General features: G+C 44.1%; 2 protein-coding genes across 3 annotated transcripts; one reads left to right on the plus strand and one right to left on the minus strand.

The window, feature by feature from the left end:
* Window positions 1–4504: 4504 nt before the first annotated feature.
* Window positions 4505–14114, plus strand: TVP23A (trans-golgi network vesicle protein 23 homolog A). Of its 2 annotated transcripts, XM_072120727.1 has the most exons (7): window positions 4506–4614; window positions 6010–6089; window positions 7162–7306; window positions 9439–9528; window positions 10699–10827; window positions 12556–12684; window positions 13946–14114. In XM_072120727.1, exons 1-7 carry the CDS (start codon window positions 4606–4608, stop codon window positions 13952–13954), a joined length of 591 nt encoding a protein of 196 aa, XP_071976828.1. In that variant the 5' UTR covers window positions 4506–4605; the 3' UTR covers window positions 13955–14114. The 2 variants fall into 2 exon arrangements, with proteins under 2 accessions (XP_071976829.1, XP_071976828.1); XM_072120728.1 differs by lacking the exons at window positions 12556–12684; window positions 13946–14114 and adding an exon at window positions 12065–12544 and having other exon boundaries at window positions 4505–4614.
* A 2274-nt stretch (window positions 14115–16388) lies between these two features.
* Window positions 16389–50004, minus strand: NUBP1 (NUBP iron-sulfur cluster assembly factor 1, cytosolic). Its single transcript, XM_072120730.1, has 11 exons — window positions 49904–50004; window positions 49721–49825; window positions 45355–45488; window positions 37408–37476; window positions 37297–37329; window positions 36909–36999; window positions 35639–35793; window positions 34988–35098; window positions 30995–31097; window positions 16974–17057; window positions 16389–16755 (listed from the first exon to the last, which is right to left on the minus strand). The coding sequence occupies exons 1-11, from the start codon at window positions 49932–49934 to the stop codon at window positions 16724–16726; spliced, it is 948 nt and encodes a 315-aa protein (XP_071976831.1). The 5' UTR covers window positions 49935–50004; the 3' UTR covers window positions 16389–16723.
* Window positions 50005–72089: the final 22085 nt, after the last annotated feature.

Here is a 72089-nt window from a genome sequence, read left to right on the forward strand (position 1 = left end):
CCATGCCCCCGACTATAATGTATGGTTTATAGTAATAGTCTTCTCATATGGGAAAGTGACACCATAAGGGCCCCCTAAACCTCTTGGGCCCAGGTGCAACCGCACCCTCTGCACCCCCCCTCCAAGTTACGCCTCTGCAAGAACAGCTATCTTGTTTCTAAGGGACAACATAGCTACATTCATGGGAATATTTCTTTTTGATAACATTCAATCAAAGAAATGTGTATATTTGGCAGGTGCATTAAATTAACTGTGAATGTCCAGATGAGAAAAACAGTATCAAAGAGGAAAGCATTTGTATCTGGTTAGGGTTCAGTCCTGAGGACGGGGCTTTAGGTCCATAATTTTAGCAAATAAATTATCATAAATATGCAGTTCTTGTCTGCACTCATTTCAATGAAAGAGGTCCTAAGAATGAGAAGGTTCCTGACACGTCCTCATCTACAGAGTGGGAGACATAAGCTGCAAACACAAGAGGCAATTATTTCTAATTGAGACTTCGGGAAAGGTCATGTTGCAGATACTGGGGCCAGTTTATGGTGGATAAATCTTTTTACCTGATCGTACTCACCTCCTCGTCCCATCCCCATTGGGCAGTAAATCTTTTAGTATGTTCTATAACTGCCACATATTTTTTAGCCCCTTAATAAAACAGACCTTGCTAGTTTCCATTCTTTATTCCCCACTTTCATAAATCCACAACTTTTATGTTTTTCTGTGTACAGAAACAAAATGTGCTTTCTAGTACTTGTACTTACTATTCCATACGTGTACTGGGAAACTGGAAAAAAATTCTAAATCTGGTGAAACTGACGAAAAAACCTTTTTTTCTGGGCCTTATTTTACGGCTTTTATTGTGCGCTCCCTATGACACCTTCCCTTTATACTAAATATATATAGGTTTTATTATGTTTTAGGGTGCATCCACACATTCAGTCTTTCAGATGCAGTTTTGGAGCTAAAAGCAGGGGTGGATCATAATGGGTGAGGACTTATCACTGGGAGAAGATTCTCCACTTTTATTTTCACTTAGAGTAGGAGAGCATTGGTTGAGTCTTTTTTGCAGCTTCTAAGGGCTTATTCAGGCTACAGTGGCTGGTGATTCAAGGACTGTATAGTGGCCAATTTCACAAACTGACCTTGAGGATCATAGTGATATTTGAAGCCGACACAACAGCAGGATTGCACTGTAGTCATTTTTTATGGTGTGGTACCATGGCTGGTAACGACAGGGGTCTAATCTTACCAGCTTTATGATACAGCAGACACCCACCTTTCATGGTGCAGAGTTGAGTCTGTATGGAAAGGGTTTAGGTGCTGGTAACAGTAGTGGATTATAATACAGGTGATTATAATAAAGGGCCAAGCTATCTAAGGAGCCCGTGGTAACCCAAACTAATCACCAAATGTTATGCTGAGATAGACCTTCAACCATGAAATCTGTTCCCATTCTCAATTAACATGTACACAAGAGTCATTTCAGGACCTGTAATGGGCCACCAAAGATTCCGGAACTCACAGATTGAAAGTGAACAGAAGGGACACATCCAAAAGCTTTAGGGTGGTGTCACACGTGGCATTTTGAACCCATTTTTTGTCATGCGTTTTCAGTCCGTTAAAAACCACATGCGTTTTTAACGAACTGAAAACGCATGACTAAAAACGGGTTCAAAGCGCCATGTGTGACACCACCCTCATTCTAGTAGCATACAGACTTTTGGGGATATAATATTTATACAGCCCAGGGCCCATTTTAGTCTAAAAGGAAACCTACCAATTGAAATAGTACTTCTAAGCTTCAAATACCGTGCACCAGCTCAGGGTGAGCTGGTGCCAGAGCATATCTTCGTTATGTTCATAAACCGCTGTAATGCTTTTAAACACTTTTGTAATCTTTATATGTGAAGCAGCTTCGGCGCACGGTGGTACGCGCTCGGCGCACCATGCGCGTGCCCAGCATGTACCACTGTGCACGGAAGCTGCTTCACATATAAAGATTACAAAAGTATTTAAAAGCATTACAGCGGTTTATGAACATAACGAAGATATGCTCTGGCACCAGCTCACCCTGAGCTGGTGCACGGTATTTGAAGCTTAGAAGTACAATTTCAAGTGGTAGGTTTCCTTTAACACCTTGCCGACCGAGGAAGAACTATATCGTCCTCGCAAGGCAAGGGGTGTATGGAGAGAGCTCACGAGCAGAGCTCTCAACATACACGGCGGGTAACGGCTGTATAATACAGCCAACACCCGCCTGTCACTGCACCTAACTTACCTTTACATGGGCGGCGCCATCTTGGATGCCCGATCGCCGCCCCCTGGAACGTCATCAGAGGGCGGCGATCGGTTGCTATAACAGCCTAGAGCAGTGATGGCTAACCTATGGCACTGGTGCCAGAGGTGGCACTCGGAGCCCTTTCTGTGGGCACTCAGGCCAATACCAGAGATGACTCCAGGTATCTTCCTGCAGTCCCAGACAGCCCAGGACTTGCTGTGCACAGAGCTATTTTAAAGTGACAGCTGTACCTGGGTCTATTTTTTGCTTTATTGGTGTCCTCAGGGGCTGGTATCAATGAAAACTGTGACCGAGAAGAGAGTATAAATCACAAATTACATTTCTGTGTTGGCACTTTGCGATAAATAAGCGGGTCTTTGTTGTAGTTTGGGCACTCGGTATCTAAAAGGTTCGCCATCACTGGCCTAGAGTCTCATTGAGACTCGTAGGCTTGCCAGGTGAAATGATTTCTAATAGCCACCAGAGGGCAGGCTATTAAAAATCATTGTAAAATAGCTATATACTGCAATACAGTAGTGTTGCAGTATATAGTATTAGCAATCAGACCCTGCAGGGTTAAATTACCCTGGAGGATCTAAAATAATGGTAAAAATTTCTAAAAACAAATAAAAAAAAATATGAAAAAATAGTAAAAAAAGTAAAAGTTTAAATCACCCCCTTTCCCTAGAACTGATATAAATATAAATAAACAGTAAAAATCATAAACACATTAGGTATCATCGCGTCCCAAAATGTCAGATCTATCAAAATATATTAGCGATTTTTCCCAGGGTTTAACCCCGTAATGGAAATTGGCGCCCAAAGTCGAAAATGCCACTTTTTTGCCTTTTTGAAAAATATAAAAAATTCTATAAAAAGTGATCAAAAGCCCATACCATCCTAAAAATGAAAGCATTAAAAACGTCATCAAAAGTCGCAAAAAATGACACCACCCACAGCTCCATACACTGAAGTATGAAAAAGTTATTAGTGCCAGAACATGGCAAAATGAAGAATTTTTTTTTTGTACAGAAGGTTTTTTAAATGTATGAAAATATTATAAAACCTGTACAAATTTGGTATCCTCGTGATCGTACCGAACCAAAGAATAAAATAGACATGTGATTTGGGGCGCTCAGTGAAAGCTGTAAAATCCAAGCCCACAAGAAAACGGCGCAAATGCGTTTTTTCATCATTTTCACTGCATTCTGAATTTTTTTCCCGCTTCCCAGTATACGGCATGGAATAATAAATACCATCACTATGAAATTCAATTTTTTACGCAGAAAACAAGCCCAAACAGAGATCTTTACATGGAAAAATAAAAAAAGTTACAGATCTTTGAAGGTCGGGAGTGAAAAATGAAAATGCAAAAACGAAAAAGGGCCACGTCCCTAAGGGGTTAATCCGCCCCTTGATGATAAGATAGCACTGATCTACTACAGGTCAACTTCCTTCCTTATTTCTCAGTGCTAAGATACCGTATGCTGCACCATATGCTTCCTCAGCTGCCGTGAGATTACAGTAAGCAAAGGGAGAAGGAGCTGAAGGAGCAGGGGGAGAAGGAGCTGAAGGAGCAGGGGGTGAGGGAGACAGGCCTCTTGGGCAGGAACAGAGGGGTCCAATGAATTGATCAGATGTTCCAGCACAACACATAATAAAAGCAGATTAGTGTTTAAGTTAGACAAACCCCTTTAAACTGACCAGCAGTATGACACGTCAACCCACCAATCAAGTCCCAGCTTGACCCTGTAGAGGGCCATCCCTTTAAACCTCTTTTTTATATAGACAAATCTATTAACCTGTAAGGTGCATCCCTCCATCCACATCATCTATTATTATATTATATATATCTTATTGATATCACAATCCCCGCGTCCTGCAAGCATCTAGACTTGTCAAGAGAAGATTCTTGGTTACAGTGGACAACCCCTTTAAGACAAAGAGAGCTGATACGTGGCAAATGGCAACTCCATCACCTCTCTGCTTAGCATCAGTGTTGTTACTAATAGTAAAATCATGACAATATGTACATAGACACTCTCCAAGACGCCTATATACCTGACCTAGCTTCTATGTATGGTATAGAACTACAACTCCCAGCAGGCAACGCTCCCGCGGTTTTCTCATCCTCCATATGTCACCCTGCCCACAACCAATATGGCCGATCCAGGTAACATCACCTAAAAGGGAATCCACCAATCAGGTAAGACTAGTGATATAACTCTCTCCAATCAGCGGTCGGAAAAACCCTTGACAACAGTGCCCGCCCACGCTCTCTTAGCAACAGAGGAGAGGACGTGTGACTGCTCCTCATCACTGCAGAGAGAATGAAGCAGGTAATGCCCGGCGCTCACCCCAATCTAGCAGCACACCCGGAAATGGGCACAGCATAACGGGGAGTCGTAGTGACGAGTATAGCAACACGGGATGTCCCAACAGGAGACAAGGCCTGTACAACACGATCCAGGGATAACCTCCTCCCTCATTAACAATGGTTTATTCCTTTCTTAACCTTCTCTACAGTCTGTTCACACTGCGCGATTTTTCTAATGAGAATACGCATCAGAGAGGTTTGAATACATGAGATTGTGAGCAGTACAGACGTCCTAGGTGAATAAGCCCCCATATTACTGTGTCCTGCCCCGGAGGGCCATACCGCTCCCATAGCTCCTGGATTTATAGGAGATGTCCAGATATATCTCATATCTAGCTATCTCATATCTAGCTATCTATCTATCTACAAATACATTACAAATGAAATAATAACAAACACCAGATACTTACCTCTCCTACCCCCTCCCCTGCTCTGTAAATCTGAAGCTGTTCAGGCTGTACAACTCTGTACGGTGCTCTGAGCACAGCAGAGGCACAGTGATAGTGCTGGGAGCTGCCGGCTCTCTCCATTAACACACTGGGGCACATTTACTTACCCATCCGATGAAGTTCACTGGAAGTGCGTTGTCTGACGATTATGCACTGTGCTGCGAATCACTAAGATCGTGCGCCCGATATTCTGCATGTGTCGCTTCCCCGCTCAGGTCCGGCGGAGTTCACCTTCTTCTTCCTGGTGCATGTAAGTGCATGTCTTGCGACACAATTTGAAAGTTAAATCCCGCACTCAGTCCGAATCAGTCGGATTATCCGATCGGCTGCCCCCCGATTTGTGTCCGATCGCGTGCAACACAATCCCCTATTAAATACCTGTCACAGCGACGCAATCCCTGAAACTGTCCGACGAAGGTGCAGCGCGCAGACCCTTAGTAAATAAGCCCCAGTATTCAACTCTGTTGCTCAACGTTGGATGGGGACAGAGTTCATATCCCGCTACATATTTCTGGCTGGGCAGAACAGAGGTCAAAAACCGGGACTGTCCCGCTGGATCCAGGACTGTCGGGAGGTATGAAAGCATCAAGTGTCCCATATTGAAATGTAATCCTCTGTCCACAAGGACTCCCCCCCCCCCCCAATTATGAGAATGGGGGTCTCATTCCTCCAGTTGAGCACTGCTGGAGATAGCCGAACCCCGAGCTCTACTGTATCCAGCCTCCCCATAGAGAATAGAGCATCGGGGGACTCATCTATATACACGTGTAGTAAGATCTTTGTTATAGTCCCAGAAATCTTTTTCTCTTTGCTCAAACATAAACTTTTCAATCACCAACATTGTACATTAGGAATCTACGGGAATGTTACAGTATATATTTTTTATTTCATTTTATGCTACTTTTTAGGTTCCTGTAGATGACACTGAGGATGTGTCTCTGGACATAGGAAATGAAGAAGAACTTGCACTGAGGAAAGCAAAAATCAGGTGCAGTATATACAGTGTAATGCTGTAGGGTGGAGATGGGAAGGTCAGTTTATCCCAAAAAGTAGTTGAAAACCTATTTTGTGTCTGATGCCAGAATACTGGAGTGTGGGGCTTGATACATAACCCCATAGATTAAGCAGACAGACGTTTTTCTACCAGGAAACCTACCATTTGCTTTTATGCATTATGAAGCAAACATACCTTGAGAATGCTGTAGCTACACTGATGCAGAAACATATCTTGTGAACCAAGTGGCTTTGCTGAAAAAACAATCATAAAATTATGATAATGAGGCTCCTGTGGCTGCCCCGGCGCTTCTCCTCACCCTAATTATGCACTGCTCCAGCCTTGTCCTGCCCGGAATATGTCATCATGTATTGTCCCTGACAGGCAGAAGTAATCAATCGCTGCACCATCCCCCAGATGCTGTGTATGAGTCATCAGGCTCAGGTTGATTAGTCCTGTCTGGACAGTTCAGAAAGCGCAGTGTAATGTATTTATGTAGGCAGCCTGCATGCAACTCAGCTTTCCCAAGGTCCTGAATTTTATAATTGTTTTTTGAGCAAAACCACTCGATTCAGGGATTAAACAAGATATGTTTCTGCATCAGAATTCTCAAGGTATGTTTGGTTCACAGTGCATGGAAACAAATGGTAGATTTCCTTTAGAGGAAATCTGCCACCAGGATGAAGGATTGTGAACCCAGTACAATGCTTATTATGCCCTTGCTTTTCAGAGAAAGAGGCTTTAAAATTATGCAAATGAGCCTCTCTGTGGGTTTCCAGGCACCATTAATACTATGGAACCAGGAGCCCCTCAAGTTCGTTTGTCAGAGGGGTCACACACCAGTATGTCTGTGTACTTGGTTTACTATCCTTGATCCTGGTGGTAGATGTCTTTTCAGATGTTGATTTGTTCTGTGTTCCCATAGGTCCATATACAAACTGGACCAGCGTGTATGATGGGACCTGTAGATTGTTCCTTATATGTAGCATATTGTGTGGATCACTGTGATATATACTGTATAGCCTCAGCACTGCTCGTCTCTAAGTCTTCTGGCTTGTTTCCGTAGGCACCCCCTGGCCACATTTTTTCATCTCTTTTTTCGAATTGGTGCTATTGTTGCTTATTTGTTCTGTGACTGGTTCAGCAAAAGCTTTGTCACGTGTTTTCTCACTATCCTGCTTCTTCTGTCCTTTGACTTTTGGTCTGTGAAGGTAAGTCTCTGCCATTATTAACTACTGTGTATATTCCCATAACATTTCTGTGACCGTACTAACCCATAACCAGGTCACTGTGTAATGTCTCCAGTGTCACTTCAGTGGGACACGGCTAATGTCCCCATCATGGGGACACTTATCAGCGCTTTAAAGGAAATCTACCACCAGGATGAAGGATTGTAAACCAAGTATACTGACATACTAGAGTGTGCCCCTTCTGGCAGGTTCTGCTTTTCTTTAAGCTTCTTAGGACCTTATTTTTACAATTAAAAGATTTCACTAATGATGCAAATGAGCATCAGAGGCTCCAGACTCCATAGATGTCAATGGAGCTTGGAGCCCTGAAGGCTCATCTGCATCATTTTTAAAACCTCTTTTTCTAAAATACAAAGGCATACAAAGCTACAAGAAGCGCATCTTCTGCCAGAGGGGGCACACACTAGTATGTCAGTGTGCTTGGTTTAAAATCCTTCATCCTGGTGGTAGATGTCCTTTAAGACCAAAGTATGGGCCTTGTTTACAATAACAAGCACTTTACTCCATACTCCATAATGACATTTGAGTCTTAAAGGGGTTGTCCAGGAATTTTGACTAATGGTCTATCCTTAAAGGGAACCTACCACCACAAATCTACCTTTAAAGGTAGATCGGGTGGTAGGTGGATCAATGGGACGTGAGGATAGCCCTTTTTAGAGCTAATCCTCACGTCCCTGCACTTTTTTTAGTAACTTTTATTTGACTTTTATGCTAATATTCTTATGCGGCTACTGGGGTGTGGAGTAGCCGCATCTGAGGTTACACGAGGCGGCTACTCCACGCCCCGGTAGCCTCTTTACCCCTCCTACTCACCATCTTTGGCGCGCAGCTGCTCATAGCTGCGCGCCCTCGTCCGACGATCCTGCAGTCTGCGCATGCGCAAAACAGCAGGCCTGCGCCTGTGCATCCCCGGCTTCGGAGCAGTGACCGCGCAGGCCTGCTGTTCTGCGCATGCGCAGACTGCAGGATCGTCGGACGAGGGCGCGCAGCTATGAGCAGCTGTGCGCCGAAGATGGTGAGTAGGAGGAGAAAAGAGGCTACCGGGGCGCGGAGTAGCCGCATAAGAAAATTAGCATAAAAGTCAAATAAAAGTTACTAAAAAAGTGCGGGGACGTGAGGATTAGCCCTTAAAAGGGCTATCCTCACGTCCCATTGATCCACCTACCACACGATCTACCTTTATAGGTAGATTTGTGGTGGTAGGTTCCCTTTAATCTCTGTTCAAGGAGACAATACGCGCCCCCATAGCGAATAGTTCTTTAACCCTGGCAAAATACGGACCCATTAGCAGTTGGGTCAGGAAAAATCATGACTCAGAATGTGTGGACATCCCTTGTGATCACATCTTCACTTTTCATTATGCTTCTACTTGTAGCTATATGAGGCTTGTTTTTTGTGGGATTAGTAATATTCAGTTTCAAAATTTTCAGTATGCAGTATAAAATGTATTAGGTCAGTAAAATGGTAGGAAAATATTTTTTTCTTTCCCACTTTTGGCTTGTTTCTGCATTTTTAATTACTATTTTGAGTTTTTTTTTAATTTACTATTTTTGAAGACTTTTGATTCCGTTTTCAGTCTGTGTAGTAATTGCTCTTTTATCTGTAATGATGTATTTGCATCATAATAAATCAGTTTTTTTAGCTTTTATTGTTTCCACTAAATCGAATTTTAAATAATATTTTGCCTATATTTATCAGTCTTACATGGGGACTTGTATCAGCGATCCTTTACCTTCTTATATCATCAACTGGAATTTTCTTCCCATAGGAGTCGCAGGTCATGTGATCTGCCAGCAGCTGCACTTGATTATAGGGGCAGAGTGTGCAATACTGAATGTACAACCCGCCTTGAATACAACTCCCTTGGCACACCCCTTCAACCGGTAACATGGGAGTGATTTTTAATATGGGGGGGATACATTGAATATTGAGAACACATCCCCCTGACCCACCAGAAGTGGTACAACAAAACTGATGGATTTTTATCCATGGATTAGTATGTTTATTATAGGACCATATGTATTCATGTATACAGTATATACAGACAGGTTGTAAAAGCTGTTATTAACCATTTTGCTGGTTTTTACCATCAGAACGTTACTGGTCGGCTACTGGTTGGATTACGCTGGTGGAACCAGATTGATGAAGATGGAAAAAGTCATTGGATATTTGAAGCCAAAAAGGTATTTTTTTCTGTATTTGTAAAATGTGACCTGGATTGGTTTTCGTGATGGAGAGGGTGTAGAAAAATAGTGAACAACCTATAACTGCCTCTCTCCGATACAGCACGATGGGGGAGTTTTTTTAAAATATAGGGTTGTGTCCCATCTGTAAGACATGTATAGCTCACATTGTGAATGTGCCATCAATGTGTTTTATGGGAATACCCCTTTTAATATGTGATTTAGGCTATCTGCACACGTAATAATAATTCCTTTATTTATATACTGCACACAGATTACGCAGCGCTACACAAAGCTTCCCAAATCAGTTCCTGTCCCCATGGGGCTCACAACCTAGCAGTATGTTTTGGTAGTGTGGGAGGAAACCGGAGGACCCGGAGGAAACCCACGCAAACACGGAGAGAACATACAAACTCTTTGCAGATGTTGACCTGGGTGGGACTTGAACCCAGGACCTCAGTGCTGCAAGTGGATTGTCATGCGGAAAATCTTCCTTATAACCCACACCAAATCTGCATCAAATATGTGCGTTATTGATGAAGATTTGCATTATTCAATATTTTATTTTCTGTATTGAGGAACAATTTCCTCATGGAAAAAAAACTGCGAGCGCTGGAGTATGATAATGTCGCAGCCCTTTCTGCTCAGTCCGGTATCGGGTGGCCAGGCTGCGCAGCGTTTATTTCTACTCCAGATCCAACCAGGGGTACAAATATTTAGCAGCATGCAAACTTTCACACCTTTGACCTCACCTCCCTTCATGCCCGTCTTGGTAGGGAGCTGAGGGAATGGGGGAAATATTCGCAAGTGCTACCAAATTTCCAGCATTTGCAAACATTTCCAGGGCTTTTACGCTACAGGGTAGAAGCCCTGATAAATAACCCCCATTGTCTACATTATTTTTACAATATCACAATCACTTCAATGCTACTGTATGACAACAAAACCTGTACCTAATCCACAAGGTGTGCAGATAGTTTAAATGGGTCACCCATCGGACCCCCACCACTGTTTTTGCCATTGACTGTCTGAGTGCCCAGTATACACAACACAATGTTACATCAGCTGAGCCATTTCTTTTAGACTTGTGATAAGTTTGGAGGTGTTTTTATTCAGTTTTGAGAAGGGATCATCTCAGATTCTTATGTATTATTCACCTCCTTCTATTAGGCTTCTCCCAATAATTCGACATCCACAGAAGTTGAAGCTCGGATCTTCTGGCTGGGGTTGATTATCTGCCCCATGATCTGGACGGTGTTCTTCTTCAGCACCTTATTTTCCTTGAAGTTGAAATGGCTGGTAGGTGATCCATGAGGATGTTATGGTGCTAGTATAATGCCATATACTCCAATTACTTATTTTACCCTCTAAGTTACAGTTGTATATAATCTCAATGGTTGGGGTGGTTAGTAGAATCCTTCCTGTAGCCTACGGATCCCATAACTAGCGTGTCATATCTACAATTACAGGCAGTCCCCAGGTTACGTATAAGATAAGAACAAACCTAAAGAACCCAAGTGAAATTTGTATTTCTAAGTATTTTTTGTTGTCCATGGGAATATAGAATTTTCAGAATTTTGGGATTAACAATACAGTTTCATTGGAGAGTTTACATACCTCGAAAGTATATTTTTTGCAGTCTGGGGCCAAAGTTTAGTAAATGAGCATCTTCCAGAGATCGCCTCCAGGGGGGGCCTTCCCCAGTGGGCGGAGAGGTCTGTTTGTAACAAGGGGTCATCTGTAAATCAGGGACTGTCTAATAATAAGATTCCTGTATTTATACATTGCACACAGATTACGCAGTGCTGCACAGAGTTTGCCAAATCGGTCCCTGTCCCCATGTACTGTATTGATGTGTAAAAATCGACAATTTTACTAAGCCTGGGGGAGGGTTAGCAGCTTTATTTGTCGCAGATATGGTTCCTACATCAAACAGGTCAATTATTGCTGCAGCTTTAACCAACTCTAGGGTTTGAGACTCCTGCATAGAAGGCGATGTCACAGCAAGACCTGGAGTCCCTAACTTTACAGCTCTACCTATAATGGTCATAATCTCATAATGTTATGTGTAACCATTAATAACCTCTCAAGGCTATTTGTCACGCCATTTTGCACTGCATACTCATTATTGTCACTTCACTTAACAAATCAACAAATTATAGTAGGAATAGAGTCTTGGCAAAACATTTTGCACCACTTTTATTTACCCATAGGCTAGAGACCCCTCACTGTACTCAATCCTAGACCACTTGGTGGCCTAATTTAATGGACTGAACACTGGGCAGGACTCCAAGCATCATAGTGATCTATGATACAAGGAATCCCTTAATCTCGGCTGTTATCATAATTACATTTTGCCACTGCATTTCCAAAGGGATGAAGGGACTCCTTGTATCATATATCACTATGATGCTTGGAATCCTGCCCTTGGCACAGTGTTCAGTCCATGAATTCCCAGACCTTGCACTGGACGGATTTCACGGACTGAACATTGAGCATGGTTGGGTCTCTAACCTTACTGCTTCCCTCTGATTAGGTTTCTTCTCGCTCCTCCCTCCATAGACCTCTATTGTGAGCTGTACATGATAATCTATAGGAGGTAACAAGATAAAATTCAGCAAAGATTTTAGTGTGAAAGTTCATCAGGCAGCAGAACGAGGCACTTTCTCTGGTGAGATAAACAAGATATTACAAAGGGTCTGAAAACGTAGATTCTGCCTGCTGTGGGATTATCTTTTCATACAGTCACTGGGTGAAAGTGACAGCGCAAACCTCAAACTTACCAAAAGAAACTTCCTTCCCCTTTCTTTGGAAATTGAGAATAAACTTCATCAGATTTAAATCATGCTGGAAGTTCTGTGAATTTTTCCACTGATTACAAAGAGTTAATTGTCCCCGGGGGAGACGCCGGTCATCCTGATCTGTCTAGTTGTGTATAGAGCAGACATGGTCAGGGTATAAGGCTCTGTGCACATCTGTCAGATGTGTATAACATGCGGACGCTTCTCTGTGATTCTGCCCATACAGGCCTTGGTGATCGCTGGCATCTCTCTCCAGTCAGCAAATCTATATGGTTATATCCACTGTAAGACAGGGGGTCAGCAAAATGTGGAGAGGACGGCCTCGCGATACCTGTCCCAGCAGCTTTTCCAAAGGGTGAGTTATGATGATTGTTGGTAACTATATTTGCTCAAACCAGTGCGCAGGGGAGTAACTGTGGGAATCACATGAACTCCTTCCTTCTAAAATCCACTTTTAAAATTATGCTCATCAGCCAGAAGGGTTCTGTGGGGCGTTACCAGAGACCCTCCATGCTGCACATTCACACGCTGCTACACTCCTCTGCTCCCTCAGCGCTTCCCCCTCCCTCTGCCGGATGTAATGTCAGTGCAGCAGAGGAAGTTTCACCACGCAGTGGGAGGGGGAAGTGTTGCTGCACAGTTTAACAGCCTGTGAAGCTACAGCACTGTGGGGCTATGGAAACACCCCCCAGAGCCCTTCTTGCTTTTTACATAAATTTTTAAAGTTTATTTTAGACGGAAGGAGGCCATGAATAACAAATATGATGATTACCACAGTTACAGTCCTGGATCTATGAATAGGTGGTCCCTGGTTTATGTACGCTTGAATTTGACAGTAGATTTCCTTTTAAAGGACATCTACCACAAGGATGAAGGATTGTATGCAAATGAGCCTAAGGGGCTCCAGGTCCCATAGGTGTTAATGTAGCTTGGAGCCCCTCAGGCTCATTTGCTTACAGTCTTTCATCCTGGTGGTAGATGTCCTTTAAGATGAATGCACTTCCGAGTAATATCAATGGAGTGTAAGGTTGGATTGGCACTCCATGTGACCCAGGCATTTAGGCGCAAATGACCAGGACCTCTTATTAGTTAGCAGCTGTTATCTGTTCTGGAATAGACCACAGCAGATGGGGTCGAGCGTCTCCTGTATAATACAGCAGATAGCCGTCCTGCAAGGAGAGGGTTCAGTCTGCAATGCCCCTCCATATGCCTTCAATAACAGGAGTTGAAGGAGTTTTCTGTTACCAAAATATTGATGACATCATTACAGGAGTGTATCCTGGCAATCTGTTTGGAGGGGCAATGGTTGAGTTTTGTGGTCTCTAACATATACACTGGTCCAATGACCTGCACAATGGGATTAACCTGCAATACCTTACACTGCGGATACTGTAGACAGCGCGCTGGACATCATAGCAAGGATGAGGTGCTGCAAGTCACATCCTGACCCACTGATATTGGTAGGACATCCATAATCTGATGCCAGGAAAGCTGCTCTAAGCGACCACTTTCCTTGACTAAACAGCAGCAGAGAGAAGGGCAATATCAGTGCCCCCGTCTATAATCTAGCCATGGATCTTCTGTATAGTAACATGTCCTGTTTTTTCTTCTTCCAGACTCTATGAAGCGAAGCAAGAAGCCGGCCTCCCAAATACTGTGCTTTATTATCACTAGGTCATAAATCACTGGAACCCGTATAAATCTTGTGCCTTAACTAATGGTTCACCTCTAATTTATGATTTTGTTTCTTTGCACATTTATTAAAGTTTTCTTTTTTTAAACCAATCTGTATTGTCACCTGTGTAGAGTACAAGGGGTTCTTAACACTGACATCCCATAACCCCATCAATTGGCCTTGTGTCTGATTAGAAAAAAATGCAGGGTTTGTTCTGATGCACTTTATTTATCAAATTTTCTGACTTTACTTGAACACAAGAATAAATGGAATGTATTGAGTTAAAAAAAAAAAAAATTGTATTGACATTTTCGAAAGATTTTAACTTTTATATTTGTGTGTAAGATGGGTCATTTTTGAAGACCAAGTTGTAGTTTTAACTTATACCAATTTCACTGCACGGCAAGATTTACTGCATCTTTGGACACCTTAGAGTACATATCATATGAGCTCCCCCTAGTGGAAGCATAGTTTTCCATTGATTACAAATTAGGATAGATTAAAGCGCAACCCCAATATTTGTTTAAATTCACAAATCCATAGCTCTTGGGGTGTATTACAACGTTGCCTATCATTTTCATTACTTACGTCCAGCAGATTCTTTGCTATCCTCCTCGGTTTTTCAGGCCTCTATAGTAGCTATCTTCTCTGGTTGTGTCGTAGTGAGGGGTCGTTCACAAATGAGCCCCCCACACACACACACACACCCAAAAGCGTGTCAGATTTTTGGCTCAATGCATGAAAACGATCCCCTATGTAGGAGAGGCAGCTCATTAAGGAGAGACGGAACTTTCCATCACTACTGTGCTGCTCATCTCTGAAACTGTAGAGTATTTACACTGCAGATACAGGACAGTATGGAAAGAGGGGGAGGTCATGTGATGCTCTGTGTTGTTTTTCCGAAAATAAGACTGTGTCCTATATAAATTTTTACTCCTAAAGAGTCTCTAGGTCTTATTTTTAGGGGATGTCTTAATTTTCCATGAACAAGAATTTACAATCATTGTTGAATTAACATAACAAATGTATTAATATCCTGCAGCCCTGCCATCACATACATCAGCAATATAACTGAATTTCATCAAGAAAGTCTTGTTACTCTCTGTCCTTGTACAACAATCTCTGGTACATTTTCAATCCTGGTATTTATGCACAAAAAGGAAGATGATTTTTTATTTAAAGGTGTTTTCCACGGGATAAGGCCTAACTTGCTGATCAGTGGGGGTCTCAATGCGGAGATCCCTGCAGATCGCGAAAAGAGGGGGTCCACCACTCCTCAGACTAATGGACTGTTTTCGCAATCTGCAGGGGGTCTCAGCACTGAGAACCCCCATGTTCAGCAAGTTAGGCCCCATCCCATGGATAGGGCCTAACTGTGCTTTGTGGGAAAACCCCTTTAAGGACCATTATGTCGAAAACTCTAACATCCTTATAAATCTCCAAACTCTGAATTTCTTGTGGCTCCATTTCTATTCAAATCATTGGCCCCAATCTCTCATGTTTAACACTTTCCTTCAATGACTCCTCCTCTTTACCCATGTCCCAAAATTGAGCAGTATCTATATCATCTACTAATAGAAATGTATGATGTGGGGGAGATGTAGCAATAATTTCCACTAGGTCTTATTTTCAGGGGAGGCCTCATATTTCTACTCTTAAAAAACTGCACTTAGTCTTATTTTTTTGGGGGGTGTCTTATTTTAGGGTAACAGGGTAGCTAGCAGAAAAGTTGGGTCTATGCCGAAATGTCCTGCACAAAACAGTGAGGAAGATGGGCTCCCCTATTCCTCATCAATCTCTCCCAATCCAGTCTGTGATTTTGCAGAACTTTTGCAACCTCTGCACTTTAGCTGTCATAGACAGCCTCCCTCTCCCCCAACCGCTGTTCTCTGGACACCATCTATACAACAGATAAGCTATTAACACTTCGTGCTCACACAGCACGGACTTTACAAGTCATGCAACTATTTCACTGTTGGTTTCTATTACTTATTCCATGCTCTTCCATGTGATGGAAGCTGCCAGGCTAGTCTCTTTATATGATCTGTATGTATAAACTAGGAAGAACTCAGTGGATTAAGCATGGGAAGCGAGGGCAGATTATTCAATAAGCTTTAGGGAAACGACAGGAAGATGTCTGTGCTCACCACTTATTTTTTGCCAAGAAGCTTCAAAACAGAAAATTCCATAATAAAAGGGTGAGCAACAGAATATGGCCACCGTTCAATTTTGAAATGGGAGTCCAATATAACAATTGGGTAAAAATCATTAAGTTGCACTTTAACACTTGCTAGATAAAACCCTTACAATAATTGTGGTTGTGGCTATATGTGTGTTCAGAGATTAAAGAGAATACAAAGTTTTATGGAACAAAGATTATTTATTCTGGAAACAATGACAGACCAAGAGGTGAATCGTTACAATAGTTTCATTTCTTGGTCTGTGATCCTAAATTTATATTTTACTTTGTTATTGTCATCTATAGCCCAGCAGTGGGAATGCTGCAGTCTATATTGCGATAGAACAATATCTAGGAATAGACAATTGCCTAGTGGCCATTCCCAAGGAAAAGGCCACTAAAATTTAAATATTACTTAACAATGAAAAAATAATTTGATTTAATGATGTTTTCGGTTAATATCGGAAATATAAAAAAAAAATCAATTCATCAAAAAAGAAAGGATTCTGTACCATCCGACTCATAGAACATGATTTATTGTCAGTGCCTTTGAGAGCAAAACTCTTGAATTTCTGTAGGAGAAGCAGAAAAAAGGAAATATCAGAAAATGTAAAATTGCTTTATTTTTGGATGGATCATTAAAACCCCCCCCAAAATATACAATATCTTCTTTAAAGAGGAAGAACAGGTCAAATGTATTCCCTGGCCTCCCAGGGTTTTATTATAAACACGGTGATCCCCTTTAAACCCACAGTCCTTTAAAGACATGGTTACAATCATTGATACCTACTTTGTATTATTGACTTGTAGGACAGGGTCGCGGGAGAATCTGGAATTTCGGTAAAAAATGATTTGCCGGTGTCACAACTCTTCCCTGCAAACAAAAAGAATAAGTCAAATCCCTTCTAAATATATGTAACAAGTATTTTCAGACTAGGGTTTCAGAGAAGCAATGTTGAGGTTTATAGCCACCCAATCCTAAATATTCCTCCTGTGTGAAAGAGTTGCATGGAAAACCCAAGAACTTCAAGGCAGTTTTTACCCAAATTGTCGGAATATGCAGTAAGGCTGCTATACACTACTGGGTGTCATTATAAATCTCCTCCTGCTCTATAACAAGCAGCCTGCAAAACACTATGCACAATCTGGTGAGCTCCTCCTGCTGTATAACATACTGCCTTCAGATAGAGCACCATGTACATCACAGGTCGCATTAACGCCTCACCACGCGTCATAGAGGCGTGATGAGGCGCCATTACCCCCCAAAATAATTGCCATGCGTAAAGATACGCTTGGCAATTATTCCGTGTAGCGCACAGGCTGAGCGGCCCAGCGCACGCTGCAAAGGAGGGGAACGTCAGTAGCGCGTTTGCAGCGCGCTGGACCGCTCAGCAGGATACGGAGATGTGTGGGATTTGTGCGCGCCGACCCCAGGGGAGACGGGAGACATGTGGGCTGCGATGCTGCTGCTCAAGCTCTCAATGCCCGCAGCAGCGGCCAGCGGTTATGTGATCCCGGCGGGACCTGAGAGAAGTGCCGGGTGAGTGTGAGCCGCGGCCGAGGGTACACTGCACTCTGTGTATGCGCTGGGTGAGTGTGTGCTGCGTGCAGAGCCGGATCTACATTGGCGCTCCTGGAGCACTTGCGCCGGGCCCCGGGATCACCCCTCTCTCTATGGGGCCCCGGCGTCCAGACTCATAGATCGCTCGTCTGTGTCTCCACACTGCAGCAGGAGAGGAGCCACAGATCTTCCAGGCTGTCAGCGCTGCCTGCGGGGGATCGTCTGGAAAGCTGAGTGGACTTTTATTATTTTATTGTTATAAAGGGGCCCAGCAAAGAAGACAGAAGATAATTTATATATATTAAGGAGCAAATGTATAGTGGAGGGGGAAAGGGGGGGGGGGTATGTACTGTATATATAGAGGAGCATATGTATAATGGAGGGGGATGTCATTTATATATAGAGGAGCCACTGTATAGGGGAGGGGGATGTCATTTATATATAGAGGAGCCACTGTATAGGGGAGGGGGATGTCATTTATATATAGAGGAGCCACTGTATAGGGGAGGGGGATGTCATTTATATATAGAGGAGCCACTGTATAGGGGAGGGAGGTGTCATTTATATATAGAGGAGCCACTGTATAGGGGAGGGGGATGTCATTTATATATAGAGGAGCCACTGTATAGGGGAGGGGGATGTCATTTATATATAGAGGAGCCACTGTATAGGGGAGGAGGTGTCATTTATATATAGAGGAGCCACTGTATAGGGGAGGGGGATGTCATTTATATATAGAGGAGCCACTGTATAGGGGAGGGGGATGTCATTTATATATAGAGGAGCCACTGTATAGGGGAGGGAGGTGTCATTTATATATAGAGGAGCCACTGTATAGGGGAGGGGGATGTCATTTATATATAGAGGAGCCACTGTATAGGGGAGGGGGATGTCATTTATATATAGAGGAGCCACTGTATAGGGGAGGGGGGTGTCATTTATATATAGAGGAGCCACTGTATAGGGGAGGGGGATGTCATTTATATATAGAGGAGCCACTGTATAGGGGAGGGTGGTGTCATTTATATATAGAGGAGCCACTGTATAGGGGAGGGGATGTCATTTATATATAGAGGAGCCACTGTATAGGGGAGGGGGATGTCATTTATATATAGAGGAGCCACTGTATAGGGGAGGGGGATGTCATTTATATATAGAGGAGCCACTGTATAGGGGAGGGAGGTGTCATTTATATATAGAGGAGCCACTGTATAGGGGAGGGGGATGTCATTTATATATAGAGGAGCCACTGTATAGGGGAGGGGGATGTCATTTATATATAGAGGAGCCACTGTATAGGGGAGGGGGGTGTCATTTATATATAGAGGGGCCACTGTATAGGGGAGGGGGATGTCATTTATATATAGAGGAGCCACTGTATAGGGGAGGGAGGTGTCATTTATATATAGAGGAGCCACTGTATAGGGGAGGGAGGTGTCATTTATATATAGAGGAGCCACTGTATAGGGGAGGGGGATGTCATTTATATATAGAGGAGCCACTGTATAGGGGAGGGAGGTGTCATTTATATATAGAGGAGCCACTGTATAGGGGAGGAGGTGTCATTTATATATAGAGGAGCCACTGTATAGGGGAGGGGGATGTCATTTATATATAGAGGAGCCACTGTATAGGGGAGGGGGATGTCATTTATATATAGAGGAGCCACTGTATAGGGGAGGGAGGTGTCATTTATATATAGAGGAGCCACTGTATAGGGGAGGAGGTGTCATTTATATATAGAGGAGCCACTGTATAGGGGAGGGGGATGTCATTTATATATAGAGGAGCCACTGTATAGGGGAGGGGGATGTCATTTATATATAGAGGAGCCACTGTATAGGGGAGGGGGATGTCATTTATATATAGAGGAGCCACTGTATAGGGGAGGGGGATGTCATTTATATATAGAGGAGCCACTGTATAGGGGACGGGAGGAGGTGTCATTTATATATAGAGGAGCCACTGTATAGGGGAGGGGGATGTCATTTATATATAGAGGAGCCGCTGTATAGGGGAGGGAGGTGTCATTTATATATAGAGGAGCCACTGTATAGGGGAGGGAGGTGTCATTTATATATAGAGGAGCCACTGTATAGGGGAGGGGGATGTCATTTATATATAGAGGAGCCACTGTATAGGGGAGGGGGATGTCATTTATATATAGAGGAGCCACTGTATAGGGGAGGGGGATGTCATTTATATATAGAGGAGCCACTGTATAGGGGAGGGGGATGTCATTTATATATAGAGGAGCCACTGTATAGGGGAGGGGGATGTCATTTATATATAGAGGAGCCACTGTATAGGGGAGGGGGATGTCATTTATATATAGAGGAGCCACTGTATAGGGGAGGGGGATGTCATTTATATATAGAGGAGCCACTGTATAGGGGAGGGGGATGTCATTTATATATAGAGGAGCCACTGTATAGGGGAGGGGGATGTAATTTATATATAGAGGAGCCACTGTATAGGGGAGGGAGGTGTCATTTATATATAGAGGAGCCACTGTATAGGGGAGGGGGATGTCATTTATATATAGAGGAGCCACTGTATAGGGGAGGGGGATGTCATTTATATATAGAGGAGCCACTGTATAGGGGAGGGAGGTGTCATTTATATATAGAGGAGCCACTGTATAGGGGAGGGGGATGTCATTTATATATAGAGGAGCCACTGTATAGGGGAGGGGGATGTCATTTATATATAGAGGAGCCACTGTATAGGGGAGGGAGGTGTCATTTATATATAGAGGAGTCACTGTATAGGGGAGGAGGTGTCATTTATATATAGAGGAGCCACTGTATAGGGGAGGGGGATGTCATTTATATATAGAGGAGCCACTGTATAGGGGAGGGGGATGTCATTTATATATAGAGGAGCCACTGTATAGGGGAGGGGGATGTCATTTATATATAGAGGAGCCACTGTATAGGGGAGGGGGATGTCATTTATATATAGAGGAGCCACTGTATAGGGGACGGGAGGAGGTGTCATTTATATATAGAGGAGCCACTGTATAGGGAGGGGGATGTCATTTATATATAGAGGAGCCACTGTATAGGGGAGGGAGGTGTCATTTATATATAGAGGAGCCACTGTATAGGGGAGGGGGATGTCATTTATATATAGAGGAGCCACTGTATAGGGGAGGGGGATGTCATTTATATATAGAGGAGCCACTGTATAGGGGAGGGGGATGTCATTTATATATAGAGGAGCCACTGTATAGGGGAGGGAGGTGTCATTTATATATAGAGGAGCCACTGTATAGGGGAGGGAGGTGTCATTTATATATAGAGGAGCCACTGTATAGGGGAGGGGGATGTCATTTATATATAGAGGAGCCACTGTATAGGGGAGGGGGATGTCATTTATATATAGAGGAGCCACTGTATAGGGGAGGGAGGTGTCATTTATATATAGAGGAGCCACTGTATAGGGGAGGAGGTGTCATTTATATATAGAGGAGCCACTGTATAGGGGAGGGGGATGTCATTTATATATAGAGGAGCCACTGTATAGGGGAGGGGGATGTCATTTATATATAGAGGAGCCACTGTATAGGGGAGGGGGATGTCATTTATATATAGAGGAGCCACTGTATAGGGGAGGGGGATGTCATTTATATATAGAGGAGCCACTGTATAGGGGAGGGGGATGTCATTTATATATAGAGGAGCCACTGTATAGGGGAGGGGGATGTCATTTATATATAGAGGAGCCACTGTATAGGGGAGGGAGGTGTCATTTATATATAGAGGAGCCACTGTATAGGGGAGGGGGATGTCATTTATATATAGAGGAGCCACTGTATAGGGGAGGGGGTGTCATTTATATATAGAGGAGCCACTGTATAGGGGAGGGGGATGTCATTTATATATAGAGGAGCCACTGTATAGGGGAGGGAGGTGTCATTTATATATAGAGGAGCCACTGTATAGGGGAGGGGGATGTCATTTATATATAGAGGAGCCACTGTATAGGGGAGGGGGATGTCATTTATATATAGAGGAGCCACTGTATAGGGGAGGGGGATGTCATTTATATATAGAGGAGCCACTGTATAGGGGAGGGGGATGTCATTTATATATAGAGGAGCCACTGTATAGGGGAGGGGGATGTCATTTATATATAGAGGAGCCACTGTATAGGGGAGGGGGATGTCATTTATATATAGAGGAGCCACTGTATAGGGGAGGGGGATGTCATTTATATATAGAGGAGCCACTGTATAGGGGAGGGGGATGTCATTTATATATAGAGGAGCCACTGTATAGGGGACGGGAGGAGGTGTCATTTATATATAGAGGAGCCACTGTATAGGGGAGGGGGATGTCATTTATATATAGAGGAGCCACTGTATAGGGGAGGGAGGTGTCATTTATATATAGAGGAGCCACTGTATAGGGGAGGGGGATGTCATTTATATATAGAGGAGCCACTGTATAGGGGAGGGGGATGTCATTTATATATAGAGGAGCCACTGTATAGGGGAGGGGGATGTCATTTATATATAGAGGAGCCACTGTATAGGGGAGGGGGATGTCATTTATATATAGAGGAGCCACTGTATAGGGGAGGGGGATGTCATTTATATATAGAGGAGCCACTGTATAGGGGACGGGAGGAGGTGTCATTTATATATAGAGGAGCCACTGTATAGGGGAGGGGGATGTCATTTATATATAGAGGAGCCACTGTATAGGGGAGGGGGATGTCATTTATATATAGAGGAGCCACTGTATAGGGGAGGGAGGTGTCATTTATATATAGAGGAGCCACTGTATAGGGGAGGGAGGTGTCATTTATATATAGAGGAGCCACTGTATAGGGGAGGGGGATGTCATTTATATATAGAGGAGCCACTGTATAGGGGAGGGGGATGTCATTTATATATAGAGGAGCCACTGTATAGGGGAGGGGGATGTCATTTATATATAGAGGAGCCACTGTATAGGGGAGGGGGATGTCATTTATATATAGAGGAGCCACTGTATAGGGGAGGGGGATGTCATTTATATATAGAGGAGCCACTGTATAGGGGAGGGGGATGTCATTTATATATAGAGGAGCCACTGTATAGGGGAGGGGGATGTCATTTATATATAGAGGAGCCACTGTATAGGGGAGGGGGATGTCATTTATATATAGAGGAGCCACTGTATAGGGGAGGGGGATGTCATTTATATATAGAGGAGCCACTGTATAGGGGAGGGAGGTGTCATTTATATATAGAGGAGCCACTGTATAGGGGAGGGGGATGTCATTTATATATAGAGGAGCCACTGTATAGGGGAGGGGGATGTCATTTATATATAGAGGAGCCACTGTATAGGGGAGGGGGATGTCATTTATATATAGAGGAGCCACTGTATAGGGGAGGAGGTGTCATTTATATATAGAGGAGCCACTGTATAGGGGACGGGAGGAGGTGTCATTTATATATAGAGGAGCCACTGTATAGGGGAGGAGGTGTCATTTATATATAGAGGAGCCACTGTATAGGGGAGGGGGATGTCATTTATATATAGAGGAGCCACTGTATAGGGGAGGGGGATGTCATTTATATATAGAGGAGCCACTGTATAGGGGAGGGGGATGTCATTTATATATAGAGGAGCCACTGTATAGGGGAGGGGGATGTCATTTATATATAGAGGAGCCACTGTATAGGGGAGGGGGATGTCATTTATATATAGAGGAGCCACTGTATAGGGGAGGGAGGTGTCATTTATATATAGAGGAGCCACTGTATAGGGGAGGGGGATGTCATTTATATATAGAGGAGCCACTGTATAGGGGAGGGAGGTGTCATTTATATATAGAGGAGCCACTGTATAGGGGAGGGGGATGTCATTTATATATAGAGGAGCCACTGTATAGGGGAGGGAGGTGTCATTTATATATAGAGGAGCCACTGTATAGGGGAGGGGGATGTCATTTATATATAGAGGAGCCACTGTATAGGGGAGGGGGATGTCATTTATATATAGAGGAGCCACTGTATAGGGGAGGGGGATGTAATTTATATATAGAGGAGCCACTGTATAGGGGAGGGAGGTGTCATTTATATATAGAGGAGCCACTGTATAGGGGAGGGGGATGTCATTTATATATAGAGGAGCCACTGTATAGGGGAGGGAGGTGTCATTTATATATAGAGGAGCCACTGTATAGGGGAGGGGGATGTCATTTATATATAGAGGAGCCACTGTATAGGGGAGGGAGGTGTCATTTATATATAGAGGAGCCACTGTATAGGGGAGGGGGATGTCATTTATATATAGAGGAGCCACTGTATAGGGGAGGGGGATGTCATTTATATATAGAGGAGCCACTGTATAGGGGAGGGGGATGTAATTTATATATAGAGGAGCCACTGTATAGGGGAGGGAGGTGTCATTTATATATAGAGGAGCCACTGTATAGGGGAGGGGGATGTCATTTATATATAGAGGAGCCACTGTATAGGGGAGGAGGTGTCATTTATATATAGAGGAGCCACTGTATAGGGGAGGGGGATGTCATTTATATATAGAGGAGCCACTGTATAGGGGAGGGGGATGTCATTTATATATAGAGGAGCCACTGTATAGGGGAGGGGGATGTCATTTATATATAGAGGAGCCACTGTATAGGGGAGGGGGATGTCATTTATATATAGAGGAGCCACTGTATAGGGGAGGGGGATGTCATTTATATATAGAGGAGCCACTGTATAGGGGAGGGGGATGTCATTTATATATAGAGGAGCCACTGTATAGGGGAGGGAGGTGTCATTTATATATTGAGGAGCCACTGTATAGGGGAGGGAGGTGTCATTTATATATAGAGGAGCCAGTGTATAGGGGAGGGGGATGTCATTTATATATAGAGGAGCCACTGTATAGGGGAGGGGGATGTCATTTATATATAGAGGAGCCACTGTATAGGGGAGGGAGGTGTCATTTATATATAGAGGAGCCACTGTATAGGGGAGGGGGATGTCATTTATATATAGAGGAGCCACTGTATAGGGGAGGAGGTGTCATTTATATATAGAGGGGCCACTGTATAGGGAAGGGGGATGTCATTTATATATAGAGGAGCCACTGTATAGGGGAGGAGGTGTCATTTATATATAGAGGAGCCACTGTATAGGGGAGGGGGATGTCATTTATATATAGAGGAGCCACTGTATAGGGGAGGGAGGTGTCATTTATATATAGAGGAGCCACTGTATAGGGGAGGGGGATGTCATTTATATATAGAGGAGCCACTGTATAGGGGAGGGTGGTGTCATTTATATATAGAGGAGCCACTGTATAGGGGAGGGGGATGTCATTTATATATAGAGGAGCCACTGTATAGGGGAGGAGGTGTCATTTATAAATAGAGGAGCCACTGTATAGGGGAGGGGGATGTCATTTATATATAGAGGAGCCACTGTATAGGGGAGGAGGTGTCATTTATATATAGAGGAGCCACTGTATAGGGGAGGGAGGTGTCATTTATATATAGAGGAGCCAGTGTATAGGGGAGGGAGGTGTCATTTATATATAGAGGAGCCACTGTATAGGGGAGGGAGGTGTCATTTATATATAGAGGAGCCACTGTATAGGGGAGGGAGGTGTCATTTATATATAGAGGAGCCACTGTACAGGGGACGAGAGGAGGTGTCATTTATATATAGAGGAGCCACTGTATAGGGGAGGGGAGGGGGTGTCATTTATATATAGAGGAGCCACTGTATAGGGGACAGGAGGAGGTGTCATTTATATAGAGGAGCCACTGTATAGGGGACGGGGAGGGGGGTGTCATTTATATATAGAGGAGCCATTGTATAGGGGACAGGATGCAGTATATAGGGGGTTTAATTAATGTATATAACCATTGTATAGAGGACAAGGGGTGTAATTCATATATAGAGGAAGTGTAGAGGGGACAGGTGGTGTAATTTATGTATAGATGCACTGCATAGAGGATGGGGGTTGTAATTCATATATAGAGGCACTGTAGAGAGGACGGGGGTGTAGTTCATGTATAGTGGACAGGGGAGTGTAATTCATGTATACTGACAGTGTATAGAGGACAGGGGGGTAATTTATGAATAGAGGCAAGGGGGGTACTATTTATGTATAGAGCCACTGTTTAGTGGATGTGGGGACTGTATTTCGGGGGACAAGAGGGATGCTTTATAGAGGGCCGTCTTTGTATAGGGGAGGTCACTTTATAGATGAAATGGGCCATTGTTTTGGGGGGGGGATTTGTATAGTGGGGGTTGCTGTATAGCAGGGGCAGCTTTTATATATTCATTCATAAATGGGGGTGCCATATATAGCTTTAGTAAGTAGGTGCTGTGTATATATATCCAGGTGCCATTACACTGTAAGTGATTGTGGTATCTTTAAGGGCACAGATGTGCTGCCAAGAGCTGAAGACATCTAGGGGCGAATCCATCACAACTGGAGGAGTTACACCAGATGAAGAATCCCAAACTACAGGGGGCGCTATAGAGGCTGTAATGAAGTTGTAATGACGAAGACAGTAAACGGTGAGTAATCAGATATAATTATATTCTAATATTTTTGTTTTTGTTTATCTGCAGAGCATTTCATTTTTAATTTGAATACATTTATTGTTTTTTTTTTTTTTTTAATTGAGTTTGTGTTGGGCTATATTTACACAATGTATGCCCGCCGTACAGTAGCACGGCGGGCATACATCGGCGCTGTGGAGAGAAGCACAGGGGATGAGCGCAGTTCACCCCCGCCCCTCTCTATAGGAATATACAGCGCACGGTGCCATATTACGTAGAAAGATATGACATGTCCTATCTCTATACGGGCTACAGAGCGGTACGGTGCTGCTCTGTACCACTCCCGTACAGGGCTGTGACCCCATAGAAGTGTATGGGGGACATATATTGCCCATATATACATCGGCCGTATATACATCCCCCATACGTTCGTGTGAATGTAGCCTTAGGTGGTATTATTTTGCTGTGGTAATGCTGTGGTGGTATTATTCAGTCATGATGCAGTGGTAGTGGGGGTAATGAGCGGTACAGTGTGGTCAGTTGTGGTGTGAGGGGTATATATGATATATGTGGGGGGTACAGTGTGGTCAGTTGTGGTGTGAGGGGTATATATGATATATGTGGAGGCACAGTGTGGTCAGTTGTGGTGTGAGGGGTATATATGATATATGTGCGGGCACAGTGTGGTCAGTTGTGGTGTGAGGGGTATATATGATATATGTGGAGGCACAGTGTGGTCAGTTGTGGTGTGAGGGGTATATATGATATATGTGGAGGCACAGTGTGGTCAGTTGTGGTGTGAGGGGTATATATGATATATGTGGGGGGCACAGTGTGATCAGTTGTGGTGTGAGGGATATATATGATATATGTGGGGGCACAGTGTGGTCAGTTGTGGTGTGAGGGGTATATATGATATATGTAGGGGCACAGTGTGGTCAATTGTTGTGTGAGGAGTATATATGATATATGTGGGGGCACAGTGTGGTCAGTTGTGGTGTGAGGGGTATATATGATATATGTGCGGGCACAGTGTGGTCAGTTGTGGTGTGAGGAGTATATATGATATATGTTGAGGTACAGTGTGTACAGTTGTGGTATGAGGGGTATATATGATATATGTGTATATAGGATAATGCCAATCAGGTCTGTTTTATAAACCAGCAGAGATGAATTGTGGCTGGAAGAAGTCTCCTGGAAGATCAGACAGGAAGGAAGAGACAACATTAGGGACATCACCTGTAAGTCATTGGATGACACTGCAGCCTCTGTGCAGGACTGGTATATGCTACTATATGGTCACTATATGCTGGTACATACTGGTCTGTGTGTAGGTTATCATATAGTATTGCAGTATTATTCAGTCATTATGTAGTGGTGATAATCAGGATGTAATGCTATTATTTGGGCCTTGTACAGAGGTGTCATTAGTGATATTGTACCTTGCAGGGTGGTGTTTGTATTATAACAATATGGCGGTAAAGTTTTAACAATAAATGGAGTTTATATGTGGAAAATGATTGGTATTCCTGGTCTGTGTATGGAGTCTTGTGTTCATTATCAGGAAGTTGGTATTTTCTTTATGTTGTGGTAATGCTGTGGGTCACAGTTTAGACAGATCTTTTGGAATTGTTTGGAATATTGGTTTTATGGTAGTTTTAATTGGTGACAGTATTGATGTATCATTATCTGGTAATAGTATAGCGCTGATATTTGAAACCAGATAACTATGTGGTATCTTTTTTTCACATATATTGTTGTGGAAGCGGGCCCCGCGTTGGGTGCCGAGCTGGGGGGCCCCATCCTAAATTAAGTGCTCCATACCCCTGGGACCCTTAATCTGGCCCTGGCTGCGTGTGTGTGTGCTGTGCACTGTGAGTGTGCGCTGTGCGAGGGAGGGAGGGAGGGAGTGAGTGTGCGCTGTGCGAGGGAGGGAGGGAGTGAGTGTGCGCTGTGCGAGGGAGGGAGGGAGGGAGGGAGTGAGTGTGCGCTGTGCGAGGGAGGGAGGGAGGGAGTGAGTGTGCGCTGTGCGAGGGAGGGAGGGAGGGAGTGAGTGTGCGCTGTGCGAGGGAGGGAGGGAGGGAGTGAGTGTGCGCTGTGCGAGGGAGGGAGGGAGGGAGTGAGTGTGCGCTGTGCGAGGGAGGGAGGGAGGGAGTGAGTGTGCGCTGTGCGAGGGAGGGAGGGAGGGAGTGAGTGTGCGCTGTGCGAGGGAGGGAGGGAGTGAGTGTGCGCTGTGCGAGGGAGGGAGGGAGGGAGTGAGTGTGCGCTGTGCGAGGGAGGGAGGGAGGGAGTGAGTGTGCGCTGTGCGAGGGAGGGAGGGAGTGAGTGTGCGCTGTGCGAGGGAGGGAGGGAGGGAGTGAGTGTGCGCTGTGCGAGGGAGGGAGGGAGGGAGTGAGTGTGCGCTTTGCGAGGGAGGGAGGGAGGGAGTGAGTGTGCGCTTTGCGAGGGAGGGAGGGAGGGAGTGAGTGTGCGCTGTGCGAGGGAGGGAGGGAGGGAGTGAGTGTGCGCTGTGCGAGGGAGGGAGGGAGGGAGTGAGTGTGCGCTGTGCGAGGGAGGGAGGGAGGGAGTGAGTGTGCGCTGTGCGAGGGAGGGAGGGAGGGAGGGAGTGAGTGTGCGCTGTGCGAGGGAGGGAGGGAGGGAGTGAGTGTGCGCTGTGCGAGGGAGGGAGGGAGGGAGTGTGCGCTGTGCGAGGGAGGGAGGGAGGGAGTGTGCGCTGTGCGAGGGAGGGAGGGAGGGAGTGTGCGCTGTGCGAGGGAGGGAGGGAGGGAGTGTGCGCTGTGCGAGGGAGGGAGGGAGTGAGTGTGCGCTGTGCGAGGGAGGGAGGGAGTGAGTGTGCGCTGTGCGAGGGAGGGAGGGAGTGAGTGTGCGCTGTGCGAGGGAGGGAGGGAGTGAGTGTGCGCTGTGCGAGGGAGGGAGGGAGTGAGTGTGCGCTGTGCGAGGGAGGGAGGGAGTGAGTGTGCGCTGTGCGAGGGAGGGAGTGAGTGAGCGCTGTGCGAGGGAGGGAGTGAGTGTGCGCTGTGCGAGGGAGGGAGGGAGTGAGTGTGCGCTGTGCGAGGGAGGGAGGGAGTGAGTGTGCGCTGTGCGAGGGAGGGAGGGAGTGAGTGTGCGCTGTGCGAGGGAGGGAGGGAGTGAGTGTGCGCTGTGCGAGGGAGGGAGGGAGTGAGTGTGCGCTGTGCGAGGGAGGGAGGGAGTGAGTGTGCGCTGTGCGAGGGAGGGAGGGAGTGAGTGTGCGCTGTGCGAGGGATGGAGTGAGTGTGCGCTGTGCGAGGGAGGGAGGGAGTGTGCGCTGTGCGAGGGAGGGAGTGAGTGTGCGCTGTGCGAGGGAGGGAGTGAGTGTGCGCTGTGCGAGGGAGGGAGTGAGTGTGCGCTGTGCGAGGGAGGGAGTGAGTGTGCGCTATGCGAGGGAGGGAGTGAGTGTGCGCTGTGCGAGGGGGGGAGTGAGTGTGCGCTGTGCGAGGGAGGGAGTGAGTGTGCGCTGTGCGAGGGAGGGAGTGAGTGTGCGCTGTGCGAGGGAGGGAGTGAGTGTGCGCTGTGCGAGGGAGGGAGTGAGTGTGCGCTGTGCGAGGGAGGGAGTGAGTGTGCGCTGTGCGAGGGAGGGAGTGAGTGTGCGCTGTGCGAGGGAGGGAGTGAGTGTGCGCTGTGCGAGGGAGGGAGTGAGTGTGCGCTGTGCGAGGGAGGGAGTGAGTGTGCGCTGTGCGAGGGAGTGAGTGAGTGTGCGCTGTGCGAGGGAGTGAGTGAGTGAGTGCGAGTGTGTGTGTGCTGTGCGAGTGTGCGTGGTGAGTGCTGTGCGCGGTGAGCAGACAGATGATTTTTTTCATAAATAGTGTCTATTATATATGGCTATTATATAGTAGTTATATGTATTACCGAAATTTTCATACTCCTCCTCGACTAAAAATACTCCTCAAAAATAGTAAGAGGAGTATTTTTACCCTTTGGGAAAAATGTTAGTGCGACGTCTGATGTACATTATGCTCAGCTCATACTGTTCTGTAATATGCTGCCGGTAGATAGGACACTATGTGCAATCTGCTCAGCTCTTTCTGCTGTATAACATGCTGCCTTCATATAAAAAAACGATGTAAAATCTGTTCACCTGCTACTACTCTATAATATGCTGCCTGTACATAGAACACTACTGTACGTACAATCTTTTGCTGTTTCTCATCTCTTGCTGTACAACATGCTGCCTGTACAATCTACACAGCTCATCCTGCTCTATAACCTGCTGCCTTCACATAAAACACTATGTACAATTTGTTCACCTGCTTCTGCTCTATAACATGCAGCCTACAGATAGGACGCCACCTACAAGCAGAACATTAACAAAACAAGGTTCAAGAGTTAACCTCATATTGTAGAGCCATGTCTAAAACTCCCCCCTCTCCCTGCGGACACACTGACCCCCTCCCTCCCCCCTCTCCCTGTATACACACTGACCCCCTCCCTACGGGAAAGAAAAAAAAATTCACCTTTCCTGGTTCCCCCGGAGCAGCGCCTGCAGCTGTCTTCGGCCTGGGCCTCCCGTACGCGCCGGCTCTGAAGCCGGCACACGTGATCCGATGACGTCATCATGTGCGCCGGCTTCAGAGCCGTCCCATCGCATACCCTGCGGAGCGCCGCATCGTGGGAACCGGGACAGGTGAGTTTTATATATTGTAGAGCCATGTCTAAAACTATAATTGCACGATCCATCCCAAAGAATGTGGAATAACATGTAACTTACCTATATTTGGGTCCAAAGGAACCCTGCCTAGAAGGGGAATGCCAAGATCGCTGCACATTTTCTCTGCTCCTCCTGTAGTTGGAGGAAAAATCTGAGATTCGTTCTGAAAGGAGAAATAAAAACAAAAAAATATCATCAGGTTTCCCTCTGTGCAAACAACCATTCATCCTCTGATTATGTGAAGAATCTGCCCATACAGACAGAATCCCTGTTGTACCCCGAAATAAGCGGAGTGACAGGTCACATACACACCTTCTGCTTTATTCATCTCTATGGTGCTGAGCACCAAACTCTGCTACCTATATCAGTGCCATAGACAGCCCCCCATTCATTTTAGGTACAATGGACCCCAATTATTGCGATCTGTCAGGGTCGCACTACTTAGAAACCCACCTATCAACAAGTTATCCCCCATCCTGCGGATAAACTTGATGTTGCTGGACACCCCCTTTAAAGCAAGTAAATGTTTGTCCCACTGCCAGCCAAGCAGCCAACTAGCAATGGTGCTGCTCGGGGTTGGACCCACACATAATGGGGGAAATTTATCAGAAGTGTCTGAGGTAAAACTGTTCTAGTTGCCCATGGAAACCAATCAGAGCTCAGCTATAATTTTATAAACAGCTGTGGGAAAAATAAAAACTGAGCTCTGATTGGTTGTCATGGGCAACTAGAACAGTTTTACCTCAGACACTTCTGATAAATCTCCCCCAAATCCTCCATTGATAACAATTATTTGTTTACTGACTATATATGCTGTATAAGTATAGAGATCACTGTATACAAAATGCCAATAGACACCACTAGACAATGTCTACCTATCACTAGATAATATGATATAAAAAGCTCCAGTGAAGCTATTTTTTCCAGCCCTGTGGATTTTAGCATCATGGAGTTGTTTCACATATAGATGTGCGCACCCTGCTGGCAGTATAATTTTGGATGTATATGGGACAGAAGGCTGCATGCATTTTGTTGTATGTGCAGGGCCGGCTCCAGGTTTTAGTGGGCCCCTGGGCAACAGAGCCTTAGTGGGCCCCTCTGTGGGCCGCCCTCCAGTGGCCACACTGCCCCCCCTCCCCATGCGGACACACTGACTACCCCCCTTCCACCTGCGGGCACACTGACCACCCCCACTTCCACCTGCGGACACACTGACCACCTCAACCCCCTGCGGACACACTGAACCCCCCCCACCCCCCTTACCCTGCGGACTCACTGAACCCCCCCACCCCCCTTACCCTGCAGACACACTGAAACCCCCTCCCCCTGCGGACACACTGAACCTCCCCCTCCCCCTGCGGACACACTGAACCTCCCCCTGCGGACACACTGAACCTCCCCCTCCCCCTGCGGACACACTGAACCTCCCCCTTCCCCTGCGTACACACTGAACCTCCCTCTCCCCCTGCGTACACACTGAACCTCCCTCTCCCCCTGCGGACACACTGAACCTCCCTCTCCCCCTGCGGACACACTGAACCTCCCCCCTCCCCCTGCGGACACACTGAACCCCCCCCTCCCCCTGCGGACACACTGAACCCCCCCTCCCCCTGCGGACACACTGAACCCCCCCTCCCCCTGCGGACACACTGAAACCCCCCTCCCCCTGCGGACACACTGAAACCCCTTCTCCCTGGGGACACACTGAACCCGCCCCCTCCCCCTGCGGACACAATGACCCCCCCTGCTGACACACTGACCCCCTACCTCCCCCCTCTCCCTGTATACACACTGACCCCCTCCCTCCCCCCTCTCCCTGCGGACACACTGACCCCCTCCCTCCCCCCTCTCCCTGTATACACACTGACCCCCTCCCTCCCCCCTCTCCCTGCGGACACACTGACCCCCTCCCTCCCCCCTCTCCCTGTATACACACTGACCCCCTCCCTCCCCCCTCTCCCTGTATACACACTGACCCCCTCCCTCCCCCCTCTCCCTGCGGACACACTGACCCCCTCCCTCCCCCCTCTCCCTGTATACACACTGACCCCCTCCCTCCCCCCTCTCCCTGCGGACACACTGACCCCCTCCCTCCCCCCTCTCCCTGTATACACACTGACCCCCTCCCTCCCCCCTCTCCCTGCGGACACACTGACCCCCTCCCTCCCCCCTCTCCCTGTATACACACTGACCCCCTCCCTACGGGAAAGAAAAAAAAATTCACCTTTCCTGGTTCCCCCGGAGCAGCGCCTGCAGCTGTCTTCGGCCTGGGCCTCCCGTACGCGCCGGCTCTGAAGCCGGCACACGTGATCCGATGACGTCATCATGTGCGCCGGCTTCAGAGCCGTCCCGTCGCATACCCTGCGGAGCGCCGCATCGTGGGAACCGGGACAGGTGAGTTTTAGATTCTACCTCTATGCTGCGCTCCCGACCAGCGCAGCATAGAGGCAGAAAAGTGATCGATCCGGATGGTGATCAATTGTACCAGTGTCTTATAGCAACACTGGTACAATGGATCCGGGGGCCCGAGTGGGCCCCTCCAGTACCCTGGGGCCCCGGCACTTGGCCGGGTGCTGGCGCCGGGCCAGTGTATGTGTATACAGTAGTGGGTTACAATACAGGTAGTTAAAGCGGTAGCCCAGGGCGCAAGCCTTATAGGGGGCCTATCGCCACAAAACCACCAACCAAATTTTATACTGAGAAGGACCTTCACTCATGAAATCCTTGTACATCCATGCAATACAAATGTACACAAGAGCCACCCCAGGACCTTCGAAGGTCCTCCAAAAGGTCCTGAAACTGCAGATTGAAAGTGGGTAGAAAGGACACATCCTCCATTCCATATGTAGGAAGTGATCTCAGACTTGCAGAGCTATAATTTTCATACAGCCCAGGGCCCATGCGAGTCTTAATCCACCCCTGTGTGTATACAATGGCATACTTAGCTCCACAGAGTAAAACAATAAACTGATCTAAGCAGAAGAAAATAGTATGAGGATACTCAAATGTAAACTTTTGTTGTATGCTTAGTAAAGGAAGCCATATGTAGTTCAGAGAGTCTATGCACAGGACCATATTGGGGGCTGTGATCTAGCCGAACAAATTGCAGCCAGATCTCAGCCCCTATTAGAGATCTAGTACACGTGGTGCAGTGAGCACTAGGTCATGGTGCAGTGAGCACTAGGTCATGGTGCAGTGAGCACTAGGTCATGGTGCAGTGAGCACTAGGTCATGGTGCAGTGAGCACTAGGTCATGGTGCAGTGAGCACTAGGTCATGGTGCAGTGAGCACTAGGTCATGGTGCAGTGAGCACTAGGTCATGGTGCAGTGAGCACTAGGTCATGGTGCAGATTTATCAAGCGGTCTGAAAGTCAGAATATTCTTAGCTGCCCATGGCAACCAATCACAGCTCCCCTGAGTTGTAATTGGTTGCCTTGGGCAACTAAGAATATTCTGACTTTCTGACAGCTTAATTAATCTGTCCCATTGTCTCCCCACCCCGAGACCGAGCTGGGTGGCAGCACCTCACTACATAGAGCAGGTCCTATTCCTGCCCGCAGCCTACTGGCTCCCTATGAAGACAGGAGGTGTAAGGAGCGATCACCACCGCCCACCTATGCCCAGGTTCCAGTTCTGGTGGAGCCTAAAGAAAATGACATTTGTGATAAACATTTTATCACTTTGCAGGTGAACATGTGCATGTGGGATCATCCAAGAATATCTGTATTCTTATTAAACCTTTGTCCTAAAATCTATAGGACAAAATGCACCCCGCAATGTTACACAATTTTTCCAGGCATCTAAATACCCTATATGTCGATGTAATCTTTGAGCATGGGGCACAACATAGAGTTTGGAGATCCTCATTGATTGTTTGAAGAGGAAAATGTATTGAAATAGTTTTAAGTTTGTGAAAAACCTTAATAGAACATCCTTATTCAATCAGTGATCAGGCCTACCTATAACTGTTTCCAGATGCTTGGATGTAAACTGTGCTCCTTATACTGTGTAACATACAACCTATGGATATCTATAAAAGTTATGAGCACGAACCTTGCATTTTGGGCAGATAAAGCCACTCATGTTCTCTACTACTCCAACAATTGGCAATTTTACTTTGCGACAAAAATTTATTTCTTTTCGTACATCCTGCAGCGAAACTTCCTGTAAAGATGAGGAAAAAAAAAAAACCCTTAAATAATATTATTAAAACATTCCCCTATTAGAGAAGCCACACTGAGTGGGACAGACAAACTAAGGTTACATAGTGATATTCGGCATTGCCTAAACTTCACCTCTGGTTGTAGGCGACTTTCTGCCTATCACTAAATACAATTGGGTCGGACCTGTCACACTGGCCGCAAGGTCTCCCATTAAGTAGTGACGTAATAGGAAAGACTTAGGAATGTGTGATGCCTACGGCACCCGGTCACGGTGCAGTGAGAACATCTTGTCTCACCAAACTGTGACCGGAAAAATATAGGTTATGTCCTATTTCGGCGCCAGCCACTCACTTCTGTGTGGAGAGGGGATGGGTGAGAGCTCGCCCCTCCTCTCTTCTGTGAGCAGCTGTAAGCGGAGCATATGTTCATGTGTAAAGAGCCTAAGGGTTTTCAGTAATGTCATATACCAAAAGTAACCTTATGCCCCATCCCACCACATATTACATAATGAATATAGAGCATGTGAGAGGTACAGTCTTACCTGTGGAGTAGTTATTATTACAGCGCCATCAATGTGAGCGCCACTAAGGTACTGTATTACTGACAGGTGCTCATCAGAGGTGCCCGGAGGAGTATCTACTATCAGGAAATCCACTTCTCCCCAGTCTACGTCCCTCAAAAACTGCTTGATCATTCCTACAGGATTAAAAACAAAAGTTAGCAACATATCACACATTCCAAACCCATTCAGTTACATCAAATGTATTCTACACTCTCCACATCAGCATCTTGGTATAACTAAATGTAATTTTAGGTCTGCAAAAATGGAGCTAAGGCCTTACCAGTTAAGTGACCCACAGGGCCTGCTCTCCTGTAGCTGAGACACAGGCTGCTGAAGCTGCCCCCTTCCCTGGACTCGCCACACACTGCTGGCAGGGAGTCAGGTAATGTTAAAATAACATTTTTATAAAGTACTGAAATGATTCAGAATGCTGACAAAGGCATTTAAAATAACTAAAACCAACTAAAAAATGGCACTCTTGGTGACAGGTTCCCTTTAAGTACATTTTCAGAATCTTATTGTTCAAGTTGTCTTGCATCAGTTTTTCTCTTATTGTCATAGAGTTTGGTTTATTCTTTGCAGGAGAACCAATTTTTCTAAAAAAAAAAACTACTGAAACTACTGTACATGCTAAGGGCTCATTTAGGCTGCAATATGGTCTTCGGGCCAGAGAGGCTGGGAGAAGGAGGGGAGAGCTCTCTTCCCCTTTCCTCCCTCTATATAGACAGATGAGCCACCCGACTCGGGCTCACCCCAGCGTGACCCATAGAAGTCTATGTGGGTCCTGATCTGGTTGCAAATCATGCAACCAGATCACTGCCCCTTAATAGCCGTGTGAATGCACCCTAAGGTATATGGAGGCTAAAGTAGTAAGTATTCCTGTTAAATTGCCCATCTGTAACCTCTGTAGTGTCAGTGCAACCCTCCATAAAACAATGTGTTGCTTTCAGAACTAAAAAGACCAAAGGTAGATAAATAAGGGGATTTAAAATGGCCACTATGCCAGTAATGTGTGTGTGAAATCAGCTAATGTGACCTTGTATCACCTTAGGAAACTTGGGTCTTCATGGAAGAAAGGGTCTTCTGCAGCCCAAAAAATTAACAGTAATTTATACCAATAAGTGGTAAGTGGAGGGAATGTGATGCAGGGAAGAACAGCTGTAGGAAGTGTCAGTCTGAATAGATCCCCTAGTGATTGTCACAGCATTGATCACATGTTCTGGATTATTGATATGAACATCATACAAACCATTCTTCTTGGGGCCCCTCCATATAACAGCGTCATCTGGACTCCCGAGCAAGAATCCGACTGACATCACCGCCAGGTTGTCCTCTACATACTGAAATACAATCATAGCAAGACCACAAATGAAAAGTTGCTCCTTACGTCTGACAAGTTGTGATACAATATCATTTACAAAAAAATTGATATAGGGAAAAACAAAATGGGCATAAAATAATTGAAACTGTGTCTGTGGTAATAAATTGTAAAGAATGTCTGCGCTGCAATATCTCCATGCAGTGACGCATTGCAGCCACTAGAGGTCACTGCAGGCTCCAGATGTGGCAGTGTGTGCGCTCGTACTATAATACATAGTTAATACATCACCATGACTTGATGGAACCCAGACACTTACCACAGGTGACCATCCTGAGCCACTTTGGTGAACCTAAGAAAAAAATAGAGAAATAAATACAGAGTATAAAAAAATCCAGTAACCCTATGAAAGGAAGTATCATGCAGTTACCTGCTCGCCTTCCAGACCCATTATTTTTGGAATTGAAGGACCACAGATGTCCACGTCAAGCAGGGCGATCTGAAAGACAAGAGAAAAACTTGAGATGAGTCAAATTTAGAGACTGCAGGAGTCACTTCAAGACATAGCCGCCCATATCTAGCTGCCTGTATCTCCGGTTTTGTAGCTCACAGAACCAAAAGTCTGATGCGATCTAAGAGATGAGATCCTTATCTTTATAGAAAATCTACCATCAAAATCCAGCATGATAACCAGGGGCTTATAGATCCAGATACCGTGCCCGTGGTAATTTTCTTATATTTGTTATCCATGGCTTCCTTCCTTCTAAAATCAACTTTTACAATAGGTTGAGGGACTCTGGTGGGCGTTTCAAAAGCCCCTTAGTAATGTCTTTTCACTTTGATATACTGAGCAGAATAAGTCTCGCCCTCCCCCTGCTTCCCACCCTGCTCCCCCATCCGCTCTGCTCATTTTAACAACAAGATCACTGAGGGGCCCTAGAAACACCCAAAAGAGCCCCTCAGGCTCATTAGCATAATTTTAAAAGTTGATTTTAGAAGTAAGGAGGTCATGAAAAACAGATATAAGAAAATTACCACAGTCACTGTGTCCTTTAAAGATAAGGATCTCATCTTTCAGACTGCATCAGACTTTTGGTCCTGTGAGCTACAAAACCGGAGGTACAGGCAGCTAGATATGGGCGGCTATGTCTGGAAGTTACTGTGTCTGGAGTAAGTGTCCCTGGTTTATCATGATAGATTTTGTTGGTAGATTTTCTTTAATGTGATATGAAAAGCAGGTTTCTAGTACTGAAGATAAAGGTGTCTGAAGTGACACTACCCCAGAAGCCTCTAATCATCATCATGATCTCAGACAAAATATGACTCTTCTCTGCTCATTATTCCATGACTTTGAAGATTTTTTTTTTCTTTTAGTGAAATGGTTGAGATTTGTGATAAAAGAGGTAATTCTAGAAATGACATTTCATATCAGTAGTTTCATAGGGTAAAATCTGATGACATTACACAGCCAGAAGGCCCCTAATCACCATCAACACTTGTTCCTGGGGAAGGAGTCAAGAATTTCTATAAAGCATTTCTGTAAGTGTAATCTGTCGGGGCTATAATGAATCCTCCCCATTACTGGATGTATGTCACAGCGCAGCTGCGTTTAATACCATCATTGAAAAGTTTGTTCCGAGTGAATAAACCCGCCCTAACACTATGGCAAATATGATGAATTTCCGGGAGTAAAAAATCACCATTATCTTGGGAAATTGCACAATTTGTAACTGGCAAGAAGAAAGCGGCGCATTACCTTCTATGTAACATTACACGTGTTTTGTAAGTTGGAGCGTGTAGCAGTTTGCTATCATCATACGACACTAGCGAGCACTCATGGTGATCACAGCAGCTGCTCTTCATCCAAGGAGGGAGGAAAGGAAGCAAATCCAAGCCTTCCCCAGCCCGAAACTTCCATCCAAGCTACAAGGGGCCGCGTGCCAAGTCACAGCCCTTCCTAACAAGTCACCGCTTACATCATGGGGAGGATTATAACACCTCTTACCACCTGCTGTCATACTACATCCATAGGGAATAGATGGAGAGCAATTCTGGACAACGCTCACTGCAGACCATTAAGTGGCTCTGTCCTCGTTTTACCCTGCGTGTACTAGAAGATCAATAAGCACAAGATGGGGAGTTATACGAGGATACCACTGAATGTGCTTCCAGTTATCAGCCTCAGAAATACTTCATTATGTGATTTGTAAAGCGCTAAGGAATATGATGAGGCTATAAAAAGATTATTATTATTATTATTATATTATGGACATATCCTGATCAACCCTAGGGGACAGAAAGGATAGAGCAGATCCTCCGAAATCTAGAGAGAAGTCCAGACCAACCATTAACAAAACCAGCAGTGACTACTGTATAGACCTTCCATATCTGATGGACGCGTGTCATTTTAGAGAACTAGTTACAGCGTAAGTGTTGGAAGCCCTTTTCTTTTAGGGGAAAATAGTATACTTTTTAGAATAGTAAATTGTTATTTTCTTTATTGAAGTCTTCTCTTTCTTCCTACCCTGAGCAGTGGATATAAATCAGCTTCCCCTCCCCTATTGACACCGACTGCTGATGTAGCTGATAAGGAGAAGCTGGAAAATAACAGACAGAGTCACTGGGAAATCTTATCTCCTTACAGAGCTGTAAATCAATCAAGCAATAGTAGAGATCTTTGTCATGATCCCACATTGGGGGAGATTATGCCTTCTCCACCAGAAAACTGGCATGAAAATCTTCCCATCTCTGCCAGTTTCCCTGCCTCCCTGGACTGGCAAGGGTTTGAACACCGGGAAAACTGGCGGAGACTGTAACAGAAATCTCTACATGTCTGACCTGGTCTTAGGCTGGATAGGGGGCTGGCAGGGGGAAATTTTAAGACTGCTGTTTAAAACTCCAGTCTTAATAAAGTCTCCCAATTGCATCTTCTATGACATTTTATTGGAGTGCTGCTTCCCTGGATTTTACATAGCAGAACTGAAGTGATATATTCTCCAGGTATGTAAGGGGTAACACTTTAGCTTCCTATCCTCCTATCAGTCTGCTATATATGGACTCCAGAACAGTTTTCAGATACCCTGCTCACTGAAGGAAAGAAAGGAGTAGAACACAAAATAATTTTTAATCTACCACCTCCCGATTCATAAACATCTTAAAAAAAAACATTATATAGGGAACTTAAAAGACATCTACCATCAGTTTTACTGATGTTTTATTATGCTAATCAGTCTGGGGCACCTTGCATTATAATTTATTTACTCTCCCATAGGATACAAGTCCTGCACGCCACCTGCTCTATGCACTTTGGGGACAGTGCATCTCTCCGGCTTCATTTAATATGATACTAAACCACCGGTCTATAAAGGACCTGTGGGTGGTTTTGTGGCCCAAATTGCCCTGACAGTTCCTCTTTAAATTTACCAGTCAGAACTGGTATAGTTTAGAATTGTAAATCCAGTCCCTGTGACAATTGGATTTTCTAAATATTTTACTGAAATGGGAACAAGGATTATTAATAACGCTTTATTACAGACACCGTACAGCTGATCATTGCAGCTTGGGAGTAAAATAATGTATCCAGCGAGCTGCACCAAAGGTCACAGTGGGCAGAGGGATCTGTCTGTAACTAGGGGTCGTCTGTAAGTCAAGTTAAGTTGGGGACCACCTCTACTTACTTATAGTGCACATCCTCACCATCTAATTCCTATGATGGAGGGAGCTGTTATCAATTGGGTCTCCATGTACAACAGGTTCAGTTGGGAATATAGACCACACTATGGTGCTGTAACTTTAGAATATACTCTGTAGGGTACAAAATACCCTATAATTAGTTATATATCTGACAAAAGTAATTGCTTGAGACAATTTAATACATTTTAAAGAGGTCTGCGATTATACACTCTTAGGAGATTTAGCAGAAAGGATGGATTAAGAGATGCTCAGAGAGTTCAAAGCAAATAATGGGCCTTCAAGAAGCCCGGAAAATCTTAATAATTACAGGTATGACTTCATCTGTGCCATATACAGCTCTCTAATGCCCCTAATAGCATCCTCATAGGGATCAAACACAGAAAATGTAATGTATAGTACATTTTAGGTACTTATGTCTAGGCCGCACTACTCACAGCTACATTTCCCTATTCCCTATACATGCCTCATAGCGATGGTAATAATCTCTCCGGGGACGGTCTGTACGGGAATGGCGCTCATACAAATGCCAGTAAACTCTGTAGGCCTCTACAGATGAATGGACCTGGCTGCCCGCTCTCATTAGATGGAACAGAGAAGCAGAACATCTGCTCAGAATTACTGCTAATAACTTATTTTCTAGATTTTGCTGCACGGCTCAGAAGATATTTGACTTCATGAGCTGAAGCCAACTTTTCCAATGCTGTGCACATATGACTATTCTATAAACTGATGCCATAAGTATTACTCAATGTCCTGTTTGTTACTGATGTCATGTCACTACTAAATGCTTGTGGGCCGGGAACGTTTCCTTGGCGTGATGGTCAGAGAAGTATCTGACCAAGGAGGCCATAGCCGCGAGGCAAAGACTGTCACCTCTACATTACCCTACAAGTCTAGTGTGCACTTACTAATGCTGCCAAGGAACACCACTAACGTGCCATTACTCATGCTCTAAGTGTGTGCTATATGCTGCTACACATCTATGAAAAAGAGCTATGTCCCTGTACAGGCTCATTCTGTACTAAATATTATGTTCCGATTCCAATATTATCAAAGGCTTATTCCATGTAATAAAGTGCTAATTTATTATATAAGAATCATACAATGTGATTTTTTTCAGATTCTGCCTCTCACGCTTGAAGTGTACCTAAAATAAAAAAAAATGACACACGTAAGATTTTTGTATATAAGAAAACCTGCAAAATCAGCAGTATTTCACATACTTACTTTCCCCACTGTATGTGTGCGTTATCTTTAATTAAACCCGTTAAGGACGCAGACAATTTTTCGCTCATTTTTTACTCCCCTCCTCAAAAAGTTTATAACTTTTTCCTTTTTCCGTGTACAAAGCTGTATGAGGGCTTATTTTCTGTGGAACAATGTATTCTATGCCTTGTATTGGGAAGCGGGAAAAAAAAAATCCGGTGAAATCTGTGAAGAACCGCATGTGCAACATTTTCTTGTGGCTTCGTTTTTACGGCTTTCGCTGTGCAGTCTAAACACCTCTAATTTATTCTTTGGTTCGGTAAAAAAATGAAAACCTTGTGTATGAAAAAAAACATTTTCTTCTGACACCAATTTCTTTTTCATACTTCGGTGTATGGAGCTGTGTGAGGTGTCTTTTTTTTGCAGGATGAGCCAACGTCTTCATTACTTCCATATTGAGGACTTTATAAACTTTTGGTCACTTTTTTTATATGTTGCAAAATGGCAATGTATTTTGATGGACCGGACATTTTGGGACGCGGAGATACCCAAAATGTTTATGACTTTAATTTACAGGCAGTCCCTGGGTTACGTACAAGGTTCTGTAGATTTGTTCTTAAGCTGAATTTGTATGTAAGTCGGAACTGTATATTTTATAAATGTAACTCCAGACTAATATTTTTTGGTCTCTGTGACAATTGGATATAATAATATTGGACTGTCATAAGAACCAGGATTAACAATAAATCTTAATTACAGACACCTTTTATAACTGTTATAGCTGTTTATTGTAGCCTAAGGCTAAAGTACAGTAAATTACCATAATCCAGAGGTCCGTTTGTAAATAGGGGTCATCTGTAAGTCAGGTGTTCTTAAGTAGGGGACCACCTGTACTTTATTTTTACATAGGTTTTATAAATTTTTATTTTTTACTATTTTTTAGATCCCCTGGGTACTTTTACCTTAGGTTGTCTGATTGATTCCACCATATACTGCCATACTACAGTACGGCTTCATATGTGGATTTTCAAATACCATCTATTACAATGTGCCACTGGGACACTGCAACAGATCTGTAGAAACGAGACAGCCTCAGGCCTTATAAAGACAAGGTGACAGATCAACGCTCCCAGATGACATCACTGGGATCAAAACATAGATGGTGGCTTCCACACAGCATGGGCTTTTGACTGCCACCAGCATCAAAGGGTTGACACTCACTATCGGTGCTAGCACCAATCGCATGTGTTAGCGGTGGGCATTTGCTGCAATATGCAGCAAACTCCATTCCTGTATGAAGAGGGCTCAGTCCGTGAGCCCTCTAAATATTTTTGTATGTATACGTCATGTAGTGTTAAGAGGTTAATCAGTCTATGGCTGAACTGATATGTCACAGTCACTGTTGGATACAGTTTGATGTCCTTCAGAAGTTTCTCCTACCGGATACCAACACTACATGATGATTAAAAATCTGCAAAAAATATATATATATTACACCTATTACTTTGTAGAGGAACCTGTACATTTCGAAATTATTGTTTGACAATTCAAGAACAAAAAAAAAATCCTATAAACTCAACTTTTCTCTAAATCTGGCAAAGTTCCCCTGGACTTCCTAGATTATACTGCCAATTCTTCTACAGGAAGGGACTCCACCTTCCCACTCAGAAAACAAATCTGCAGACAGTGAGCGTTCAGTGTAAACAGCCAGGACTGAAAAATGTAGGACATGACTGAGCGATCTGAGGACCCCCGCAGGACCATCCCCGCTGAGATAGACACCTCTGCATACAAGGAGTCACTGTGCGGACTGCCGCAAATATCTCATGCCAACAAGTGTTCACAAGATGAAAACAGACATAAAAATGTATCGCCTTTCTTCATTTATGGAATGCAATTTAATCCTTCTTGCCCAGAACATGCTCTTATTTATTATTTTCAAAGTTTTTCTTGTTTAGCTAATTTTTAGTTTTTGGTATTTAGCTACTGTTATGCATCAAAAGTGTATTGAGAAATCTATGCGCATCTCCTTTTTTTCTAATTTCATGAAAAGAGAATTTTTTGGGGGCTCTGAGTTTTCATTGCCAGAGATGGTTTAATGACATTGGAAAACCTGCATCCAAAAAAACTAGACTAAACACGGTAAAAATTAAAATGTTGAAAAGTGTATGGTAAAAATTGCAAAAACAAACGCTTAATATAATATTTTGGGATTAGTGTCCCAGAATATGCAACAGTACGGCATCCATCCCTTGCCTCTGCTGAACGTACACTTACCTGTGATTTTACTGTTTATATACCACTCAGAACACACCCCAAACTTCATAATTAGCCAATCAATGTTTGCTGCAAATGTTCACTCCTCCTCCTGCTTTCAAATAGTAGAAGCAGGATTATATATCCCACTGCAAAAGCAAGCACCCATTATTAGGACGTGTCTGGTATCCTGAGGGCTAAATGTGAATGTGGTGTGAATGTAGCCTAAGACAGCAGAGCCATGGGACCCCCATTAAAGGACATCTACCACCAGGATGAAGGATTGTAAACCAAACACACTGACATACTGGTGTGTGCCCTCTCTGCCAGGATCGGTTCTTAGTTTAGCATCTCATGTCCTAGTTTTTATTAAAAAGGGATTTGATAAATTATGCAAATGGGCTCATGGACATCTATTGAGCCCCTAGCCCCTCATGCTCATTTACATATTTTTTCATAAACCATTTTTTTGTAAAAACAGGACCTTAAGAAGCTAAAAGAAGAGCAGATCCTATCTGATGGGACATAAACCAGTATGTCAGTGTTCTTGGTTTACAATCCTTCATCCTGGTGGTAGATTTCATTTAAGATGTTGATTTGTTCTGTGTTGCCATAGGATAATATACAAAATGGACCTGTGTGTGTGATGGGACCTGTAGATTGTTCCTTGTACATGTATGTAGAAAATCAAGAAAGCCTTGTTGTCCCCTCCTGAGGAATCAAGATATCTAGAGACATCCTGAATGAAATGTCAATGACAAACAGGAAGATGTGGTGGATAACAGTGTAATCCCAGAAGTCTAGATTTTGGCAGCCATTTTGACGTTACAGAAAGGTGAAAGGATAAAATGTGCAGTTATGACGCAGAGCCCATGAAACCCTCCTATACATGGAGGATACTTACGGAAGAGAAAGACAGACAATACAAGAGTGGGATGTTAATAATCCCAGGAAACAGATGGAATGTGTTTCCTTGTCACAATACGTCGACAACATAGAATTAAACAAAATGCTAAAAAAAGTCACAACCTGGACGTGTGTCACAAAACTTTCCAGGTGGAAACAGTCCAGGAAGAGTGATATGAACAGCTCATGCACCCTCCAAAATACCACCATATATGAATGCGTGGTTACAAACCAATCATCCTTTAACTTTCCAAGTCTCTGAACCAAGCAAGTGACTAGAGGTGACCACCTCCACAGGTCATGTACTAGCTCTTACCTGTTTGCCTTCATCTTCAGCCAGGCCATGAGCCAAATGTGCACTAAATGTACTTTTCCCAACTCCTCCTTTTCCAGAGAGAACCAGAATCTTGTGTTTCACTGTAGACATTTTTTCTTTGATTTCTTCGATTGCTAAAATGAAACAGGATAATGTCAAAGGAAAACCCTACAGTGTTGAAGGAGGTTTTACGAATGAAAAAGTATTTATACAATAACTTTTCCATCATGAGAGTGTAGTATTGGGAAGCTAATAGGATGCAGATCAGAAAAGGAAGAAATCCAGAAATTTTTCAAAACTCTCCTAACAATAGTACAACAATGGGTGATCATTGGGGGCCCCTAGCAATTCCAAAAGATATACAGGTACAAAGCCACAGTAATCCCAAATTCCAATATCAAATGTGTCATAATAAATAAGCCACATGTTTCCATTAACTTTATCCTGAATTATAATGAATATTTTCTGGCCAATTAGAAAAGTAAAACAGTGGTGGTGGTGGTGATGGGGGTGGTGGGGGATCCACTTGCAGAGACAACCAACAATTTCTAAAATAAAACTCATCTGTGAAGGAAACCGTGACGTTCTGGACCCCTGAAGGATACGCAAGGTCACTTAATTATCCTTTTATAGACACTCCCAGAATGTATGGGTTCTGAAAAGTGCAGGAAGTGATTTAAAGTTGTCCACACAACTTCCGGATATGGCACAACAATAAATCAGTGAAACAGAATTATCAACCCAAGGAGCTGTCACCAGTTCTCCTTTAATATTAGCCCGGTCCGTAATGGGATTATATAGGGCGAGGAACCAACCCAGTAGAATGTATATAAGCGAGACTCGGACGCAGGGATTTGTGGATCGAGATAAAAGAGCAACACAGGTTGAATTTTATATTTAATTGCCTTAAGGGCACACTAGATAATACAGTACACACAATAGATATATATAGTAAACAGAGTACAAAACACAAGGTAGAACTTGTGCTACCTCAGCAGTTCAGTCAGTTAGTTACCTTGTGTTTGGGCCTAATGGGGATGGATAGTCCACACGTTAAGATCCTCCCTGCGTTTGGTGATGGTAAGGTTTCTACCCAGGTGAAAGTCAATGTGGCCTTAGGGGTGCCTAATTATATCAGGTGCAGACACACCTCTGTCCACCCAACAGGATGGCTTATGGGTTCCTCCTACCTTGTATTACAACCAGAACCCTGGAGAAATCATAGCTTTTCAAGGGGGAGTCGTAGGTTCATGGTTCTGGTACTAGAGCCTCAGGAATTGGACCACTGTGATTTCTCGACTATAAGAAATCCAAAAATGTAGTTGCCCTTGGGCTAAGATGAACCATAACTCCATAACTGTCCCTATTCATCATATTGGTTTAAGAGTTTTTATGACTCTTTGTCTCCTGTTTGAAAATGGGGGCAAAATCCATGGAAACAATTTGGCTGCGGAGATTCTTTGAAGCCCGACACCCTCCCAAGCCAAGTATCACTTGCTAGCTCCATCAAGCTAATTAAGCAGAGGCTAAGGGAAAATGGTGAATTTTAGTAGGATAAGCCCCCTCCCCCCGGCCCCCGCCTACATTTATCACATCATCTATGTCCCTTGAGTTGTGCTCATCGTTGCGCTCATTAGATAGTTAGGAATAGTTGTGTTGAGGATCAATGACTTCTATTAGGAGTATAAGGGTTTGAGGTTTTTTTTTTTTATTGTGACCTGAACAGAAATAATATTGGGCACTTTAGGACATGAAAGAAAATCTACCATTTGTTTTTATGCATCGTGAACCAAACATACCATGAGAATGCTGTAGCTCCCTGAACCGAGTGTCTCTGCTCAAAAAACAATTATAAAATTCAGGACCTTGAGAAAGCTGGGTGCCTACATAAACACATTACACACTAAGTTTCCTAAACTGTCCAGACAGGACAAATCAACTTGAGCTGGATCACTCATACACAGCCGCTGAGGGATGGTGCAGCACTTGATTACTTCTGCCTGTCAAGGACAACACAGCGACAACGTATTCTCAGCTTATTCTGGGCAGGACAAGGCTGCAGCAGTACGTAATTAGGGTAAGGAGAAGCGCTGAGCCAGTGAAAGGGGTGAGAGAGCCTCATTATCATAATTTTATAATTGTTATTTCAGCAAAACCACTCGTCTCGGGGATTCAACAAGATATATTTCTGCATCCGTGTAGCTACAGCATTCTCAAGGTTTGGTTCATAATGCATAAAAAAAATGACCGAAATTGTTTTTTACAGGTTCTCTTTACAGCCACTAATTACTGCACAGCAGAGGTAAGCCAAAAGATTGGGCAAATACCTGAATTAGAGGTGTGTGTATCAGCCCCAAAAACTACAGTCATGGGCAAAAGTTTTGAGAATGATACGAATGTTAATTCTTACAAAGTCTATTGCATCAGGTTTTATAATGGCAATTTTAATTTACTCCAGAATGTTATAAAGAATGATCAGCTTAACAACAATTAATTGCAAAGTCAATATTTGCCTAGAAAATGAACTTTTTTCCCCCAAAACACATTTCAACTTTGTTTCAGTGATTGCTCCAGTAACACACGTGTGGCTGGAGATCAATCTGTCATGATTAAGTAAGAATCACACCACTGGACACTTTAAAAGGAGGCTGGTGCTTGGCATCATTGTTTCTCTTCTGTTAACCATGGTTCTCTCTAAAGAAACACGTGCAGACATCATTGCACTGCACAAAACCGGTCTAACAGGAAAGAGTATCGCAGCTAGAAGGATTGCCACTCAGTCACCAATCTATCGCATCATCAAAGAATTCAAGGAGAGAGGTTCCATTGTTGCCAAAAAGGCTCCTGAGCGCCCAAGAAGGACCAGCAAGCACCAGGACCGTCTCTTAAAAGTGTTTCAGCTTCGGGATCGGGCTTCCAGTAGTGCAGAGCTTGCTCAGGAATGGCAGCAGGCAGGTTTGAGTGCATCTGTAGAGACTCTTGGAGCAAGGCCTGGTGTCAAGGAGGGCAGCAAAGAAGCCACTTCTCTCCAGAAAAAACATCAGGGACAGACTGATATTCTGCAAAAGGTACAGGGAGTGGACTGCTGAGGACTGGGGTAAAGTCATTTTCTCTGATGAATCCCCTTTCCAATTGTTTGGAACATCTGGAAAACAGCTTTTGCTGATGGAGCACCTTACCATAAAGCAAAGGTGATAACTAAATGGCTCAGGGAACACAACATAGAGATTTTGGGTCCATGGCCTGGAAACTCCCCAGATCTTAATCCCATTGAGAACTTGTGGTCAATCATCAAGAGACGGGTGGAAAAACAAAACCCAACAAATTGTGACAAAATGCAAGCATTGATTGTGCAAGAATGGACGGATATCAGTCAGGATTTGGTCCAGAAGTTGATTGAGAGCTGCCAGGGAGAATTACAGAGGTCCTGAAGAAGAAGGGTCAACACTGCAAATACTGACTTGCTGCAGTAACTCCTCCTCACTGACAATAAAAGCTTCTGTTCCTCATAATATGATTGCACTTGTATTTCTGTATGTGATAAAAACATCTGACAACCCAGAGAGCAACAGATCATGTGAAAATATAATATTTGTGTCATTCTCAAAACCTTTGGCCATGACTGTACATTATCCAATATTGACACTTTGCGCTTCTACATCTGTTTTTGGTATAGAAGCACTGAAATAATTTCTTGCACACCGCACTGAGATTTTTGCCTTCATGCCATGTGGGTGCAGCCACCAGCGGAGTGGCCAGTACCTTCGGACCATAATCTGGGTGCAGTGTTCTACCACAGTGAATTTTCCTATGTACTGGGCGTTTCCCCAGTGAGGTCACAGGTCATATAGGGACAGTGACATCTCTGCGTCCCCTCGGACTGCCCCCTCCTCCTGCATCCACTCACCATAGGCTACTAATGTCTACATTGCTCAGGAGGGAGCAGGATGGAATAACATAGCGTGCTAGGTCTTTCCATCCTGTCATTTTTGGCGGATAAAAAGTATGCTTCCTTCTGCCCCTATATATCAATGTATACGTTCAGTGTATCCGCCGGGAGCTTTCCCCATAAAACTTTAAGTGAAGCCAGCATAATAGTTGCTTAGTCTGAAAAATTATTATTAGTTTCTGTTATTGAATCGTTCATGCCCCACAAGCCTTTGGGTCAGTAATTTAGTGGTAATGTATATATATATATATATATATGTTATAGATGAGAAATTACACACAGCTCCACTGACACAACTAATGATACCACAATTATTATATCTGCCGCATAACTACAACTCCCAGCATACCCCAACACCTCCATAGCAGGCAGGGAATGCTGGGAGTTGTAGTCTTACACCCCCTCAGGGTATATTACCTGGGTCAGGTCCCGCCGCTGCCCCTGAGGCGCACACTGACTGGTTGGGACATCCCTGACATGCCGAGCCCTTGCCCGCATCGCTGCTCCCTGTGCCGGGACAGTCTGTAAAAGAAACGCATGTCATTATTCGCACCAGACCAATGCCGCAGCCTTCAGCTGTCACCCTGCCGGGACACTTACGCTGCGGAGCGTTCTCCGGCACATCAGCCATGAGGACACATGAACCGCACAACACTTCCTACTAGCAGCCGCTTGTTTACTTCCGGCATTCTTGCGTCCCAAGCCTCATTCACAAATTCTTTTTTTTTGTAACAAGAACTTTATTGTTAGTGTAAGGAGAACAGTGTTTTTTTTTAGTAAAAACTCCTGACATTTATTTTAGTAGTTCTGCTGAATGTAGGAGCCATGTGTTATCTGTAATGACTTCTTATTTAGTCTTACATCTACAGTAACCAAGCAGTAGTCCAGCTATCATTTTGCAGTTGACTGACATTAAGAGCCACATCTCCATTTTTTGGACTTTGTGGCCAACTTTATTTTGTTCTGCGTTTCCCATGTTAGTTAGTAGGTCAAAAGTAAGACAATTGAGAGGCCTTCTTTAGAAAGGGCTATACAGACTTCTCAACTCTCCTGGAAGCTCCCTAAAAAATGGAGATATCCTGCAGTCCTTGATGAGATGATCAGTCTCCCAAATGAAAGATGCCGACATTCACTGAGCTCCAACTGCAAAAATAGATATGTTGGGCCACAAAAGAAGCTATACTTTAGTCAAAACAACATGCTCATTCCCAAAAAATATTTTGGGATTTTCGCCAAAACAATGTAGTTTCACCATTTACCAGGTGCAGGAGCATATCTTTGTTATGTTTGTAAACCTCTGTAATGCTTTTAAACACTTTAGTAATCTTTATATTGGAAGCAGCTTCGGCGCACGTTGGTACGCGCTCGACGCACCATGCGCGCGCCTGAATAGGAAAAGCCGGTGACGCCATGCGTACCACCGTGCGCCAAAGTTGCTTCCAATATAAAGATTACTAAAGTGTTTAAAAGCATTACAACAGTTTATGAACATAACGAAGATATGCTCCGGCACCCGCTCGCCCTGAGCTGGTGCACGGTATTTGCTGCTTAGAAGTACTATTGGAAAGTGTTAGGTTTCCTTTAAACTTGAGTCTATGAAAAAAAACTCTCTACTCACCTTTCCCCTCAGGTCTTCAGCTCCAGCTCCGTCTTCGGGTCCCCGCGCACTGTGTCGCACACACCATGACGTACGCTTGCCGACATTATGGTGTGTGCAATTCCATCAGCACACACTATGATCTCAGTAAGCGGAACGTGCCGGAGCTGAAGACAGAAGAGGACCTGCAGGAGTGTCGGAAGGGTGAGTACAGAGTTTGTGTTATTTTTAGGCTGGGCTACTGGCTATATATTGGGGAGCTAGCACTGGCTATATACAGGAAGGCAGGCACTGGCTATATCCTGTAGGGCAGGCACTGGCTACATACTGGAGGGCAGGCACTGGCTATATACTGGGGGGGCAGACACTGGCTATATACTGGAGGGCAGGCACTGGCTATATACTGGGGGGGCAGACACTGGCTATATACTGGAGGGCAGGCACTGGCTATATACTGGGGGGCAGGCACTGGCTATATACTGGGGGGAAGGCGCCGGCTATATACTGGGGGGCAAGCACTGGCTATATACAATGGGGCTGCTGGCTATATACTAGGGGGCTGGCTATATACTGGAGGATATGGGCTATTGGCTATATACTGAGGGCAGGAGGTTACTGGCTATATACTAGGGGGCAGGCACTGGCTATATACAAGGGGCAGGCAATGTCTATATACTGGGGGGCTGGCTATATACTGGGAGATATGGGCTATTGGCTATATACTGAGGGCAGGAGGTTACTGGCTATATACTAGGGGGCAGGCACTGGCTATATACAAGGGGCAGGCAATGGCTATATACTGGGGGGCTGGCTATATACTGGGAGATATGGGCTATTGGCTATATACTGAGGGCAGGAGGTTACTGGCTATATACTAGGGGGCAGGCACTGGCTATATACAAGGGGCAGGCAATGGCTATATACTGGGGGGCTGCTGGCTATGTACTGGGGAGGCTGTGACCAATGCATTTCGCACCCTAGGCTTATACTATAGTACTATAGGTTTTCCAAGTTTTTTGTGTCAAAATAAGCATCGGCTTATACTCGGGTATATATACGGTATATATATATGTATTACTGGAGGGCTTGTATATATGTGTGTATTACTGGGGGTATGTATATTTATGTATCACTGGGGTGTGGGCTGTATATATATATAAATATTATCTATTTAACTAGCAACATTTATTTATTGAAAAAATTCTGTGGAACTTCCGTAGCGTTTTCCGTAGCATTTTACAGATGATAGGAGTGATGAAGGCATCAACATGTCAATGAAACACCAGTCCATGAGAGATCGCACAGGTCCTCGGATTCACTGCTCGCTCCCCTCTGCTGCACACTTGACGTTTCCATCTCATGTTATTTGATAGCAATTCTGATATTTTTCCTGGCAGAGCCACAAGGATTGGTTTTCTGTTGGATTTCTCTGACTGGATGTGCCAGACGACATGTGGAAATTATAAAACATATTTTGGCTGTTGAGAGAACAGCGATTTCGGCTGATACATAACCCTGCCATGCATGTTTCTTGAGATTTTTTTCCTTGCACTGTTTTGTACTAACCTTCTCCCCAGACCCCAGGCCTCACACTTTAAATCTCTGTTAAAAAAACAACAAGTGAAAGCTGCACTGAATCTCCTTAGTGTTCAATTCTAATGCATTTCACAACAGAGACCATCAATGCTAAATAAGAGATTTATTTTTACTAGCAAGTCCCAATCAAAGAGACTCAGTCCCATGCAATGTAAACATTTCACCCATTCTAAATCCCTACTCATTACCCCGGACTCCTAATTAATCCCCTACTCTTTATCATGTATACAAGATTTCAGTTTCCTTACAGTACAGATCTTTGTTTACTAAGTGGATGTTCTGTATGTTCTGGTAAAGATTAACAAAGGAAGTACAAATTACCATTTAAAGTAAATCTCCACCTTTGAACATTGGGTTCCTTTTTGGTAAAATATTCAGTTTTGATTATTTTCCTAATATATCTTTACTGAGTTAGGAGCTGCGATTTTGTGATACACAGATCCAAATCACTATCATAGATGTGGTGTTGAATAATAAAGTTCTCTTTGTTTGAAGTTGCCACTAGAGGGAGCTCAGGGGCTTACTGCAAACTGTTCATTACATACAACATAATAGATAATGGTATTGTAACGTCCGTGCTTGAAGGTCGCTCTATCCGCAGTTGGCGGAATAGAGGCGTTTATTTGTGTGTGAACTGTGGCTTAATTCTTTTGTTTGGATTAACTGAGCCACACCCTGCTCCTTGCATTTCTGTCCTGCCCAGCAAGGGTTACTAGCTTGATGGACAGTTCCTCCAGTGTGCTACTGGGGGCGTGTCCGGGATTGGCTTTATATACCTGCCCATTCCCATCTTACCTTGCTGGTTATTTTGAGTCTGACCTTGATTGATCTTGACCTGACCTGTGTATCCATCAGTCGTGCTGGTTAATTTGAGTCTTGTCTTACCTGTGTATCTAGTTCAGTTTTACCTGTCTCCATTTGTCTGCCTGTATCTGTACCTGATCTGTATATTACCCGCTTGACCTGACCTGTATATAACCCGTTTGATCTTGACCTGACCTTTGTATATCCTGCCTGTACCTGTATCTCTACCTGTATTTGGATCTGTATATGAAGACCTGTATATAACTGTCCCTGTCTCAGTCCTGTGTTTGTATTCTGTGCACCAGTGTGAACACTGGTCTATAACTGTATTTCCGTTACCTGTCCGCTCCACCATCCAGCAGCTGCCAGACGAAGTAAGTGTCCCCTGTCCTGTTGTAGGGTCACTCAGGGACCGTCAGTTAGGTTCCTGATAGTGGGTTTGCCCTTACCAGGGCGGTTTATCTGCTTTAGGCAGGGCCTTAGCCCGCAGGGACGTTGCAGGGTGAGTTCGCCATCACTTACATAGTCTGACAGCTAGCGCCAAGTCTGGTTGTGGTTGCGCGTTTGCTGGACGGGTGCTGACAGGTATATATTCAAGTTTTTTTTTTTCAGGATTAGGGTACTGATTACCCTTAGAATAGGTTATCTATAAGACACCTGTGGATCAGCAAACATAATGTCAGGCACCAGGGGGAGTGGACCCACTGGACCACCGTGGACGATGACATAAGCCGACACCTGGGACCGGAATCTAAGTGGCAGCCGGTTTTCACCAGAGCACGCCGCAAAGCGGGTTGGAATTGCTGCGGCATGGTACCACCAAGTTTTTCCTCAGGTGTGTACACAGACATAAAGCAGGATCGTAGTCGGGGACTGGCAGGAGGTCAGGATGGGCAGCTCGGGATCGGAGTCATGGACGAAGTAACAGGTCAGACGGAACAGTCTAATACAGAACCGGGGTCACAACGGGAAATCCAAACACAAGCACAAGGCAAGGACAGAAGCTTTCTCAGCGGCATAAACAGGAAGATCTGGCAGGGAATGCTGGGACTTTTAACAAATTCCTGGAAATGGCCAGCACCGATCAGTGGTGCGCTGTCCCTTTTAATCTTCGAGTCATGGATGTGTGCACACAGACCCGGGAGCCGGGACAGGAACGAGAACAGGTGAGTGGCGCTGTGCTGGCAGGGCATGAGGGGCAAGGGTGAGCCAGCGACCCCCGATATAGGTCATGGGAGCACCCGTGACACATGAGCTTTGGCATCCAGAACTGCTCAACATGCAGAGATATAGGAAGATATTTCGGTACATGGTGTAGTGGCAATGCCAGTCTATTGCAGTTCAGCTCATATTGATTTAAATAGTTGCTCAGATGCAGTTCCCCAGTATGGCCACTGCATAGTATACAGAGCTGTGTGCTTTGTTATCAGGTACTGCCAATGTCAACTGATTGTTAGAGGTGTGAGGGGTTCACAATATTCATCATCTACTCATGGTTTACCAAAATTAAACTAATTTATGGTAACTTTATTAATATATTCTTTAGTAGTGGTAGCAATAGAAATGAATATGTTAGAGGACAATACTTCAGTAGTATGCTGGGACCCCACCAATTATAACAATGACCCGTTCCTGCAATCAATGAATCAATTGGTCACATAGATCGTACATGGTGATGGCTACTCTATTTATTCCTTTTACGTATAATAATTTACAAACAGGGGTATTTACATGTTTTGTGTTTTTACACAGTTTCCAAAGGGAAGTACCATCAGTCCTTTAAACACCAGGTTTTGTCTTTAAAAATTGGATATACAGTAGGGTCAAACCATAGAAATCCCTCTTTTTTTGTGAAATTTAAACTACTCCAGAGAAGAGGCTTATTTCACATGAAGTTAGTCACTTTTCGAGGCTTCAGGGGAGCATTACTTCCAATGCCACTAACTTTGGTTCTGTGGTTTTGTAGAAATATGCTTTTATATCATATTATATCATATATTTATATTGAATATCATATTCAAGATAAAAATTTCAACTTTCGGAACACATCAGGCTTGTGGTTCTCTGATCTTTAGAACCAGAGGTATAAAAACTTAAATACATAATTGAAAATGTGAGATGCAAATATATAATCCACAGGCCTGATGAGAGCTGAAAGATCAGCTGACATGAGCTATGGTGCATAGAGCTGCAAAGCTATTACATACCTGACCTAGGCGTAAAGAGCATAAAATCTTCCTGATATGTATAAAAGGGTTAAATATAGTCTGCACCGAGCATGGCAGAAGTAAGAAATGTAAGATGAGAAATGTTTAGCACTTTGGAAAGACAACTGAAAATAATTAACATTTGATTATATAAAGGATGTGAGTAATACAAACGTCTTCCAGTAACAAGGATTATTTATTTTGGACAGGATTTGACTGATAAAAAACTCCCATGAGTGTAAGAGTGTGACACTAGGGGGCAGCATACCTTCCTTAACCAGCATTTTCTTCTAAATAAAACTTCTATATAAACTTCTATAAATTATGCTACGGATGCCAGATACATTCTGGAGCAGTTTTGGCTCCGTAAAAAACATTAAATTTCTGATGCAACTTTTACCAATGGTGAGAATAATGCATGCTAAATATAACAAAGGTTAACTCCTTCATGCTTTGCGTCCGATATATGGGACTCTGAGCACAGTGACTTAGCATATGTAGTAGTGCACGTCGTGTGTGGAGGATGCAGTAGTGCACGCAATGTGCGGAGGATGTAGTAGTGTTCTCCGTGTGTGGAGGATGTAGTAGTGCACGCCATGTGCGGAGGATGCAGTAGAGCACGCCGTATGTGGTGGATGTAGTAGTGCACACCGTATGCGGAGGATGCAGTAGTGCACGCGGTATGCGGAGGATGTAGTAGTGCATGCCGTGTGAGGAGGATGTAGTAGTGCGCGCCGTGTGAGGAGGATGTAGTAGTGCGCGCCGTGTGTGGAGGATATAGTAGTGCACGCCGTGTGAGGAGGATGTAGTAGTGCGCGCCGTGTGTGGAGGATGCAGTAGTGCGCGCCGTGTGTGGAGGATGCAGTAGTGCGCGCCGTGTGCGGAGGATGCAGTAGTGCACGCCGTGTGCGGAGGATGCAGTAGTGCACGCCGTGTGCGGAGGATGCAGTAGTGCACGCCGTGTGCGGAGGATGCAGTAGTGCACGCCGTGTGCGGAGGATGCAGTAGTGCACGCCGTGTGCGGAGGATGCAGTAGAGCACGCCGTGTGCGGAGGATGAAGTAGAGCACGCCGTGTGCGGAGGATGTAGTAGTGTTCTCCGTGTGCGGAGGATGTAGTAGTGCACGCCGTGTGCGGAGGATGCAGTAGTGCACGCCGTGTGCGGAGGATGCAGTAGTGCACGCCGTGTGCGGAGGATGCAGTAGTGCACGCCGTGTGCGGAGGATGCAGTAGTGCACCCCGTGTGCGGAGGATGCAGTAGTGCGCGCCATGTGTGGAGGAGGTAGTAGTGCGCGCCATGTGTGGAGGTGGTATTGGTGCACGCCGTGTGTGGAGGATGCAGTAGTACACGCCGTATGTGGAGGATGCAGTAGTGAACTCCGTGTGTGGAGGATGTAGTAGTGCACGCCGTGTGTGGAGGATGTAGTAGTGCATGCCGTGTGCGGAGGAGCTAGTAGTGCGCGCCATGTGTGGAGGAGGTAGTAGTGCGCGCCATGTGTGGAGGTGGTATTGGTGCACGCCGTGTGTGGAGGATGCAGTAGTACACGCCGTATGTGGAGGATGTAGTAGTGCACTCTGTGTGGGGTGGGTGCAGTAGTGCACGCCGTGTGTGGAGGATGAAGTAGTGCCCGTGTGAGGAGGAGGTTGCAGACTAAATACTGAGGGGGGCAGGGGCTACAGGCTATATACTGGGGAGCAGGGACTACTGGCTATATACTGGGGACAGTGGCTGCAGGCTATATACTGGGGGGACAGGGGCTGCTGGCCATATACTGAGGGGGAGGGGCTATAGGCCATGTACTGGGGGGCAGGGGCTATAGGCCATGTACTGGGGAGTAGGGGCTGCTGGCTATATACTGAGGGGCAGGGGCTTTAGGCAATATACTGGTGGGGAGGGGCTGAAGGCAGTATACTGGGGGGCAGGGGCTATATCCTAAAAAATTGTGGGTCCCCTCTCATTTCCCCCCCGTTTTTGTGTCTTTCTCTTCTCCCCCTCTAATTATGGGCCCCCTTGTACATACAACTCTTATTATGGAATCTCCCTTCTCTTAATGTTGACCCTTGTATCTCCCCCTCATTTTGTAGACCGTTACCCCCTATTATTGTGGATCCCCTGGTATCCCCCCTCATCTCCCCCTCTTTTTCTAACCCACTCTAATCTCCCCCTATCTTGTTGCCCCCCCCTCTCATCTTCTGTTCCCCCTCTCATTTGTGGTTTTCTCACCTCCCTCCTATTAATGTTGTATCTCCTACTCTTATTATGGGCCCCCTTTCATCTCTCTCTCATTTTGTAGCCCCCCATCTGCCCCCTCTTATTGTGTGCACCCTGGTATCTCCCCCTCTCATTGTGGGCCCCCCTGATCTTCTGTACCCCCTTTCTCACCCCCCATCATTTATGGCCCCTCTCACCTCCCTCCTCTTAATATTGTCCCCTTGTACCTCTACCCCTTATTGTGCGGCCCCTGGTATATCCCTCTCTCATCTCTCCCTCTTTTTCTGACCCACTCACAACTCCACCTCTCATTGTGGGCCCCCACATCTTATTGGCCCCCATCTTCTGTGCCCCCCTGTCATTTTCCTCCTTTTTGTGGTCCCTCTCATCTCCCTCTTTTTAATGGGGACCACTTATCTCCCCATATTTTTGTGGGCCCACCTTATCTGTCATCGTGTTGCCCACTCTCCTCTTTGTAACATAGTTAAAAAACAAACAAACACCACATACCTCACCTTTCCAGGTTCCCCAGCAGCTCCTCCTCTTCTCTGCTGCTGTGTACAACAGGCCGTCAGGTGATGACATCATGATATCGCGCCTGAGGACCTGCTGTACACAGCAGCAGAGAGGCAATATGATGATGTGGAGAGCTCACAGCTCTCTGCATCATCATTGCTTTCGACTCCACAGTTGAAGTCCCGAATCGGAAAAGGGACGGAGTCAGCGCAGCGAAGGGGCGGAGTCAGTGCAGCTAAGGGGCACACTGGTGGTTCACTCCTACCCAAACTGGATATGTTATTATCTTTGTTATGCTCTGAAAATTTAATAATTTTTTTTTAAAAGTCAAAAATGGCACTTTGAAGCCATTTTCCTTAATATAAAAAATTTGATAAAAAGTGATCAAAAGGCCGTACAGTCCTCAAAATGATAGCATTGAAGATGTCATCAAGAGTCGCAAAAAGTGACCCCTCACACAGCTCCGTACACCGAAGTATGAAAAAGTTATTACTGCCAGAAGATGTAAGGGGGGTTTTAATTTTTGTAAATGCAACCTATATAAACTTGGTATCCCCGTGATTGCACCAACCCAAATAATAAAGTAGACTTGTCATTTGGGGCGCAAATTGAAAGCTGTAAAATCCAAGTCCACAAGAAAATGCATTTTTCCTCCAATTTTACTGGATTTGGATTTTTTTTCCTACTTCCCAGTAAACGGCATTGAATATTAAATACTGTCATTATGAAGCGCACATTGTTATGCAGAAAACGAGCCCTCACACAGCTCTTACATAGAAGAATAAAAAAGTTGTAGATTTTTGAAGGTGGGGAGTAAAAATAAAAAAAAAATTGAAAAAGGGCCTAGGCGTTAAGGGGCTAAATCTGCACCACATGTCAGTTTCTACATGGAAAAAAGCTGCATCATGCACATGGGACTTTATAAATCCTATGGAATTGAAGACTGCTCTGGGGAAGGTAGGTCAAACTTATAAATGATGCAAGAAATCCCTGCATACCCATAGGACCACTGTGACATGACATGATTACAATATGGTGGGGGAGTGCAGGGGCTCCTTACATCATGTATAACTGTGATGTTAGTACTCCAATTTACAGAGAAGTATTTGGTTCACGAAATGCGTCCACCATCGGGTGTGAGCACATTCGTGTGAATAAGCCCTTAATTTGTGTTATTCTGTAGAGCAGTGATGGCGAACCTTTTGGAGACAGAGTGCCCAAGTTACAACCAAAACCCACTTATATGTCGCGAAGTGCCAACATGACAATTTAAGCAGTAACTTATTGGAACGTGCTGTATTACAGGTTTTAATTGTATTGGCCTCCTGAATTCACCAATACAATAGAAAGATGATAGAGAAATTTGGATTGTAGCTTCCCGCCAGGGTCCCCTGAAGAGGAAGGATCAGGGGACCCAGAGCATGAGGTCCAGCGATAATCCATCTCTATCCACACCACCTCGCTCCTCCTGTAGTCCTGGCAGCCAAGGATGTTGCTTTAAAATAGCGCTGAGCATGGCACGTCCTGGGCTGTATTGGATCACAGGGGAAAGTCTTGAGTCCTATCTGGCAAACTCTAAATTGGGGTGAAGGCCTGGGTGCCCACAGAAAGAGCTCCGAGTGCCACCTCTGGCACCCGTGCCATAGGTTCGCCACCACTGCTGTAGAGTATTGTAGGACAACACACTGATGAAGTTCCCTTCCAAAATTCATGCTGGTTGTCCAAAATCTGTGTTTCCAGACTAATAGTAATAATTATAATAATAAGCTTAATCATGTTTCTTCATATTAGGGCCTTTGTACTTAGTTGCGTGATGTGTTAAACTGGATCATACCATGTTATTTCTAACCTGAGGAGGTGACAGATTCACTTTCAGTGACAAATGAAGCTGTCATCTTGTACTAAAACATACATAAAGACAACATTTTTTTGTCTTCAGAATGTGGCTACTGGGTGTGGTGCAGAATTTCCGTACCCACAGGTTCCATCTCAGATAATATGGGCCCCTACAACAAAAGTAATAATCCACAGCAAAAAAAATAGAGCACTTTTGACATGTATTTATGAAACATATATAAATTATAAAAGTCTAACCAATAATTCACAGAGCATGCATCTCCTCTTTTGTCACACAAGGTTGTTTAATTAGTATAGCTGTATACCTTCTCTAACATGTAGTACTCAGTGGCATAACTTGTTGAGCCCCAGTGCAAAATGGGTGGCATAACCTGTCAGGCCCCAGTGCAAAATGGGTGGCATAACCTGTCGGGCCCCAGTGCAAAATGGGTGGCATAACCTGTCAGGCCCCAATGTAAAATGTGTGCCAGGCCCCCGATTAAAATGTATTGTTTATAGTACTAGTCTAATCATATAGGAAAGTTACACCATATGGGCCCCTTAGGTCTCTTGTGCCCAGTTGCGACCACACCCCCTAATGTTCCCCCACTGGTGTTACTTATACTTTTTTCTTTGCGCAGAACTACAGTTTTTATGAATAATAATAATATATATTTTGTTAAATAGCACAAACTTATTCTGCTGACGGGTATTAATCTGATTATTTGGGTAGTGCATTCCAGTGAAGTGGTGCTGTGTAAGGAATGTCTGGAAATAAGTAAGAGGTCTGAAGAATAAGAGCATTGTATGGTTGTTACATAGAGAAGACGGCATATGGGCAGCACTGTAGAGGAAATTGTGGATGAGAGGGAGAAGTTTGTAAACTATGATGGATGGTGAGCCAAAATTTTTTTTTATAAAGCAGAAATGTTGCGCCAAATGAAAAGTATGTACAGGAAATACACTCAATACTTGGTCGGGTCCCCAATGCGGTGTGGCATGGAGGTGATACGCTGATGGCACTGGTGTTATGAAAGCCCAGGTTGTTTCGATGGTAGCCTTCAGCCTGTTTGCACCTTGGACCACTGGGCAACAATCCAGTTCTTTTTCTTCTTGGATATGGATATGTGTGTGGTAGCTCTTAAAGCACTGACTCCAGCGTCAGTCCCCTCCTTGTGAATCTCCCGGAAATGGTTGAATTTCCTTTTCTTAACAATCCTATCAGGGCTGTGGTTATCCCGCTTGCTTGTGCATCTTTCTCTACCACACTTTTTCCTTCCACTCATTTTACCATTAATATGCTTTGGTATAGCACTGTACGGATAACCAGCTTCTTTAGCAATGACCTTGTCTGCATTGTTGGGTCTGGTGTCTCTCATGTTCCTTGTAACAATATCCTGTAGATTCTCCACGGGTTAACATCAGGTGAGTTTGCTGGCCAGTCAAGCACAGTGATACTGTGGTTATTAACCCAGGTATTGGTACTAACAGATGCCAAGTACATCTCCTAAAAGTTTGTTGGCAGAAGGAAGCATGGAGTACTCTAAAACTTCCAGGTAGACGCCTGCACTGACTTTGGTCTTCATACAACTCAGTGGACATACGCCAGCAGATGACATGGCTCCCCAAACCATCACCGATTGTGGAAACTTTACATTAGACCTCATGCAGCTTGGATTGCGCCTCTCCACTCTTCCTCCAGAATCTTGGACCTTGATTTCCAAATTAAATGCAAAATTTACTTTTATCTGAAAACAACACATTGGACCACTGAGCAACAATCCAGTTCTTTTTCTTCTTGGTCCAGGTAAGACACTCCTGGCGTTGTCGAGAGTGAATGACACCTGGAATGCAACACCTGTAGCCCATGTCATGGATATGTGTGTGGTAGCTCTTGAAGCACTGACTCCAGCAACAGTCCACTCCTTGTCAATCTCCCTGAAATTTTTGAATCGCCTTGTCTTAACAATCCTATCAGGGCTGTGGTTATTGTGCATCTTTCTCTACCACACTTTTTCCTTTCACTCAACTTTTCATTAATATGGCTTGATGCCTTCACTCTGTGAACAGTCAGCTTCTTTAGAAATGACCTTTTGTGTCTTAATCTACTTGTGGAGGGTGTCAATGATTTCCTTCTTACATCTGTCTTCCGCAGTCTTCCATATGATTGTCGCCTACTCTACCAGACTAAGGGACTTTTTAAAATGCTTAGGAAGCCTTTGCTGGTGTTTTGGGTTTGTTATTCCAATCTTTTGAGATAATGGGGCAAATTTACTTGCCTTTCGCGATCCCTGATTCGAACGGTCCGACGAAGATGAAGTCCGGCACGATTCACGTAGCTCATGCCCCCGAGTTCCTGCATCCATCGCTTCCCCCGCCGAGGTCCGCCGGAGTTCACCTTCTTCTTCCCGGTGATTGTAAGCGCGTGTCTTGTGACACAATTCTAAATGTTAAATCCTCCGCTTAGTCCGAATCCGTCGGGTTGTCCGATGGCCCGCCCCCCGATTTGTGCCGCGTGCAAGCTGGCGCCGATGCGCCAAAATCCGATCGCATGCGCCAAAATCCCATGTTAAATGCGGCGCAAAACGGAAATCGTCGGGAAACCCGACGAAAATGCGCTCCGTGGACTCTTGGTAAATGAGCCCCAATGACTTTTGGGTTTTCCTCCTCTGTATGCCATAATCATCAACACTAACATTAATAGACACTTGAAAAGTTCACTCTTTGTAATGACAACATAATATATGAGTTTCACTTTTTGAGTTGAATTACTGAAAAAAAAATACTTTTTTGCTGATATTCTACTTTTTAGTGAGAATCCCTTGTATACAGTATATATTACCAGTATGGCAGGATATGAGCTATGAGATCAGTTTGTAATAAATTGATAGGGCACCGTGCCCTCTGTTGCCCTCTTCTTCGCACAAATGTGGTGAAAATCCTGAAAAACAGTGAGAAATCCTTGGGTTTTGGCTGTTCCGTGGAAAATATTCCTTCTTGACATTCTTGCTGAAGCTAGAGTGATACTGCTAAGTAGATTTGCAGTGTTGAATCTGGATCTCTTTCAACTCTTTTGTAACTTTCACTTCACACATTTTTTGCAACGCATCCATAAAATAAGTGAACATCTGGATTATATATATATATATGACCCACCGAGGAAATTGGTAAGACATGCTATAAACCTGTATGTTAAGTAAAGTTGAATAATAGTTACTTTTGCTCCACAGATTGGACCCCATGATTTAAATCAGAAGAAGTAAATATTGGTTTGGAGTAAAAACATGGGGGGAAACTAATAGATTTGGACTGATGAAGAATTTCAAAAGTTAAAGCAGTGACAGATTTTAGGGAGAGTGAATTGAGCAAGATTTCTCAGTGTTAAGTATTTTGCCTACATTTGAGTTTGTCCTGACACATTTGGTTTAGGCAAGTACTAGATTTACCGGACCCAATTACAGAACAGTACAGTAGTTCCAGGTTCAACCATGTAAATTGTGTGTGCACAAGGAGAAAGTTTGTCGAAACAAACTCCCCTTCTAGGCAAAGGGCTATAGGGGGAAAATAAAGGTCCTATACATGTAACAGCATAATAAACCTTATTTCGGAAATGAATTGAGTAAACGTTGTTATATACTTCATTAAGGGAAACAGTTTGTGGCTTTTTTCCTGCTTTTTCTCCTGCAGCGAGCAATGTATCTGAATGCATTAAGAGCTTTATCTACCTCAGACAGATAAGAAGATTAATGATTAACCTTTTCTATACCTAGAGAAAATGTACCTTGATGATTCAGCTCTCTGGGTTGATTACACTGTCCAATGACTGGAATGTCTGTATTGAGTTAAGGCATTATACACCTTATCATTATTCTTTATGATAATAACAATAATTCCTTTATTTATATAAAGCACACAGATTACACAGCACTGCACAGAGCTTTGACAAATTGACCCCTGTGCCAAATTGGGCTCACAATCTAATCAACCTACCAGTATGTTTTTGGTGTGTGGGAGGAAGCCAGAGGACCCAGAGGAAACCCATGCAAACACGGAGAGAACATACAAACTCTTTGCAGTTGTTGACCCTGGGACTTGAACCCAGGTCCCCATCACAAGCTTTGAGTAATGAAAGGAGAGAGGAAACTTATTTTCATAAACTGCTTAAATATGGAAGAAAGGCAGGGGATAAAGAAGGACACAGGGACATATTTCTTTCATAAAGAATATTACAAAGTTAATTTACAAAACTTTGTTGAAAGTTTAGTTATACTTTAACTGAACTTGGCCAACTTTCTTACTTTTATGGGGACCATACTGTCCAAGATACTATGAATCAAGGATGTTAAATTTTAAGACCAGATCGTAATATTCTTAGAACTGTCTCACAGAGAAGATATGTATCTTGGCTGAGGCAAGCGTTCATTTATATGGGGCATGTTATAGGAACTATAATATATCATATATATATATATAAGTGTAGCTTGACATTAAAGGACCAAGGTAGACCTGTCCTATTAAGAAGTCCTATTACGAATTGTGTCAATACAGAGTTATAAAAATAATTCTTATTAGACTGGGGAACTCTGTATACCAATGTATACCAATAAAACTCTTTGATTTTATCTGCCTTGTATTGCATTTGGTACATGACACTGGCCTGGTTGCTTTATTTTGATATATATGTATTCAAGTGGACTTACCATACATATGTAGTTATGAGAGTGATGCTATTATCAGTTACTAGGGCACTCTTGCTACATCATCGGAGGACCTCAGGGAGACTTGTATTTTAATTTATTCACTCCCCCCCTGCCCCGTCGCGCTATAGTCCTTCCCATCACCTGCTCTATGCACTGTCTCTGTACTGTGGACTCACCAATGCTTTGAGTTACAATGCCCTCAAGCTACTATATCACAGATTATTTCCGTAGTGTCTTTCTTATGAATTTCTGGTTTAATTTTTAACCAAAAATAGAAATAGTTCTGTTGTAAAGGGAGTGAACAAAATATGACAATGGTCACTATTAAGTATTGTAAGCATTTGGCTAAATTAAAATATTCTGCATGCTCAAATAATTAGCATTTTTCTTGATAAAAACCCAGTTAATAACCAAGAATTATCCATGTCCATGAGGATTCACAACAACAACCATTGACGTTTGACAAGCTATAGCCTAGCACATGACAGCCGCCATAGCGTGAGTAATCCTGCACAATGTGTTGCTTATTCTTTCTATGAACTCTGTGTATTCTGCAAATATTTGGATGATTTCTTATTTATTAAGGCTTCATTTTAGATTCAAAATTATTTAATAATAATAATAATAATCTTTATTTATATAGCGCCATCAAATTCCGTAGCGCTTTACAAATCACAGGGGCACATATACAAATATAATATTACATTACAGAGTACAAACAGTTATATGGAACAATAGGAGTGAGGGCTCTGCTCACAAGAGCTTACAGACTATGAGGTGTTGACACAAGAGGTAAAAAAGTTTGTATAATGGTCCAGCCATTCTTTATAGGGGAACAATATAAAATAATTTAATAAATAAAAATTCTGCTGTTTGAACCAGCTATCAGCCGCCATCTTATTTACAGGGTCCAAGGTAAAAGTGACTGCAGAGAAGCCCGGAGCTTTGTATATATCTGCTGTTTGCTGGATAACAGACAGGAGATAGGACACAGGATGTATTAGTAAAGGGAGAGTCGACATTTCATGCAGTTAGCGAGTGTGATAGGCTTGCCTAAAGAGAAGGGTTTAAAGAGCAGGTTTGAAGCTTTGGAGGGTGGGTATTAGTCTGAGAGTCCCGTGAAGAGCATTCCAGAGAATTGGAGCAACTCGGGAGAAGACCTGGAGACGTGCATGAGAGGTTCGAATTAAGGCAGAGGTTAATCTAATATCACTGGCAGATCGAAGAGCACGGGAAGGGGTGATAGACTGGGATGAGAGAATGGATAGGGAGGTTCAGCATTATTCAGAGCTTTGTGGATGAGGGTTATTATTTTAAAGTGAATATGGAAGGAGACAGCCAGTGCAGTGATTGGCACAAACTGAAGGCATCCGTGTAGCGTTTGGTCTGAAAGATGAGCCTGGCAGCTGCATTAAGAATAGATTGTAGAGGAGAGAGTTTAGTGAGTGGAAGACCGATTAGTAGGGAGGTACAGTAGTCTAGTCGAGAGTGAATAAGTGCAACAATTAGCATTTTAGAAGTTTCAATTGTCAGAAATGGGCTGATTCTGTAGATGTTTCTGAGATGCATGCGGCAAGAGTGAGCAAGAGATTGTATATATGGTGAAAAGGAAAGGTCAGAGTCCAGGACCACCCCAAGACAGCGGACTGCTGCCTCGGTGCTATAGTGATCCTACAGACCAAGATGGAGAGGTCAGGGTTAGGTAAGTTAATAGATGGTGGAAAGACAAGAAGTTCACTTTTAGAAAGATTAAGTTTCAAGAAGAGAGAGGACATGATGTTAGAGACAGCAGAGGGACAGTTGCTGGTATTTTGGATTAAGGCAGGGGTGATGTTACATGCAGAAGTATACAGCTGGGTGCCTTCAGCATAGAGATGATACTGGAAATAAAATCTGCTGATGGTTTATCCAATGCCCCCATTGGAAAACCATCAAACCATCAGCAGATTTGGTTTCCAGTATAGAGGGAGAAGAGAAGAGGACCTAGGACTGAGCCCTGAGGAAACCCGACACTGAGAGGAAGATGAGAAGAGAAGGATCCAGAAAAGAAGACACTGAAAGTGCGGTCAGAGAGATAGGAAGAAAACCAAGAGAGTGCAGTGTCTTTTAGGCCAATGGAGTGAAGCATCCTGAGGAGGAGCTGGTGGTCCACAGTATCAAACTCTGTCAATAGATCCAGAAAAATGAGGAGCGAATAGTCACCTTTGGATTTTGCTGTGAGGAGACCATTGGAGACTTTAGAAAGAGCAGTTTCAGTGGAATACATAGAGCGGAAACCAAATTGTAGGGGGTCAAGGAGGGAGTTAGCTGAGAGATAGCGGGTTACTTGAGAATAGACCAGGCGTTCCAGGAGTTTGGAGATGAAAGGAAGGTTAGAAACTGGTCTGTAATTAGTAGCATTGGATGGGTCCAGTGAAGGTTTCTTTAGTAAAGGGGTGATAATAGCATGCTTGAAAGAAGAGGGGACAACACCAGAAGAGAGAGAGAGGTAGAAGATGTTAGCGAGGTGAGAAGATGTTAGCCAGGTGAGAAGTGACTGCTGCAGAGAGAGACTGCACAAGATGTGAGGGGATGGGGTCACTGATGTAGGGATGGGGCGAGCAGAGGAAAGGAGCCTGGACACTTCTTCCTCTGTCACTGGCTCAAAGGAAGAGAGTGAACAAGGTAAGGTACTGGAAGGAAGAGGATAAGTGGGGTGAGACACTTGAAAAATTTCCTGGCAAATGCAATCAATTTCATTCTTAAAGGCCAGATCTTCAGCCTCAAGGTTTGTGACAGGTGGCTCCTCCTTTGGTGTTGGTAAGGAGGGAAGAGGATCAAAGAGCCTTTTGAGTTGTAAGAGAGAGAGGACATTAGATTAGTAAAATAGACCTGTTTAGCAAGGTGAAGGGCAGAATTAAAGGTTTTTAGCATAAATTTGAAGTGTAAAAAGTCTGCAGATGTGCGCGATTTTCTCAACAGACGTTCGTCAATCCTGGAGCACTGCCGAAGGAAACGAGTTTGTTCAGTGTGCCAAGGTTGCCTGCGTCTGTGTTGAAAATTTCGGATAGTGAGTGGTGCCATCTCATCTAGCGCGCTTCTGACAGTGTGACTATAGTGGTTAGTAGCCAGGTTTGGACAGGTGAATGTGGAGATGGGGGACAGTGCAAACTGTAAGTTTTCTGTGAGTTGGTGTGTATCTATTATTTATTTTATTATAAAATATAACTTATAGTTATCATAGAATTCGTACATTATTGATAGGATCAAAAGCATGCAAAAACCTTTGAGGAAAAAACTATATATAAAATGTGATTAAGTGTTCCAAAGTTCGAGAATCCATTACAGTGGAATGTGAAATATGTAATTGCAAAGGGCTTCAATAGCAAATCGTAACTAATGATTCACTGTTATACAAGGTTTTTATGAGTTAAATTAAAGGAACCATTACTTCTCTAATGAAGTTTCATCATGGAGAATCAATGTTGAATTACTTGCTTTAATACATGTATCCTGTACAAACACGTCCAGTATGAGTTCCCAGCCCTGCAGTCAGCGTATAAAGTCACACTATAGTAATAGCCGTGCCAAAGGGATCACTGGGAAGCTTGTAATGACCTGTCTGTACAAACCCTGGCATCGCTTATAAAGTATATTGGGCTTCACAAAACCAGACCTTGGCTGTCATTGGCAGACGTGGAAAATTCTCAGAGTAAAGTTGGAAGAGTAAAACAAACAGTAAATCCAAACAGAAATCTTAGGAGGGACACTAAAAGTCCTACATTTTAGGTCCTACTTAGTCTGGGACATATCTGATTTTAAAAGGTCACTTACTTTGCATGACTCAATAACAGTGTTGAGCAGATGCAAACGGACACAAACTTTGACCTGAATCCAAACTTCATTAGAAGTTTGGGCAGGGTTTGGCTCAATCCCCCGCCTTTAAAAGTTGCCAGTGGCATTTAAATTGCAATGGCAACACGTGGTAGCAGTAACATATGCTGGCAGATGCTTAGGGCGCCATCATTTTGGGGAGGATTATCGATGATGTCATAGGGAGCAACGACCCTCCCTAAAATGGCACCAAAAGTAATTTAAGTGCCACCAGCGACTTTGCCAATGGCATTTAAACAGTTAACACCCACATTCCAAGCCACCCGTATAGATCATTAATTTCTAACTTTCAAATTTTAAAGGGTCCACTCATCACCATATAGTTCATGGGTCTGCTCATTACTATATAGTACAGGGATCCGCTCATCACTATATAATACACGGGTCCACTCATCACCATATAGTTCATGGGTCTGCTCATTACTATATAGTACAGGGATCCGCTCATCACTATATAGTACATGGGCCGGCCATCACTGTATGATACATGGGTCCATTCATCACTATACAGTACATGGGCCGGCCATCACTATATAGTACATGGGTCCACTCATCACTATATAGTACACAGATCCGCTCAGCACTATATAGTACAGGGGTCGACTCATTATTATATAGTACATGGGTCCGCTCATCACTATATAATACATGGGTCCACTCATCACTATATAGTACATGGGCCGGCCATCACTATATAATACACGGGTCCGCTCATCACTATATAGTACATGGGTCCACTCATCACTATATAATACATGGGTCCACTCATCACTATATAGTACATGGGTCCACTCATCACTATATAGTACACAGATCCGCTCAGCACTATATAGTACAGGGGTCGACTCATTATTATATAGTACATGGGTCCGCTCATCAATATATGCTACATGGGTCCACTCATCACTATATAGTACATGGGCCGGCCATCACTATATAATACATGGGTCCACTCAACACTATACAGTACATGGGTCCGCTCAGTACTATATAGTGTAGGGCCCGCTCATTTCTATATAGCACACGGGTCCGCTCATCACTATACAGTACATGGGCCGGCCATCACTATATAATACAGGCAGTCCCCGGGTTACATACAAGATAGGGTCTGTAGGTTTGTTCTTATGTTGAGTTTGTATGTAAGTCGGAACTGTATATTTTATAACTGTAACCCCAGTCATAATTTTTTTGGTCTTTGTGACAATTGGATTTTAAAAATGTTGGATTGTCATAAGAACCAGGATTAACAAATAATCTTCATTACAGACACCTCTGATATCTGTTAAAGCTGATTATTGTAGCCCAAAGCTAAAGTACAGGAAATTACCAACATCCAGAGGTCTGTTTGTAACTAGGGGTCGTCTGTAAGTCGGGTGTTCTTAAGTAGGGGACCGCCTGTACATGGGTCCACTCATCAATATGTCCTACATGGGTCCACTTATCACTATATAGTACACGGGTCTGCTCATCAATATATGCTACATGGGTCCGCTCATCAATATACGCTACATGGGTCCGCTCATCAATATACGCTACATTGGTCCGCTCTTCAATATGTAGTACACTGGTCTACTCATCAATATATGCTAGATGGGTCCACTCATCATTACTCAATAGTAAATTTGACCACAAGAAACAAAATGCTTATTTTTCCACTTATTTTGGCTCCTATGGACTCCCCTACTTTCTTCCTAATCCACATCACTCATTCTCTCTTAGCAAGATGGACAGAAGCCCCTGATGTGTCAGATTACATAATTCTCTATGTAGAGGGGAGGGGGAGCTGTAAGTCACAGCAGCTAGATAACCACCTACCAGCATGGAGATAATGGGGCACTTTTACTAAGGGTCCGAACAGCGCATTTTCATTAGGTTTTCCCGACTTTTTACCATTTTGCCCTGAATTGCCCCGGGTTTTTGGCAGACGCAATCGGATTGTGGCGCAACGGCACGGCTTGCATGTGGCACAAATCGGGGGGCATGGACGTCGGACAACCCGACTGATTCGGACAAACCGTGGAATTTAAAAATGAAATTGTGTCACAAGATCAGCACTCACACTGGGATTTGAACTTTTAGGATTTTTTTTTTACATTTTTACATTTTTAAAAATATTTGTATAACAAAGGTACTTGAACCATAGGGGGTCTGATCACTTGTACCATATTTCTGTATTACAGTATTTGTGGACTTCGCTACTGACAAGCCTCACAAGGGATTATATTGATCATGTAAAATTGTTAGAATACTCCTTTAAGGCTACTATAACATTTCTGAATAACAACACTGGAGAATATTTAGTTGAGGGTCTAATTGTTCTTATTGGCATATGCTATAGAAATAGACAAAGCTTCTTTCTAAGACCCAAAGCAGCCAATACTTAGCAGTCTCATAACAAAATGTTCTACCGGGAAAGTTACCAAATCCTTGTCCTTTCTTGCTGACAAGCATTTTTTAAATTCCATAAGATGACTCTTTTAAATGGCATTATTTGTTCTCTGCAAATGTCTTCCCATAAGTTCACATCTCTTCTTTCTAAAACTCAAAGTGACATTTCCAAAGACAAAATGTCCACAAAGAATATGTCTGGTTAGAGGCACTTGTGTTCTTAAGAGTGGTGTCCTCTTTTGCCACCATCTTTTATACAATGGGGGTCATTTACTAAGGGCCCGATTCGCGTTTTCCCGACGTGTTACCCGAATATTTCCGATTTGCGCCGATTTCCCCAAAATTGCCCCGGGATTTTGGCGCACGCGATCGGATTGTGGCGCATCGGCGCTGGCATGCACGCGACGGAAATCGGGGGGCGTGGTCGAACGAAAACCCGACGGATTCGGAAAAACCGCCGCATTTAAAAAAAAAATCTGTTGCGGAGCTTGCACTTACCTTCACTCAGCCCAGCTCGGTGAACTCCAGTGCGTTCCAATGCTTTTCAGCGCAGCAGCGCCACCTGGTGGATGGCGGAGGAACTACCTTAATGAATCCTGGCCGGACCCGAATCCAGCGCAGAGAACGCGCCGCTGGATCGCGAATGGACTGGGTAAGTAAATCTGCCCCAATGTATCTAAAAAGAAATTAAGTGACCCTTAGTCCCTATGTAGCCCTTAGTAAATGAGCCCCTATGTGTTTTTGTTGTAATACAGGTTACATGTGATACATACTGAGCCCCCTGCCATAGGCATTAAGAATGTAGACCCTGCTTTTTGTGAACATAGTTTAGTTTAAAAATGGATCAGTCTTAAGCTACATTCACATTGCACACATTTGGTGTGCATGCAAGGAAAGTTCTCTTAGTGTATATGCCAACTGTAATAATAATAATAATAATAATTCTTTATTTATATAGCGCACACAGATTACGCAGCGCTGCACAGGCATGTCAAATTGGTCCCTGTCCCCGTGGGGCTCACAATCTAAACAACCTAACAGTATGTTTTTGAAGTGTG

Source organism: Engystomops pustulosus, chromosome 8 (assembly GCF_040894005.1).
Source record: "Engystomops pustulosus chromosome 8, aEngPut4.maternal, whole genome shotgun sequence".
NCBI lineage: Eukaryota > Metazoa > Chordata > Amphibia > Anura > Leptodactylidae > Engystomops > Engystomops pustulosus.

Excerpts from the sequence above, each read along its gene's own strand:
- TVP23A (XM_072120727.1), top strand. Across the intron at positions 6,090-7,161 it reads CTGAGGAAAGCAAAAATCAG|GCACCCCCTGGCCACATTTT; the intron begins GTGCAGTATATA and ends TTGTTTCCGTAG. Across the intron at positions 10,828-12,555 it reads CCTTGAAGTTGAAATGGCTG|GCCTTGGTGATCGCTGGCAT; the intron begins GTAGGTGATCCA and ends CTGCCCATACAG.
- NUBP1 (XM_072120730.1), bottom strand. The coding sequence starts at position 49,934 with ATGGCTGATGTGCCGGAGAACGCTCCGCAGC. Across the intron at positions 49,826-49,903 it reads GCCGGAGAACGCTCCGCAGC|ACTGTCCCGGCACAGGGAGC; the intron begins GTAAGTGTCCCG and ends TTTCTTTTACAG. Across the intron at positions 37,330-37,407 it reads TGGGTCTGGAAGGCGAGCAG|GTTCACCAAAGTGGCTCAGG; the intron begins GTAACTGCATGA and ends TTTTTTTCTTAG.